Source organism: Acinonyx jubatus, unplaced genomic scaffold, assembly GCF_027475565.1.
Source record: "Acinonyx jubatus isolate Ajub_Pintada_27869175 unplaced genomic scaffold, VMU_Ajub_asm_v1.0 scaffold_23, whole genome shotgun sequence".
In the NCBI taxonomy this organism is placed as follows: Eukaryota; Metazoa; Chordata; class Mammalia; order Carnivora; family Felidae; genus Acinonyx; species Acinonyx jubatus.
The window spans coordinates 112,397-181,271 of NW_026463942.1; the positions used below are offsets into that span (position 1 = coordinate 112,397).

The 68,875-nt window shown below is 53.7% G+C and overlaps 3 long non-coding RNA genes across 4 annotated transcripts; 2 read left to right on the top strand and 1 right to left on the bottom strand.

Moving 5' to 3' along the window:
• Positions 1-37,172: 37,172 nt before the first annotated feature.
• On the bottom strand, positions 37,173-43,367 carry LOC113597099 (uncharacterized). Of its 2 annotated transcripts, none has more exons than XR_003417945.2 (4): positions 42,432-43,367; positions 39,589-39,742; positions 39,121-39,297; positions 37,173-37,269 (listed from the first exon to the last, which is right to left on the bottom strand). It is a non-coding gene; the product is annotated as an uncharacterized LOC113597099 (long non-coding RNA). The 2 variants fall into 2 exon arrangements; XR_008294799.1 differs by lacking the exon at positions 37,173-37,269 and adding an exon at positions 37,527-38,454.
• LOC128313753 (uncharacterized) lies at positions 42,632-45,987 on the top strand. Its single transcript, XR_008294800.1, has 3 exons — positions 42,632-42,806; positions 42,914-43,341; positions 45,146-45,987. It is a non-coding gene; the product is annotated as an uncharacterized LOC128313753 (long non-coding RNA).
• Positions 45,988-46,757: 770 nt separating this feature from the next.
• Positions 46,758-55,932, top strand: LOC113597098 (uncharacterized). The gene is made up of 3 exons (XR_003417944.2): positions 46,758-46,946; positions 55,043-55,154; positions 55,566-55,932. It is a non-coding gene; the product is annotated as an uncharacterized LOC113597098 (long non-coding RNA).
• Positions 55,933-68,875: the final 12,943 nt, after the last annotated feature.

Genomic DNA, 68,875 nt, shown 5'->3' on the forward strand with positions numbered 1-68,875 from the left:
AGAGTGTCTCACCCACGTACACATGCGTGCATCCACACATCACACACACAGGCTCACACACCTTTGTATGCACTTACACACATACACAAATACGTCCGTATACACACATACACATTACATACACACATATATACGTCCATATACACACGCACATACTCGCATCCACATACACACTCGTACACACATATACACACATACGCAAATGTACACACGTACACACACAGCACGCACAACCCACGAGCGAGACTATCACGTAAGAAGTGCTGTCATCACAGGCCCTCGACTCTTTGGGACCTGAGATGTAGACAGAGGCCTGGTTCCCGCAGAGGCAAACAGATCCCCCTTGGGTGTCCCCAGGAGTTGGTCACACGGAAGGGACCGCCCCCGGAAGGAGATCCCACGGAGAGTCAGCTACAGGCCCGACAGTCTCCCGGGGTTTGCCGGCTCCCGGGGGGCGGGGAGAAGAGTGACCCGGCCTCCCGCCACGTGCTCCTTCCGAAGCGCAGGCTCCACCGTCCACGCGGACTGGGTTCCCGGGGACCCTCTGGAAGTCGAGGGAGGACCCACCGTGCGGGCACCCGTGGAAGCAAGTCCCGGTCCCTGGGGGCTAGGGGCCACGTGACCTGTTCCTGCCAATGGGCTGTGCGCACAGTGACTGACCGTCCCCCGGGGCCGGACCCCGACCGCCCCTGCCAGGCCCCCTGGCCGAGCTCCCTTCTTCGGGCCCAGGCCCTGGTGATGCAGCGGTGGGGCTGCTCTGTCGTCACCTGGGTCGCAAGGGAGGAGCCCCCCCGGAGCCCAGCTCCCGGCCGCCCCTCCGGGCACCTGCCCTTCGAGCAAGAAGCCCGCCTTCCCGGGAGGCTGCTTGCGGGCCAGCACGACCCAGCCTGTCCCCACTGCGTGTCGGGGTGTTCAGACCGATGCGCCCCCGGAGAAGACCGCCCCGTTCCCTGAGGCCGCCCAGGTGCCAGGCGCTGCGCTCCTCTGTGTCAAGAACGTGCCCTCTGTGATGAACGTGCGCGTGGTCACGGGTGTCCTCCATCAACGGGAGCGAACGGTAGTTACAGCTGGCCTTCCCTGCGCTCTTCAAATGCGGCGGGCATTTGCTAAGCACCTGAAGGTAACATCTTTGAGCCTCACTTTACCCTGAGCAGGAAGTGTTGCTGTTTATTCCCACTTGACAGATGAGGACGCCGAGGCTCAGAGCGGCCACGCACATCCCTGGGCCCACACAGTCGGTAAATGGCAGAGCTGGCCTTTGAACCAAGGCCCAGCTGACTCCTGATTTGGGGTTCATGCTGCCGTCCCCCTGGGGCGCTGGTGGTGACCCCGAGGGTTGGAGCAGGATGAGCGGGCAGGTGGCCGGGCTGAGGTTCCCCAGGCAGAGGCTCTGGGTAGTTGGCGAAACCCTTGGCCCGCTTTGCATGCAGCCCTGCGGTGCTCAGGCCTTCCTCTCCACGCCTCTCTGTCTGATATGGACCCTCTTTGGAGTAAACCGCATTGATTCTGCCTAATTAGCTCCTCAAATGAAATCGCCAGTTATTTTGGGAGCAGCATCCTCACAAATGAACGTTTCCCTGGAGCATTCAGGTGGAAAATGCAGATAAACACGCCGCTTTGTAAAATGAATGGACGCGATTGGTCCCCAGAGCCCGGGCTATCGCAGGCCCTGGGCCTCACTTTCACAAAAGGCCTGAATCTTAGCCTTCTGGAGCTCTCTCCAAACGGGGCCCCTCCAGAGCGGAAGAGAAACCCCGGTCTGTGCGCCCCAACGGCCACGGCAGCGTCCCGAGCAGCCCTGCGGCCCAGCGCCCGGCAGAGGGTTCACCTGCGCCCGGGCGTCCGGCCCCAGCCCCGCCCTGTGAGGAACGCTGCCGGGAGCCCCTGCTACCGACGGGGACACTGAGGCACGGGCCCGTCGATTGGAGGCCGGGAAGTCCGGCCACGGGTCTCGTGCACTTGGTCGCGAGGCCCCGTGCGTTGTCTCCACCACCCCTCCGTCCCCGTCCTCAGGTGTGAGTGCACCTGGAATTGGCACGTTGCTTTTAAATCCACGCGACTCTTGGGTTCTGAGCAGCGCGCTGGTCAAGTATCAGTCCACGTCAGCAGTTCAGCCAGCGCGTGGTCTTGGTGACCCTGTTTTCGCCAGTTTTGGGTATCCCCCCCCCACCGCCTGAGGGGGAAGCCTCGGGGGCTCCCGTCTCTGGCTGACCCGGCCCTCGGCACAGGCATTGGTATTTCTCTTTGGCTGAAGCCACTCGGGGATGGCTTCACAGACCCACCGTAGCCTGTCACTCTGTCCAGTCCTGTCACATTCTCCGCCTCCCGTCTCTGGTGACATCCTCCCTGAAGGGATAATCTGGAGCACCGGTTCAGAGCACGGACCAGGAAGCCAGACTGTCGGGCTATGTGACCTCGGCCAAGATACTCATCTGCTCTGTGCCTCCGCTTCCTCCTCTAAAGCGAAGGAGATAATAGGACCTACTCTGTAGGATTTTTGTGAAGAAAGGAGTTAACACATCTAAAGCACTTAGTGCGAAGGGCAGGGCCGCGTCCTTAGCGTATTAAAGAATGCTTAGCCTTAAGAAGCAGAAGCTTCCGCAGAGCATCTGTCTTCATGCAAGTGGGAAGGCAGACTGGGGAGCCAGGGGGAAAAGGAGTGGCGAGTGCTGGTCCCGGGGTTCCCGCAGGAGAAACTTTCTCTGTGGCATCTCAAGCTGCAGGCAGGGCTGGGGCGGGGGTGGTGGGGAGCTAAGCGATGGGAACCGATAGGGTGAGTATGAAAACACTGGCTGGCTGCTTCGGCAGGAATGCAATACCCAAACGCAGGAGTCCGGCATGAAAGGGACATAATAAATAATACGTTAGAATATCACCTCACTGGCAGATTCAATGAGTGATATAGGCAAGGCCCGGCACCGGTGACCGTTCTGTGGTTATTGGTTGGGATGATTGTTATCATTCCATTGTTAAAGTATTATCGTCTTCAGTAAGCCTATTCTTGACAAAGAAATTCTAAGTGAATGGATCAATTCTCTCCCCCTTCAACTGGCCACCAAGGACGGGCAGTGGGGGTTGGAGGTACGGGAGACCCAACAGTGAGTTGGGCTGACCAGACCTGCCCTCGCAGATCTGACATCCGGACCCAGCGAGTCAAACAAATAAGAAAATGTCAAGCAGTGAGAAGTGCTCCAAAGACGAAGGGGTGGGGCAAGGCGGTCCCGTGGCCGGGCTCAGGAGGACGCTTGAGGAAGGGCTCCCCGAGAGGCCGTGCTATGAACTGAATATTTCATCTCTTTTTTTTTTAATTTTTAATGTTTATTTTTGAGAGAGAGAGAGACAGAGACAGAGCATGAGCGGGGGAGGGGCAGAGAGAGAGGGAGACACAGAATCGGAAGCAGGCTCCAGGCTCTGAGCTGTCGGCACAGAGCCTGACGCGGGGCTCGAACTCACAAACCACGAGATCATGACCTGAGCCGAAGTCGGACGCTTAACCGACTGAGCCCTCCAGGTGCTCCGAGAACCGAATACTTCTGTTCCGCAAAGTCATGTTGAAACCTGTCCCCCAACGTGATGGTGTTAGGAGGCGGGGCCTTTGCCTAGTCGTGAGGGTGGAGCCCTCGTGAATGGAAGGAGTGCCCTCCTAAAGCGACCCCAGAGAGGTCCCTTGCCCCTTCTACCAGGTGCGGACACAAAGGAAAGACAGTTGCCCGTGAACCAGAAAGGGGGCTGAAGCCTTGATCTCGGACTTACTAGCCTGCAGAACTGTGAGAAATAATTCATGTCGTTTATAAGCCACTCAGCGCAAGATACTTGGTCATAGCAGCCCCAGAGGACTAAGATAGGCGGCCTTTGAGCTGAGCCCTCAAAGGCAGAGGAACCAGCAGGAGCAAAGGCCCTGAAGTGGGAGCAAACTGGATGGTGACAGCCGTATGTGGGCAGAGGCTACTGCAGTAGGCCGGGAGGAGGGTGGCTGAGAGCCCAGGGCTTGGGAGGTGGGGCAGCCGATGTGGGCTCTGCCTCCCAAGTACTTTCCCCTGACCTGCACCCCTTTCCCCAGAACAGTTTTGGGGGCCGAACTCCAGAGAGTTTTATGAGAAATCAGAGAATGGGCCATGGAAGCCGAGAGGTCATTAATATGGACATTGGCTAAGTGGCCTTCTAGGAGCCATGAGGCAGAAGGAGGGAGGGAGGGAGGGGGCCCAGGGACCACAGCAAAACCACTCGTCCCTGAGGCCGGACAGCGGAGGCCTGGGAGCCATAAATCTCTCCAGACCAGAGGGCAGAGCACAGCTGGGGACGGTGCTGCTCTCCCCGGTGAGGACCAGATGGTGAGGAGCTGGAGGGGTCGGGGGGGGGGGGGGGGCAGGCAGGCATCTCTTCTGAGAATCCTTCCAGCCTGGAAAGCCATCTGCATAAAGTCTATCTTCCACCTCCAGAGAGGCCTGGGGGGGAGGGGGAGTTCTGAAAGGAAGGGTATTTTTAGGGGAATTTAAAAGATGTGCGATGCCCCCATGCCCTGACCTTGGAAATCCTGGTCTGTGACCCAGTTTGAATTGGATGTGGAACGAAAGATTGTCACTCGGAGCAGAGCTGGGCGGGCCGTGGGATGCTGAGCCCCGGTTCCCCATGTGGAAAATGGAAATAATGAAAGTGCTAAATTCACAGACCCGCGAGCGTCCATTCGATGAATTCATCCCAGAGACCTTTACTGAGTGCTCACTGCATGCTCCAAGCGCTGAGATCGAGGGTGAACTTTTACTGGGAGCTGATCACATGCCATGCAAGACCTGGGCTGTTTTCCATCGTTCGGTCCTGGAATCCTCCCCTCCCCAGAGCCCCGGGGAGCAGGAACTATGCTCCAGCCCTGGGAGGCCGGGGACGGTGACGTTGACGTGCCTGCACCAGGCTACGAGACGAAGGGGCAGAGCGGGGATTTGAAGCCCAGCAGCCGGGCCCCAGAGACCACACGACCCATCGTCACACGTGGCTGTCCCCCTCGTCTAGGTGCAGGACTGGCAACCATTAGGAGCTCCATGTGGAGAAACAGAGGCCCCCAAAAGTCAGCAGCTTGCCGGACGCCTCCCAGTGACCGATCCCTGGGCTTTGTCGTTCCACGAGAATCTGGGGACGGCCATGTCACTTTTCCCGAAGAAACACTCCATGTGCCTGGGGCGGGATTTTCCCTGGGGTCACCTGCCACTTCTCCTGAGGGAACCCCAGCTGGTGACAGTGCTGTGGTCGCCCGATGTCCTTCCTGGCTCTGACGCTGAAGGTCTGCACAGTGCCTTCCAGCTCCGCTCACAAAGCCTCTGCTCTGAGGGAAACGTCTGACAAACTCGTTCCCACGACCGGTAACAGCATGCTTGGGACCAGCCGTCTGTCCGTCTGCCCAGCTCTCCATACCTCCGTACATCCATACCTACGTCCTTCTGTCCATCTAACTACCCACCCTCCCGGCCACCTGTCTATTCATCCATCCATCTGTCTGTCTGTTTGCCCATCTGTCTATCCCCTCACGCATCCACCTGTCCGGTGCTGGGAGTGCTCTGCAAACAGCAAGGTGGCCAGCGTGACCCATTGAGCCTCTGGTGGTGACAGGTGAAATTGGAGAGGTGCCCACAATGGCCCCGGGAACAGCTCTTTAGAGCTTAAAGTTTGATGAGGCTCCAAAGCTTTACGCCTCCTGGCTCTGACCCAGGCTCCCCCAGCAGCCCAACAGACCCAGTCCTGGTGCTCCTGGGCTGTGCCAGGGGCAGGAGTGGCAGGCTTGAGGGCAGCTAATGGGGGTTGGGGAGTGGGCTGAGGGGTGTGGGGGAGGGGGCAGGGTGGGGAAGGAGGCAGTGGCCCCGCCAGCAGAGTGACTCGGGGAGGAGTGTCCTGCTCTCCCCTTCCCAGCTGCACACATCCCCCTGGGGAAGAGCTGGCCTTGGGAAGCTGTCATTTAAAAAAAAATTTTACTAACCTCCAGTCCACGCCCCCCCATTTTGCACCTGGACCGTCTCAGGGACCTTCTCTGCTGCCCTGCTGCCCTCTTCAAGCCACCCTCCCCAGCAAACGAAATGGGTTTTGGCCATCAGGAGCGTGATCCTGTCTCTCTCCTGTTCAGTCCCCTTCCGTCTGCCGTTTCTTCACACTGACCTTTCTCTCCTGGTGATTCTGGGCCTTAGCACAGGCTGTTCCATGGCTAATGAGCTTCCCCCACTCTGTTCCCGGCTTCTCCTGCCCACTCTTCAGGACTCAGCCAAATGTCACCTTCTCGGGGAGGTCATCCAGAAAGCCCCTGCCTGGGCCAGCCCCTCAGCCAGCTTGGCCACCGCTCACACACGTTTCCTCGTGAAACATTTATCTCGCTCGTCCAGCACCTGTTTTCCACTAACCCAGCGACCCATGGTCAGAGGGGGGTCTGGATCGTCCACAACTGTGCCCTCAGTGTCGCTGCGAATGGGGGGGAAATGGAGGGGAGATCGAATCTCTCCTGCAGAGAAAGCTTTATGTATGTAGTACCACTTTGCAGATGGGGAAGGTGAGGCTTAGGAAGGTGCAACGTCTTGCTTGAAGGCACACACCAGTTTGAAAGGAGTAGAATCTTCACTTTATTTACTCACTCATCCCTTCACTCATTCACTCAGTAAATACATGTTTATGACGCACGTACAGGTGTTCTGGACACTGGAGGACACCATGGAGACAGAACAAAAGGAGGGGCGCCTGGCTGGCTCAGTCGGTTAAGCGTCCGACTCTTGGTTTCGGCTCAGGTCATGATCTCGTGGTTGGCTCATGAGTTCGAGCCCCGGGTCAGACTCTGCACTGCTAGTGGGGAGCCTGCTTGGGATTCTCTCTGTCTCTCTCCTTCTCTGCCCCTCCCCTGCTCTCTCTCTGTCTCTCTTTCTCTCTCAAATAAATAAAATTTTTAAAAGAAAGAAAGAAAGAACCAAAGGGGACCTGAAGCTACGCAATGCCTTCATATTATGAGAAAGAAATAGAATAGGATAGTGACCGAGTCGGGCGGGAGGGGGGATGCCTGCTTCATTGGTGCTGGCCACTGAAGGCCTCACTGCGGGGTTGACATTCCCCTGAGACCACTGCGGACAGAGGGAACGGCCAGTGCAGAGGCACACATAGGGTGGATGCTCAGAGAGCATCAGGGAGGCCAGTTTGGCTGGGGTGGGATAAACAAGCAGGCCGGTGCAGTGAGGAGAGAGGCCAGTAGGGCCAACCATGCAGAACTTGTAGGTGGCGGTGAGGATTTGGGTCTGGCCGACGATGGGGATAAGCATGCTGGGCCATGGAACAGAATGTGCCAAGTGTGTGTTCTGTGTTAACGTGAAACTCTCCAAGGGAGGCACCAGCCCGCATTGACTGAGGGTGGACTTGAAGTCTGTCCTGCACTTGGCTGGGGACGGTGTTGCCTTAACTCAGAATCTGGGGGAGGGACCCAGCCAGGGCCATTCGAGACAGCGCCCTCCAGAGCAGTGCAGTTCTGGAAACACTTAGAGGAATCATCTCCACCCGGAACCTGTGTTGCAACAGGATTCAATGCTCATTGGACATTCCAGAAAGGCATCTCCCCGAATATTTGGGAAAGAGAATGGGAGTAGAAATCAAAAGTTGGGCTCTGAAATGGGGTGAGAGGTGTGGCGCAGAAGAGTGAGGTGGGCCCAGGCAGGGCCACTCTGAGAGTAAAGGCCAAAAAGTGGGAGCAGGAGCATGGCAAACAGAGGAGGTGATGAGAAGGCGAGGATGGGAAGAGAGCCCGGTGGGTCCCGGAACAGGTGGTGCCACGACCTTTGCTGCTAAAGTCGGCTCTTGATCACGAAGGGCTCGAGAGGTGTTGGCTTGATCCTCAAAAGTTCTGCTCCCCCGATCAACCTCAACAGCCACTTGTCCCTTGTATCAGTGAGAGCAGATTTAGTCACATAAAACAGAGAATCCAATGTAACAGTGACTTAAAAACAAGTATGTCTTTGTATTTTCTTACTGAAAGGAAGCTTGTGAGATAAACAGTCCACGCCTAAGGTGGAAGATCCAAGAAGTCATCAGCGACCACAAGCCTTTGCTATCGCTGCTACACCACGGATGGCTTCAGCCCCATGGTTACCTCATGGCCCCAAATCGCTGCTGAGCACCAGCTGTAGTATCCACATTCCAGGTAGCCAGAAGGAGGAATGGGATCAGAACGGACAAGGCACATCTTCCACTTGGGCGTGTTCTCTGCCCTGAAATCTCACACAAGCCTTTACTTCATCACATGACATCACCTAGTGCAAGGGAGCTGAACAAAGTCATCTTCTTTCTAGGGAGCATGTGCCCAGCTAAATTTGGACTTCTGTTCCCAAGGAAGAAGAGGAGACTAGATATGGGGTGGGCGGCAAGCAGGTCCAGCGAGACCCCAGATTTTGTCTCTCGCCAGATCTTTAAGGGAAACTGGCCTCAAAGTCCGGTAACAGCCTTTCTCGAGCCCACGACTTCACCATGAGCTTCTAGCCGGCAAGTCATCAAGGTCCATTTTTGGCCATAATAAAATGTCCACCACTTGCAGCCTCATTGCGGGCACTGGGTTCAATGAGTTCAGTCTCCTCTTCATGAAGAGACAGGCGTTCTAACTGTCCTCACTGGCCACCTTTCAGGGCACCCCGACACAGTGTCCCAGTCCCCCCACACCCACCCTCCCTCTGCTGAGTTCGCATTTCTCCCTTCTCCCCCTTCCACACCGTTTGTGCCTTTTAAGGGACATCTGAGGGCCCCTTTCCCTGGCTACCTCTGCCCGCAGGGGAAGTCAGGAAAGAACCTCTCTCCCCTTTGCTGAGAGGCGGGGAGGCGTAGGGCTGGGGAGGGACAGGCTGAAGACAGGGAGGGTGAGTGAGGAGGCAGCTGTTTGGTTTAGGACCCCAGATGTGGGACAGAGAGACGCCGGGAGAGACAGATGCACACAAACTCTCACCTGCCAGGCTCATACCTTGAAGGGTAGCATGGCTTTGGTGGATTGCTCATTCGATCGAGGAAGGGACCTGACTGGGGCGCCTGGGTGGCTTGGTCGGTGAAGCGGCCGACTTCGGCTCAGGTCATGATCTCGCGGTCGGTGAGTTCGAGCCCCGCGTCGGGCTCTGGGCTGACAGTTCCGAGCCTGGAGCCTGCTTCTGATTCTGTCTCCTCCTCTCTCTGCCCCTCCCCTGCTCATGCTCTGTCTTTCCCTGTCTCAGAAATAAACGTTAAAAAAATTTTTTTAAATAAATAAAACATAAAAGAAAAAAGGTTAAAATGGCAAATTTAAGATACGTATAATTTAAACTGCAATAAAAAATATTTTTTAACTCAAATGAGACGGGAAAAAAAAGAAAGAAACATACACACACGTCACCATCATAAAGTGGAACACCAGTACCGTGTCCCTCAATAGAGGCAAATACTAGAAATCAAAGCAATGAAATCAAAAATATTTATGTTATATTCTAGCCTAATGCTGTGACCTGCAGAGGCCTCCAAGCCCGAGGCACTGATCTCATATCTTTCAAATGAGTATTAGCAAGAGCTATAAAATTGATTAAAATATATCAACACTAAACTTTGACTTTCCCCTTGACAAAATCAACAGAAGCGAAAGGGAACTGAGCCGGAAAGAGCCTTTTCTTGGAGCGCAGGCGACGTTATCCCAGGACAGAGTCCACACACCCCCTGAAGTCATCTTGGGACCCCCAGCAGGTTTTCTTCCCTCAGTTTCCAAGGAGGAGCCCGGGGAGAAACACCAGCGCTGGGAAAACTAAAAAGGCAGGACGGAGTCTTCCCCGCCCCCCTTCCCTTCCCTCTCCGCCTTCTACCAAATAGCTCAGTGTTGATGTTTTCGAGGTGGATGTTTCCATGGACTTCAGACTCCATTGGACGAAGAAGATTTGTTGCTTTACAAAACACGTTTGGAAAGTATTGGTCTAGACCTGGGATGGTGCTGTCCCCTCTGAGAGTCCAGGATTCGTCTTAATTATGATCGTTCTCAGAGCAAACACACCCATTTCCTTCTTTTAAAAAAAATAAGTGTTTTTGTTTTTGTTTCTTTTTTGTTTGCCATGCTGTGTTTTTTCGGACCAGATTTTCCCCTGCCCCCAAATGCCTTTGCCCATCTCCTTGTAATTACTCCTCACTTTCTTTGGAGAGCCACCCCTCCCCTACTCTGTTCCTGTAGTTTGTCTGAGTCCACGGCTGCGCCTGCGACCTGGGTCGTGCCCATCAGAAATCTATATCCAGCGGCTGCAGTGATTGGCTAAGATGTGGTCAGGTGACCCGGTTAGAGCTGACCAAAGCCAATTCTCCGCGGTCCGCCCGAGGAACTGCCAAAGTGCCCTCCTTCCCTTGCTGTCGCTGAGAAGTTACGGTGTTGCCCTAGCAGAGGACAGTGGCCTCCTTGCTCTAGGTGAACCGCGTCTGCCTAGAATGCAGATGGAGGGCGAACGAAGATAGAGAAAGAGAGCCACACGGGGACGTCCTCTGAGTTCCTGGATCCAGCCGTGCCTGATGCAGAACTCAGCACCCCGCTTCGGATCTGTGACCGGCTGCCATCCCTGGTTTAGGGAATCCGGCCTAGGTTGGACTTTCTGTCACTTACGACCAAAGAACCCTGACTTTCTTTCTCACAAGCTTCTCTTGAGGCTGCTGTGTGATCACTCCATGCTCTTGTAAACGGTAAACACAAAACATTGGGCCGGGAACGGATTTACCTTTTAGGTCTTTAGTGGCTATTTTTTTCCCCCTCTAGAATGTAAAGAAACGGACCAGAGGCTGCCATCTATTAACGTCTTGACATCAGGCACTTTCTCTGCTTGAAAACTGCCTAATGTAAAAGCTTCTGTGTGCTGCTCTGTAAGACGTAGGGAGCGTGTATCCTTGGGGCTGCCCAAGGTCTGAGGCCCGTTCTCTGCGCGGCTCTGCCCTTTTGCAAAACACTGGTCATCTTGTGTCTGAAGATGTGATTCCATTGCTCACACAGCTGGCTGTGGCACCCAACACCAATATTTTCGTTTTGGCTTAAGAGCCCATCTCAACATAAACGTCGGAGCTTCTGAATGTTGCTCTAACAGCTTGACCACTCTGTAGGTGTGGAGCTGGCTGCCGGCCCACCCGCATCTTTCTGCTTCTTTCTTTTAATATAAACAGGGCCTTTGAAGAACTGTGGATTCATTGAATGAACAAATGAACTTGTTTACGTAAAACATGCCGGCGAAACTTTCCGCCCTGCTTCAGCATATAATTCTAGCCTGTTTTCTGATGGGCCAGCGCATCGTGGAGGTTGTTTTCCTAGACGAGGATGCTGTCCTCCATATGCTGGCCCAAGTATTCACCCCAGCCAGCGAGTTCGAGACTTGGCAAAGGGAGGCAGAGAGTGGCATCATCAAGCTCTGCTGTGTTGGTTCACCAAGAATGGACTCTTGAGTTTGGAAGACCCCTGCCCAGTTATACGAGGCAGGAAGCAGAAATGGGTTGACGTCACGGTGCACGGTGCTCTGCTGCAAGGAAGGCGGACTCTTCCGGGCCGCTCTTCTGACCCCCCGGCCCAAACGTGCAGCCCAAATCTAGTGACTCACATTCATCTGCAGCGGGGAAACTGAGCAAGAAGGTCACTCAGGACAGGCGTTGGGTGGGGTGACCAACGGCACTTTTATGTTGTTTAGGGGAAAATAAAGGTGGCTTCTTACCGGCTCGTGGATCATCGTGGTGCATGGACACGCCCTTCCCATCACTCTACTGGCTGATGACAAATCCCTGGAGCCGAGGCCAGGAGTTTTCAGAAAATGGTTTGGGGGGAAGATGTGAAGTCCGGAGGGAAACGTGCTGGTGGGGAAGGAACAGAGAGGGCTCGAGGGTAACGCGGAGAGGTGGGGAGGGGGCCGGGGAGGGGAGCTGGTGGCCCCAGAAATATGCCCTTGGAGAGGCAGTGGGGCATTGGTGGGAGTGAAACAGCCTCACACATCGGTGATCGCGGAGCTCCCCTCCCTTACTGCTGTGAACGATTACTTTGTAGCACAGGCTGATGGTGAGCCAGTTTGGTCGGAGATGGGAATCAGTAAAGGCTTCTTAGAAAATAAATAAATATGCCCTCCTACGTGGGGTTAAGTATTATCATCATTTCTTTTGAACGGCTCGTGAACACATGCCTCTGGGATGGTACCTTCTGGGACACCAAAATGAAATGAAATCACAGCTTTTTTTTTTTTTTTTTTAATGTGCCAGCATTTCAGCTCAGAGCCCACTTAAGCTCCTTCAGGAAGCCAGATAAGAAAAGCAGTGGTAATAATTTTAGTACAAGCCAACATCCACGGCCCAAGCGCTGCCCTTAGCACTTTATCTGCTTTTTCTCCTGTTGTCATTACAACTATACGAGATGGGGCCATCGTTAATGCTATTTTGCAGATGAGAAAACTGAGGCACGAACGGATTAAATTAAGCCCCTTGTCCAAGCCGATGGCATCTAATGGAAACCGGAGTGGGGGGTTGAATGTTGGTGGATGTTAAGGCTCTCGGGAGTGAAAAATACCAAAAAACAAAACAAGAAAACAAAACAAAAGAGAGTGACTTAAGGGTTCAAGGCTTCATGGAACGAAGGAGGGTAAGGGGGTGTTTCCAGAAGAAGGCCCAGAGAGTGTTGGAGGGGTGGTGTAGACATATGGCAGGAGATTCACTCAAGCCCTCCTTTTGAAGTCACATGAAGAAAGTAGTACCTTAAAGACGGGGGAGACAAGGAAGCCACGGACCCTACCTCTTGGTCTGGGGCACCTGACTGGTGACAAAAACAAGGAAGAAAGACCAAAAGCCTCTATTTGATAGAGAAAGTCAGGTTTCGGCTAAGGCTGGTCAGTGACAGGAGGGTTGGGAGAGACTTTTGAAGATGGGGGGGAGGGGATAGTTGATTAAGCATTTACTTCAAAGACTTTAGGAGGCAGAGGGGAGGGGGCGGAATCAGAGGAGGCAAACTTTAGGAGGGAGGGGATGAAAACAATTGCTGAGGAGGAAAAAAGAACCAAAGACAGATAAAAGGAATCCCTCGGGGAAAGCTGCAGCAAGCAAAGAAAACAAATACTAAAGACTATAACTCAAGAAAATGTTCCTAAAGCTGAAGTAAAAGGAGTTGAAACTATTTACTGAAAGATGATACCGCATCCTGAGAGGCGGGAATGGTAATCACCAATACCAAGTTCGAGTAGAATGACTGGCCGTCTTTGTTTCTATCGTGTGACTTCAGTGCAGGTGAATTTTCTGCATGTGAGGTCTTCCGGAATTTCTCGGCATATGTTATTACGAGATCAAATTCAGCCTAAAAAGAATGGCTATTTAACAACCTCAGGAACCGTTCAAGGACTGCATCTGGGAGGACCAGCTGGGAGCGGATCCAAGGCGGCCAGCGTATCTGCTGCTGGGACTGGCGTGGGTCACGGGCTGACACCTGGAACCAGCCCAGCAGACCCCTGGGCTGAGAGTGACAGAGGGGTGTCTTCCCAAGAGAATTGCCAACTCTGTCCTCAAAAGAAGGGGAAATAGAGAAAGCCCAGGGAAAACAACGCCTGCTCACCAGTATTCTTAACCTGATCTTTCCTGTTCTAGAGTTTCAGTCCACAACCTTAGAAGAGGCACCAAGGTGGGCAACCTCGGTGGGGCACTGGACGACAGGATGGGCTAGTCTGTGACTGGAAATATGATTCCACCCAACACCCTATTCTCCATAATAAAGAATTTTGTTCTGGGTCCCGGGGAAGGAACTTCCTGGCTGGTGAACACATTGATGTGGCAGGACGGTGATGTGTCCTGATTCCATGAAGAGAGGACACGGGGAGGCTGTGTTTGAGACCCTCACAGACCTTGTCCCCATGTGTCTGTTCACTTGTCTGTCCAAATCAGATCCTGATATGTAGGCTTTATTTTAATTTTTTTAAGTTTATTTATTTATTTTTAATTTTTTTAAATGTTTATTTTTGAGACAGAGAGAGACAGAGCACGAACAGGGGAGGGGCAGAGAGAGAGGGAGACACAGAATCGGAAGCAGGCTCCGGGCCCCGAGCTGTCAGCACAGAGCCCGACGCGGGCTCGAACTCCCGGACCGTGAGATCATGACCTGAGCCTAAGTCAGATGCTTAACCGACTGGGCCACCCAGGTGCCCCTATTTATTTATTTTTGAAAGAGAGAGAGAGAGAGAGAGAGAGAGAGACAATCCCAAGCAGGCTCCATGTTGCCAGCACAGAACCCAACATGGGGCTCAATCTCACGAACTGGGAGATCATGACCTGAGCCAAGATCAAGAGTCAGATGTTTAATGGACTGAGCCACCCAGGCACCCCGATCTGTAGCCTTTATTTTACGACAGTGAATTCCGTAAATTATTCTAGTAAGTTATTGAACCCGAGTGGGGCCTGGGAATCCCTGAATTTGTAGCCAGTTGGTCAGAAGTGTGTCCCCCTACCCCCACTCACAGCTGGCGTGTGACATGAGGGCAGCACGCTGGGGACAGTGCCCTGAGCCTGTGGAACGTGCCTTCCCTCCGGCAGCCAGCGTCAGAATGGCATTGTGGTTTCGCACCGTCCCTTCCTTGCGAGAGAATTTCAGATTGGTTACCTGGAAACGAATCCCCAGCCTTGAAGAGGACACAACTTGAGCCTGACTCTATCTTCGCAGAAAGGCTCAGGTGGGAAAAGAACACACAGGAGCAGGCCCGGCCAGGGTCGAGCCCAGGTCTGTCCACTCCCTGCACAGAAGCAAACATTTTGGCACTCGGGTCACGCAAGAGCTCACGGCGGCCGTCGGATTCCAGCTGGCCCTTTTCCCACCTGCCTACTGAGCAGCGAGATGGATGGACGGGGTCTGTACCCAACACCTGGCTTCCTAGCTGGAAATGCAAGGTAGATGGTGGTGGGAGGGGGCCGACGGAGCCTGCGTGAGCCGCGCAGCCCCCCCCCCCCCCGGGTGGGTAGAAACAAGCGCCTAAGTGCACGGGTGCCCGGAGCTGGAGGGCAGCTTCCTCCCGAAACCCAGAGCCGCTCACACGCTGGTACCTGGTACCGGACCTCAGCGTTAGCGCTGACTCTGACTTTCTCTGCTCACCTCTTTCCCTCTCCGCGCTCCCTCCTTGTTTCTTGGGCCCGTGCTGGAGCCAGAACGGGGTGGGGCGGCCGCAAATGCCCATCCAGGTTACCAGGGCAGTGAAGGTATTGGGGTTCACAACCAAAGGACGATTCTGGAATAAAAACGGCGCACCTGACCTCACCTCTCTATCTTTCTAAGAGCTAAGCATGCACACAGGGCGCACGAGGACACAGATTCCCAGAACATCCCTTGGATAATTCTGGTTTAGGCCGTTAACCTTACCCGGGCATAAGAAATAACCACATTGACATATTTACTTGTGCCCCAACCAGTGCACGGATCATTGTAACTAATATATAACACGCATATGAACCAAAACACTGACAACTTTGTCCTGGAAATTCCTCTAGACGGGACTTCTCCCAATAACCCACAAGGCCAACATCACTGGCAGACCCTTTTCCATTTAACAGCTAAATGGCAGATCTGTGGGGATGCTACTGACCCATGTTTGCTTTTACGGGATGGAAACCCGCTCGGCTCTATCTCCAGTAAAGTTCAGCTCCGAAATATTTGCTCTTAAATGGGCTAACTGTTTTCCCCTGACCACACTGAGACTGGCACCAAGGGGTGAACAGTTAACCTAACTCCCATTTTCCCAGGGAAGAAAGTAATCCATCACCATGTGGCAGCCAGCTGGTGAGCCAAGGCGGGGGGCCTGGTGAGGGGTGAGCCAGTCTGGGGTTACCCAAGAGACCAAGAGGGAGCAGAGCCACAGAGAAGGCACGGCGCTGGCCCCTGGCAGAAGAGAGCGTGAGGAATGTCCCGGTTTCTCCCTTCCTCCAGCCTCCAGTCCCCTGACCCGGCCTTCGATGGGCCAACGCTGGCTGGCCCAAAGCCCGAAGGCAAGGGGGTCTAGGGAAGCAGGGGTCAGGCTCCTGGGGACAGTGCAGGAGGAGGACAGGCAGCGGATCTGAGAACAAACGCAGGAATGACCAGCGTGGAGAGAGCAGGAGACCATTGCTTCCTGGAAGCTGGGCCTCGACAGGTGGTCTTTCAATACCCATTTCTGAATCCTACCAGTCTGGTACAATTCTCTTCCAAGCCTTTCAGTATGGCTCCTTAGAAGAAGCTCTATTTTTGTTCAGTTATGCTGGACTCTTGGTGGTGTTGGTATATAGCAGATATATAATCAGATTTGTTATGTGGGAAATGACAGAATTCCAACTCAAACTGACGTAAGCTACACATGGCGACCTGTGGGCTCAAATACTAGTAAAGTCTTAAGAGATCTGGCTTCAGACACAGAAGGATCCAGGGGCTTTAACAACGTGTCACCTCTTGGCTTCCCTCTGTACGAACTTTATTGCCTGGCTGACTCTGCCCTTGAACTGCCAAAGATGACCCCAACACCCCAACACCTCTGGGTTGAAACGCTATGACGTCAGCAACCCCAGGAAAAGTATCTACAGAAGTCTCAGGCTTAACACCCACCCTTCCCCTTCCCCTCCCCCACTCTCCCTCTCCCTTCCCCCTTCTCTTCCCCACTCCTCCCCTTCCCCCCACCCGTCCCCTCCCCTTGCCTGGGTCTCAGGTTCAGCCTCCATTCCCTGCCCCCCACCCCCAGCCCTTGGGGCTCTTGGCAGCTTCACTCAGCACAGACTGCACCAGCCTGCCCCACCCGTTCTAGCCTTTTCCTCAGGCCCTTTCTTCCCGCCCACACTGCACACCCCTTCTTTGAAGAGCAAGGTTTGTTTTGTTACAAGTGTAATTAACACACATTCGGTAAACACCTTATGTCCCAAACTGTAGCAAGCTCCTCTGTATTAGACGCTACAGATGGCTTCTGGGTACAAAATATTTATGAATCTGGGTTCAGCGGCATATGGGCCAAGAGGCAAGAGTACCCTGGATGGGCATGACATATCTCCCAGCATGCACCCTTCTCTGCTGCCTCTGGGGTTGTCAGTCTTGCCCCCCTCCTGATTAGAGGGCCCGTGGGGTTTAAGATGAGGCCCGTGAATAGCCCTCCCCAGGGACCCAGTCACAAGGCTCTGTTGGGACTCATCGCCAGGATATGAGAGAAGATTCTGGAAGGCCGGCTGTAATGGGAAGAGAGGAGGAGATTGTATCCGGAGGGACAGGGCTGTGCGGACTGTGTGTCTGGGGATACATCCAAGGAACCATCCTGGTATCGTTCACAGACTCTGAGAAGTGGAGGGGCCCAGGTGTCCCACAGCCCCCCTTTTTTGACAGCTGGTGGGGATGGATGGTCCCAGGCCACACAGCTGGTAGGAGGCAGAGTGGGGACTGGGGCGGCAGCCAGGAGAGCCATGGGGCCCACACTGGGGACCCCCGCCCCCCATGGTGCGGTTAACCTACAAGACTCCCATCTGTACATGCTCCGCACGAAAGAAGATACATGGAGAGAGAGACAGACCGGCAGAGAAAAAGCAAAGTAACCATTTAAAATGTGAGCAGCCCACGTGACTTTTTGTACGGTTAACACAGCGGCTAAGATCGGGGACTCTGAAGCCAGACCCTCTGGGTTCAAATCCCCAGAAGTCTTTTTTTTTTTTTTTTTTTTTTGCCTCATTTTCTCCCTCTGGGAAATGGAAATAATAACAGAACCCAATAATGAAAGAGGTTTAAATGTGTAAAATGGGTGGGACACCTCTGGGCACGCGGGTCGTGCTCAGCATTATGCTATCGTTGCCGTTGCGGATAGAATCAAGCACCAGAGGCCCACAGCAGAATAACGGGGCACCTGGGTCCGACTCCTGGTTTCAGCTCTCGGGTCATGATCTCGTGGTCCGTGGGATAGAGCTGCACGTCGGGTCGGTTCTGACAGCGTGGAGGCTGCGTGGAATTCTCTCTCTCTGCCCCTCCCCTGCTCACCCTCTCTCTCTCAAAATAGAGAGATAAATAAATAAATAAACTTTATATATATATATGTGAATATTTCTTCCATAGGGTCCCTGAAAGCAACTACACATCTATTAAAAAAAAAATCATACTGGGGCGCCTCGGTGGCTCAGTCGGTTGAGCGTCCAACTTCGGCTCAGGTCACGATCTCATGGGTTCAAGCCCCGCGTCGGGCTCTGTGCCAACAGCCTCAGAGCCTGGAACCCGCTTCGGATTCTGTGTCTCCCTCTCTCTCTCTGCCCCTCCCCCTGCTTGCACCCTGTGTCTCTGTCTCTCAAAAACAAAGTCATTAAATTAAAAAATATGTAAATAAATAAATAATAAACAAAATAAAGTGAAAAAGTCATACTGTAACTTGTGGATGTTCTGAGTGTGTTCAGGGTGGGTTTTTTTTAAAGTAATTGAGAGAGAGAGAATGAGTGGGGAGGGGCAGAGAGAGAGAGAGAGAGAGAGAATCCCAAGCAAGCTCCATACTGTCAGCACACAGCCCGACATGGGGCTTGAACCCTTGAACCACTGAGATCAGGACCTGAGCCAAAACCAAGAGTTGGACGCTTAACCAACCGAGCCACCCGGGCACCCCGCTTAGGGTGTTTTTCACTGCACCTGCCGTCTGCAGTCAGGTATGTGGACCCCCTCCCTTAGAGTCTGCTCCTACTGCAAGCACCTACGAGTAACTCCAGCCCCCATGGTGGGGCCTTAGGAATACAGAAGGGCAGAGCTGGGAGGCAGTGTTTAGGAAACAGGTGAGGATGTGCAGAACCTTGGCCCTTTTCGGGAGCCAGCCAAAACTGGTTAGGTTCCAAGTTGCACCCGGAGCACCCACGGGCTGAAGGACTCTGGCGGTGCCCTCTCTCCTTTCTGTGACTTACCCGTGGACTCCCCTTTCTCCCCTGGCCACGCGTCCTGTCCCACTCGGAGAAGCCCCAGACGCTGAGTGAGCGTGCGGCCCAGCCTCTGCGTTCACTGGGAGCTTGTCAGGAAGCCCCCGGGGAGCGGTAAGGCCCCGCCTGGCATCAGCCTCCTCCCACCCCGACCCCCCTTCCCTCTCGGCTCACCCTCCGCCCCCGTCTGTGCTTCTGAAAGAAGGTGGCTGCACTTCAATCCTCCGTGTTCTGGAGACCCCAGGCTAGGGCCGGCCTCCTGGCTCACCCACTCCCCGGCTCCCGCGGCTGGGACCCGGCTGGTTCCCTAAATCTGCCCACATCTATCCCTGATGATTCTTAGAAACGGAACACAGCATCAGGTCTCACAGATCGGCAGCCTGGCCTGTGCATGCTGCAAAGATCCCGATGGGATCAGCCCTCGGAGGCTCTGACATGCAGTCGTGACAGCTGATTGTGGGCTGGCTTATGAAATTGCGCTGGAGTTACTCGGTATCCACACGAAGGGGCGCGTCTTCTCTCTGTTTTCTGCCAGGTCGTGGTCCTTGAGTCTGTGGGGATCACGCCAGCCCTCCCGAGGAGCCGACATCGTCACACCCTGACCTACTCAGCAAAGCTGGGGTCACTGATGCTCTGTGTGCTCAAGAAGATGAACAGTGGGTGTTTCTGGGACCGAACCCTCAGTTTTATTTCAGAAACGGTCTCGGCCTCTGCTGGCACACAGGGCCCCCACCCCCCCACCCCCCAGCCCCGATCACTCAGGGCACCATGAGGAGTATCTTCTAAAAATGGCGTAAAAGGTGAAAATGGTGCCTGGTGAAAATCACCCTTGAGAACCCTTCACCGTGAGCAGAGAGTAGTCAGAGCACATGCTCAGAAGAGCCCCGCATTTGGAGTCTAACGTCTAACGTCCCGCGGTCCTGGTCTTGACATTCTTAATGATTTTGTCTTTGGTCTTGGGTTTGGGAGTGAGGACCCCTGGAAGAAGAGAGCACACTTGGAGCCTTACGGTATGAGCGGTCCTGGCTCCTCACCTCCCCGGGCGGCCTTTCAGTGGCAGCTGCCTGTCCCCTGGTGGGCTCCTCACAGCCTTCCTCTTCCGGACCCCCTCCATGACCACTGCCATCAGGCGGCGACCCAGTCTGCGAGAGCCAGGCTGGTGCGTGCACTTTATGGCGTCACTGGGAGGGCTTGGGTCGTCACTACCCCAGGCTGGCAGCTAGAATTTCCCTCCTTTCCAGTTACTGAGTCATGTAAGTATATGTACATATATGTGTGTGTGTATATACATATTTTTTTTATTTTTTATTTCTTTTTTTTTTTTATCTTAAGGCATTTTGAATTGGTCTCAATAACTTCTAACCCAAAGAGTCTTGTGGACTCCTTAGGCAGCCAGGACTCTGCCCACAGCACCCCACCCACCCAACACCAAATCCAGTTTCAAGAAATGATTTGATGATTCTTCCAACCAGGTGGTCATAGCTGGTAAGTTGCCATGTGTTACCCCCTCAAGAGCATCGCTAGGAATGTAGAAAGTCAAAGAGAGGGATCTTAAAGATGTTTTGGGGATCCGTATCATTTTTATGTATCAGTAAATCAATTCTCAGACGGGGCAAGGGACTTGCCCAGGGTCACACAGCAGATTTGGTGCTCTGGCTCAGGCTCCCCTCTGGCTACAAAGTTGCCTTGGACTTGCGCTTGGCCCTGCCCCCAGTTCCAATATGATCCCCCAGTGTTCTCTGTGCTTCTCTCTCCGTTTCTGCCTCTCTCTCTCTCTCTCTTGTCTGTCTCCATCTCTCTGTCTCTTTCTCCGTCTATCTCTTGTCTCTCTCTCTGTCTGTCTCCCTCCATCAAATATCCCATCACGTGATGCATGGATAAGCAAAGCATAAGCAAAGCGTGGAATGGCCACACATTACACTATCACACCTGCTAAGAACACGACGCTAAGTAAAAGAAGCCAGTCACAACAGGCCATGTTGTGGATGACTCCATGTACATGAAGCGTCCAGAATGGAAGCATCCGCAGCCCCCGAGGTACATTAGTGGTTGCCTGGGGCTGGGGGGAGGGAGGAGTGGGGAGCGATCGCTAAGGGATCTGGGGCTTTTTTAGGGAATGAAGAAAACGTTCTGGAATTGGCTAGTGGTGATGATTGCCGAATCTACAAAACCGCGAAGGCCACGCGCAGGGTGTGCGTGCTGAGGCAGAAGAGAGCACTGTTTTTTGAAGGGTGAACGTTAGGGTGTGTGGATTATATCTCGGTAACGCAGGGATAAAATACGGTCACGTGACCTGGCACACACCATTTTGCCAATAACTGCAGGTCTCGGCCCGTCCCGCCCGTGGCATCCTAGAGCCGCGTGACTTCCAAAGAGAAGCGCGTTCGGGTCCACACCCTGGCGGCACGGCTGGCGAGGCAGAGGGACCGAGGGAGTGCGGGCTTCCTGTCTCTCCAGGGGTCCCCACACCCCCAGAGCCTGCTCCCCCGCCTTCCCCCCCCCCACCCCCCGCAGTGCTTAAACACGACGTTTTCTGTTCTGGAAACAAAAACCCAAGGCAAGGAAAACTTGCTGGGAAGGCTGCATTCCCGCGGCTCCCAGCAAAACCGGCTCTCGGCCCCGGGCCCCTCTCCACCATCCCTAGAGAACGAAGACAACACCATTTTCTTTTTTTTTTTTAATTTTTTTTTTTAATGTTTATTTATTTTTGAGACAGAGACAGACAGAGCATGAATGGGGGAGGGTCAGAGAGAGACAGGGAGACACAGAATCTGAAACAGGCTCCAGGCTCCTAGCGGTCAGCACAGAGCCCGTTGCGGGGCTCAAACTCACGGACTGTGAGGTCATGACCTGAGCCGAAGTCGGACGCCCAACCGACTGAGCCACCCAGGCGCCCCGACAACACCATTTTCTTTTCAGGGTCTCAACACAGGTCGGGGGCTCCCGCCCCAGAGGAGGGTGCTGTCTGTTTGGACGTGCCGTACTTTGGGGTTTCGTCCCGTTCACTTAGTTACTGGCACTGCTTTCGGGGCCGAGGCTGAGGCCAGGATTTGCTCCTGGTGGCTCGCGGGAGGTCGGGGTGGCTGTCCTGAAGGGAACTTGGCCCCCTGACCCTGCGGACACAACCGCGGTGCAGTTGCTGCTGCTTTGGGGGAGGGGGGGCATTGCCCCCATTTCTGGTTGGCACCACGTTGTTCTTTTGGGTTTGCTTTCACGTGCTTCTCCCCAGGCTCTTGCTGGGTCGGGCTCAGAAACCCGAAGCAAACAAATGAAAGCAACAGTGGACCCCGCCAGCTGCCCACCGTGTGGTGCCAAGCTCCCGGCCGTTTAATCCCTACACTGCCCTCTATGGGAGATGCCATTACCGTCACGCCCCCTTGAGAGATGAGGACGCTGCGGCACAGAGGGGCTAAGCAACTTGCCCAAGGTCACACAGCTACTTACTGGCAGAGCTGGGATTTGAACCCTGCCGGTGTGGCTCTAGGGCTTTGCTCCAACCACGGCTCCCGTCCACGCCTCCGGGGAGATCCCATCCCAGACGGGCTGGTCTTCCCATCTCAGGGTTGAGGCGAAGAGAGTGGGGGAAGGGGGTCCGGCTCTGAGTAGCTCCAGGAGTAACATCCACAGAGTCTGTGGCTGCTCAGGAGAGACCGTCACATTCACCCAGAGCCTGTGCCTTTGGAGAACCAGCCTCCCCTAAAGGCCCCGCCCCCCCGCCCTCCCCAGGACACTCAGGACACGTGCTTCATGGCAGGGAAGTCACGCTGTGTCCCATCATCTGCTGCTGTTTCTGCACCACGCATGGCACTGGGCTCCCGACACAGCCATGCGTAGGACAAGGTATAATGTCTGTCCCGGGGGAGCCACCCTTCAGTAAGGAGGGGGACAGAAACCCCCACACTGGCCTTGTTCCCACAAGACATGGCAATTCTTCATGTTGCAAAAAACCAAATCAACAGGTGGCCCTGCCCGTACCTGCTCTGGCAGGAAGTTGTATCTCCATCAACTTGGAGGCTTCCTGCCCACCCATGGTTTAGGGCAGATTCCGGGGACTCACGGAGCCCAAGAAAACTGCACAAAGGACCCCCAAGGCAGGACTGGCCGGGCTGCGTCTCTGGGGCCAGGTCATCCAGGTCAAGCCCTGGCCGTGTCGCTTGGTAGCAGTGTGGCTTTGGGAAAGTCACTCCCTGGCTCTGTGCCTCACTTTCCTCGTCTGTAAAACGGGAATAAGAACAGTCCCTACTCACAGGATCACCGTGATGATTAAATCTCTCAATACGTGGGAAACGCGGAGAACGTCGTTTGGCGTAAACGCTCGATAAATGTCAGCTAGAATGATAACGGTAGTGATAACGATAGCTGTTGCTGTTGCTGTAAGAAATGTTCTTCCTGGGGCGCCTGGGTGGCTCAGTCAGTTAAGCGCCTGACTTCGGCTCAGGTCATGATCTCACAGTCTGTGAGTTCGAGCCCTGCGTCGGGCTCTGTGCTGACAGCTCGGAGCCTGGAGCCTGCTTCGGATTCTGTGTCTCCCTCTCTCTGACCCTCCCCTGTTCATGCTTCATCTCTCTCTGTCTCAAAAATAAATAAACGTTAAAAAAAAAATTAAAAAAAAAAAAAAAGAAATGTTCTTCTTTCTGCTGTCCCGGCCTCTGTCCAGGTCATGCTCTGCGGCTGTGCTGGGAAGCAGAAACACCCCTCCAAGTTCTCGTTCTAGCTTCCCACTAACCCCAGACAGAGCCGCCCCCAAGGCCCTGGTTCACACGGACCCTGGATCCCTTTCTTTGCATCTGTGGAAATCCCCAAGCCCCAGCCTCTCTGTCCGCCTCCGGGAATCTACCTGCAAACATTTACGGAGCGCTTGCTATGTGTCAGGCACAGCCATGAGCATTATCTCTGCCCTCACAGAATTAAAAAAAAATTTTTTTTAACGTTTATTTATTTTTGAGACAGAGAGAGACAGAGCATGAACGGGGGAGGGTCAGAGAGAGAGGGAGACACAGAATCTGAAGCAGGCTCCAGGCTCTGAGCCGTCAGCACAGAGCCCGACGCGGGGCTCGAACCCACGGAGTGTGAGGTCATGACCTGAGCCGAAGTCGGCCGCTCAACCGACGGAGCCACCCAGGCACCCCTGAATTTAAATTACACTCAGAGAGACCGATAGTTAGCAAAACAGGTATGTAAAGCTGCAGAGAAAGCCAGGCGGTGATGAGGACCAGGGAGAAGCATAAAGGCTGGTGGGGAGACCACAGAACGCCTGGGTGGGCTTGGATGATTTGCAATTTCAAATTGGTACAGGAAGGGCAACCTAACGGAGAGGCCCCAAAACCTGAGGGAGGTGGAGGAATAAGCTCTGGAGACATCTGGAGGAAAAGCTTCGGAGGCGGAGGGAACCACAAGCGCAAAGGTCCTGAGGCAGGAGTGTGCGAGGCTACTGGAGAAACGGCAAAGGGGCCAGTGTGGTGCGGTGGGGCTCAGAGAGGCGAGGTGGGGTGTGGAGGGGGTGGTTCTCGGAGGTTCATGTGGGGCATTGGAGGGCTTTGACTTTTACACGGAGTATGATGGGAAATCCTTAGAAAATTGGCGTTTGGTTATGACACGGTCTGATGCGTGCTTTTTAAAAAGTCCCCCTCTCTGGCTGCTGGTTAGGGAACAGCATGGACCGCATCAAGGGAGGAGTCGGGGCCACCAGCGACGAGGCCACTGATGTGGCGATGGCAGCTCGGTCCAGGGTCACGGCAGTGCCAATGGCGAGAAGTGGTCACGGCCGCTTCTAAGGTAGAGGTAGGCGATAGAGGTTCCCAGAAGGTGCCGCCTGGGCCTGCTTGCCTTTGGGGCTTAGGGAAGTCTCCATGAAGAGGCTGTCGGACTCCAACGTTGGGAAAGGAGAGAGACGGTCACCAGGAGACATGGGCAAAGGAGGTCAAGGCATGGAGGCCTGGGCACGTGTGGGGTCCAGGCTTTCGGGTCGCGGGGGGGCTCTGCTGGCCCAGATCAAGCCTCGTGGGGGCCAGGCTCCAAGCCTGCACCCCGTGCCTCTCTGCTCCTCCCTCCGTGGCAGGGCAGGCCGAGGCCATCCCATGATTAGGAAGGGTCTGCCAGGACTAGTGCTCCCCCCTTCTCTGGCCTCCCCTCCCGCTCTGTTCTCCCCACCCCGCTCTGTTCAAGCCCCGTGAGCACACAGCCGCCTCAGGGCTGTCTCCTCTGCAGGTGACCCCCTCCCGGCCCCCCATCTCCACTCAGGCCTCTGTCCCCAGGCACCTCTTTGCCCTACCCCCTGCCCTGCGCTCCTTTCTTCACAGCACCCGCTGCCCGCCTTCCCTGGGATTGCAGTGTGTGTGGATCAGCTTCTGGGTTTAACTGTCCCCGGGACTAGAGTGCAAGCCTTGTATGAGGAGGGCGGTCTGCCCTGTTCAGTGATGCCCAGCCCCTGGCACGTAGCCGCTGCTCAGCAAACACCCCTGCAAGGAACAGATAAGTGTGTACCAGTCAGTAAACGGGAATACCATAGTTAACCCAAGCGGCGAGTTCCTTGCCCTTGCGGCACTCTTATTGGTGTGCGGGAGGCTGGGGCGGGAGCAGGTGCAAAGGCAGAACGTGGATACGTAAGCAAATAAACCTCGTGGGCGGCTGGCATCTAGCTGACCTCTCAGTTTGCAGCCTCTGCCATCAGCGAAAGAGCTGAGCAGTGATGGGGTCCTCTGGGCATTGGGGGGCAGACGCGGGCATCCCTGCGGGCGGGCGTCCTTCCCTGCACCCCAGACAGCACCCCCGTCGGTGTCAGAAAGCCTTGCTCTAGCTCTCTCTTTATACCACGCCTTGCTCTGAGCACAGATGGCACTCGATAAACGGACGCACGGCCGGTGGGGAGATGATACGAGTTTGTTTCCGCACGCGGCCAGGCATCCTAAAACTTTCTGCAAAAGCACAGGCACTATCGTGTTGGAGTTCTCAGAAGATCGGAACGGCAGGGACTCTCAGGCGATGCTCTCAAATACCTCCTCTCATTTCACTGATGAGGAAGTGGACGTCCGTGCTTACGATCCAAATTCCTTGCAGATGTTACAATACGATATTATCAACCGCAGGCACCCGGTGCCCGTTCTAGCGCTTGTTCACCCTCCAAACTAAAGTTGGGGTCGTCTGAACAACAGCCGCCCGTTTTCCCCACCCCCCAGCCCCTGGCAACCACCACTGTCCCCTCTGTCTCTATGGGCTTTAGGTTTTTTTTGTTGAGATTCCACATAAATGTGAGATCACGCATGAAGGATTTGCCTTTCTCGGTCTGGTTTACTCCACTCGCCACAGCGTTTTCCGTGTTTATCTATATGGTCTCATTGGCAGGATTTCCTTCTTTTTGATGGCTGAATAATATTCCACGGTATACATACGCCACATTTTCTTTATCCATTCATCCGTCAGCAGACTTTTACGCCGTTTCCGTGTCTTGGCGATCGTGGATGACGCTGCCACGAACAGAGAGTGCGGGTGGCTCCCTGAGACCCTGAGTGCGAGCCCCCCGTCCACCCGCCGTTCACTCCTGTCCCCCACCTGCCAGCCCGTTCCTCCGCCGGAGAGCGGGGAGCACAGGCCTCCGGCTCGGGGCCCTGAAGGATACCACAGCGGCGTTTACGTTGTGTTAGTTTCTATTTATTCCAAATGGCACCGGGCTTTCAGTTCTGAATGCGAATACATAGGGTAATTTCTACCCTACTATAAATAACTCCAAGTGGGATCTGTGCCACTTTTACAAAATCACGAGATAAAACCAGAGACAGGCACAGCTGTCACGAAAGCGAGACGCAGAGATGTAAATGAGGCTCGCGAAACCATCAAGGGGCGGCTGATGCGTTGGGAAGATAACAATAACCGGCCTTTGTCCAGAATTTACTACGGGCCCGGCTCTGCTCTGAGCACCTTTACGTGTAATAAATAATTCATTCCCCTCGGTGACTCGGTAATGATCCCTATTTGACCCATGGAGGCACTCGGGCACCAAGAGGCCACGTGACTTGCCCACAGACACACGACTAGGAGGCGATGAGGCTGGAAGAAGCCCTTGACCGAGGGTCACTGGGGGGAAGGCCCCATGGTGGGCCCGGACTGTCCTGGGGCTGTGTGGGAGATAGCGGCCCCCAGGTCGGCCTCGCCTGCGCAGTGGGACGGGGGTGTCGTCACCCACAGACATCACAGCTGACAGCTCCTCCAGGAAGCTCCGGGCAGCCGAGCGGGGCTTTGCTTCCTAACCTGTCGTGGGTGTTCTGAAACCACTGCAGGCGATTTAGCGCGGGCATACCCCGGAGGAATCGGTCATTGCCACAGCAAACGGCAGCATTTGCCAACCATTAGCTGACCTTGGCTTTTCTTCTGCTGAATCAAGGCCCTGCTGACCACACAGGCTGACGGGACCTTCGTGGGCTCCTGTCCTCGTGCTCAGCACCGGGGTGGCAGCAGGTTCTCTGGGGTGGCTCTGGGTGGTGGACTCGGGGTTCAGGGCAGGGGCAGAGTGGGACGGCCCAGAGGGGCTTGCTTGGATCTGAGGGTGCGAAGTCCTGGGTCCTGGAGACCCTTTTATTCCCCGTTTCCCAAAGGAACCAAAGGCCCATGCTCCAGACGACCTCTGAAACTGCTGATCTAGTCCACGCTGGGTCTTGAAGAAGTCAGCATTTGGGTTTGCTGGATTGGGAGGGCTTCCTGGAGGAGGTGGCCGCGGGCAGCTTGTCCTTGAAGGGGTCACTGCTGGCCTTTAGGAGAGATAAAAGATTCCAGCACAGGCCGGGGAAAAAGAGGATGTGTGGAGGGCTGAACCCGCGAGAGCAGGTGTGTCCCAGCACGGGGTGGGGGTGGGGGGGTAGTCCGTGTGGAGCACAGCTCCAGGGCCTTCGATACCAGGCGAAGAGGGCGGGAGAAATCAGGGAGCTGTGTTTGTGTGCGTGTGTGTTTGCTTAGTTTAAATACATCGAATATCTAGAAAACCAGGCTGGGGGCGCCTGGGTGGCTCAGTCGGTGAAGCGTCCGACTTCGGCTCAGGTGGTGATCTCGCGGTTCGTGAGTTCGAGCCCCGCGTCGGGCTCTGTGCTGACAGCTGGGAGCCCGGAGCCCGCTTCGGATTCTGTGTCTCCCTCCCTCTCTGCCCCTCCTCTGCTCACGCTCTGTCTCTGTCTCTCTCAAAAATAAATAAACATTTAAAAAAAAAAAAAGAGTCACCAACTGACTCAACTGACAGAGCCACCCAGGCACCCCTTGTCTTTACGTAAAAACACAACCCGTGAATAGACTGGCACTTGTAAAGCAGCCTCCGCCACCGCAGCTCTAGGGACTGAAGATTTGGTCAGCAAAGGGCAGAGGGGGTTGGGGTCCCCGGCACAATCACACGGGACTGGCTGGAACCTCTGAGCAGGCGTCTGCATGGGCCCCAGCGTTGTGTTGGGGGTGGCGGGGCCCATGGCTTCCTGGAGGCATCTGGCAGGAATGAGGAGACACATCGGGGGTGGTCGGGCCTCCCGGGACGGTGAGGGGGGATGGGGACCACCAGAAGGGAGCCCGTGGGCTCTGCTCCTGGAGGGCGGAGTGGGGGTGTCGGGAAGGAGGGTGATAGGACTAGGACCGAGCGCAGGCAGGGTTACCCTGTGTGGGCAGCGCAGGGACCCGGTCCCCGGGGGACCAAGATGGTAACCAGGGTCAGCCCTCAGCCGTGGCACCAGTGAAGACAGAGACCCGATCCGAGGAAAGTGTCAGGAGAACAAGAAGAGAAGGGGGCGGGACCGGGAAAGCCCCGGGGCAGCCTGCACACAGGCCCATGGGAACCAGGAGGGTGGGTGTTCAAGGACGAGGGTGGGCGTTCAAGGACGAGGCCGGGGTCAGAGTGTGGAAGGTTTGCCCCATGATAGGGTGTCGTGGATGCCCCGTGTCACCGAGGACTGAGTGTGTTCAGGGCACTGCTTAAGTGCTTTGCGGGAATCAATACCTATCATTTTCCTCGAAATCCTCTGAGCTGGGTGCTTTTAGCACGCCCGTGATGGCCTGTGATGGGGGTGAGACGGCTGAGAAGCCAAGTGGTTTATCCAGCAACACAGGGCTCACAGCCGCGGAGCCGGGGAGGCCCAGGCGGCTCGTACCAGGCTCCAGGCTCCGCCTCCTTCAGGCCCCTTCCTTCGGGGGAAACTCCCCTCAGGCTGGCACGGCCTTTTCCAAGCAAGGTCTGAACAGAGAAGGGGGCAGCCCTATGTCCTCAGCATAGACGGTGATCGCACGTGGGGACCCTTCGTGATGGAACCAGGGACCCAGAAGGAGGAACACAAGCTCCCCGCGCAGGTGGGCAGAGTTTTGTTTTTATTTTTGTTTCTGGAAGCTTCACCTCCTTCAGGCCCCTCCCTTCTCCTCCCGAGCCCTGGACAGAAACCTATCTCTGTTCTGCATGTCTAGACCACCAGGAAGCCAGTGTGCCCTTGCTGAAAACAACAGCCTTTTTTGAGCGAGAGATTGACAGAGTGTGAGCAGGGGAGGGGCAGAGAGAGAGAGGGAGACACAGAATCTAAAGCAGGGGAGAGGCAGAGAGAGAGGGAGACACAGAATCCGAAGCAGGCTCCAGGCTCTGAGCGGTCAGCCTAGAAGCCCGACGCGGGGCTCGAACTCACGGACCGTGAGATCATGACCCGGGCCGAAGTCGGTCGCTCAACTGACTGAGCCACCCGGGCGCCCCAAGACAACATCGTTCTAATCCACAACGTATAACTCACTGCACAAACACACACCCACATATGCAGCCTCATCCATTAGCAAGCTCACAAATGTACCCACTCGTCACCCGGTGCATGTAAATGCGAGCATAGCCCCAATTATACTTTCTGAACACAAACGCATGCTTGCTCATCTGTTTTCATTCACCAAATGTCTCCTGCGCTCCTGATACTTCTTTGTGATGCCTCCTGTCAGGTGCCTGGGGGGACCGGGACAAGCATCAGCCATGGGGGCTGGGAGGGCTACCAGGGGAGAGCGGAGTGAAGCCAGGTGTTGAACGATGAAAAGGAATTTGCCTGGAAAATCGGAAGGATCGTTCATTCATTCATTCATTCATTTTTGCTTTAAACTCTATCTTTGTTTGCTTGTGGAGTATGTTTCCCCTGGTAGAAGAGAAGTCCCACCGGGGCAGGATTTTTGTTTTGTTCATTGCTTTGTCTCTAGTGACTTGAGCAGAATCTGACTCAAAGAGCTCATTTGAGCTCTCCTTTTTTTTTTTTTCTTTAAGTTTTCTTTATGTATTTTGAAAGAGAGAGAGAGAGAGAGAGTGTGAGTTGGGGGAGGGACAGAGAGAGAGAAGGCAAGAGAGAGAGAATCCCAAACAGGCTCCAAGCTGTCAGCGCAGAGCCCAATACAGGGCTTGAATTCACAGGCAGTGAGATCGTGACCTGAGCTGAAATCAAGAATCGGATGCTTAACCCATTGAGCCACCCCGGGGGGGCGGGGGGGGGCCCATCTGAGTTCTCAATGAATACTGTCGAATGAATGAATGCATACATTAATCCTCTCTGAAGAATTCTGATGGAGGTGATTCGGGCGGAGCTGATGGGAGGGGCCACAAGGAACAAGGATCTTTCCATTCCCTTACAGGGAAAAGGATGAAATGAATGGGGTTTTCACCAGGAAAGAGTGAGTTAGAATAAGTGGATTAGGCAGAGCTGAGGTCTGAAAACCCGTTTGGTATCTCAGCGTTCTGGAAAAGGGAGACAGTGGGAGGAGGAGGAAGGAAGAAGGAAAGGAAGGAGGGGAGGAAAAGCAGGGGGAGGGAGAGGGGCAGGGAGGGGAAGGGAGGAAGGAGGAGGGAGACAGAGAAATCAGGGAGCACCGAGTCCTGTCTCTGAGAACTAAGTGGCCTGGGCCATGAAGCCACTTTCTGAATGGTAGCTGGGAACGAGCCAGCCCGGAGGACAGGAGAGAACGTGGGAATGTGCGGGGTCGCTAACTGCCTGGTTTTGTACAAATCTCTGAGCTTCAGTCGTGCGTGACCTTAGGGGCAGGATTCTCAAGGGGTCATCGTGGGTGGATTTCAGGTGGTGCCCAGATGCACACTTTTAATTGTTATTTTAATTTTTATGTCTGTTTCTCAGAAATAAAAGATCTAGCTGCAATGTCATGATTATTATTCCCAAGGACCAGGTTGACTTTGCAAGGCAGCTGATGTAAAGTGGTTTGAGGAGAGGGATCTGATCGCCCCACAGGCATGCAGTTGGGTCCGGGGGGGGGCGGTGAATGCTCCCTTTTGGGAAACACAAACCTACGGTGACGTCACAGGAAACCTCCGCCCTGTGGCTTCAAGGTACGACAGGTGGTTCTCAGGCCAGTGGATGAGAGGGGGAGCCCCATGGATCTCCCTGCACCCTTCACTGCCCTGCCCTCTAGAAGAGAAAGGACATCTTATCAGGTCTTACTGGAGGGAAGGGCCTCACCTCCATCCTCACGAAGCCAAGAAGCATCCCGAGTGGATGAGAACAATTCTGGTTGGTGAATGCTGTCAATTCCAAAGAGGGTAGACTCTGAGCCTTTGCGCTGGCTGTTCCCACCTCCTGGATACCCTTCCCTGCACTCCTCGTTTAGCTGCTCCTTCTCATTCAGAACCCCGCTCGTGTGTCACCTGCTTGGAACGGCTTTACTGGCATGCCCTCTGCGACATACGCCCACCCACCCTCCCCACTCTCCCGTCCAAGATTTCGTCTTGTTTCCTTGGCTCGAGTCATTTGCCAGGGTGTCAAGCGTCCATCTCTCCCACGCGTGTCAGCAACGTGAGGAAGAGCTGGATCTGGGGGCCTTCACGGCTGGTAGCCAGCAAGGGGCTCGGATGTTTGCTGACCGGTTGAATGAACGGCCCCGCGCTCCCCCGGTTACCTGCCTCGGCCTCTCCGACGTGCTTTTTGTGACACATTCGCGACGTGCCAGCCTTGTTCTTTCATCGCTTTGTTCCAGGCCAGACCTGGGGGGGCCTTCATACGGTAACCGGAGCTGGCAGCCGCGCGTTTCCTCCCGGCGAGTGGAAAGACGAAAGGTAGAGCCGAACCTTCTTTAACCAGACAGAGCTCACCAAGGGCCCCCCCCCACATCTGCCCCTGCTTTGGGGTCACCTGGCAGCCGGGAGGGAAGCCCCGGCCCCTGTGGACGCCTGGCCGAGATCTGCTCTCAGTGTTCGCGCTCAGAGAGAGCCTCTGGGAAGACAAAAGCTTCGAAGCCCAGGCCCAGCGCCCATCGAGGTTGCCAGGTTGACGGATCTCCATGGAGACCATAAAAGCACATCTGTTCCCTCTCACTTCCCGGGGAGGGTGTCTGTTCTGAGAGTGCAGTGCTCGGGCCTGGAGCCTTCCGTGGGTGAGCACCTCCCATACCTCCCCCACACCCCTCCGGGCAGGAGCCCAGGCTGGGTCCCCTGCCCACGAGGAGGGCAAGAAGGAGGGCAGCCGCCGCTCTTCGCGGGAGACGGACAGCTCGGGAGACAGAGCAGACAGACGGGCTGGGCACAGAGGGGGCCCCGCGGGACTCCCGTGCTGGCCACCGGGCTGCGGCTCCTGGCTTCCTGGGAGTCTGGGGGCTGGGCCGGTGCCCACAGCTGTGCCACTGGCGCCTGGCTCCAGAGGAAGAAGCAGCAGCCTCTGTGGGGATCGGTCTCGCCACCCTGCAGCCCTGTAGCTCCCGCGATCGGCAGCCCGCCCCTCTGTCTCTCCCTGGTTCTCTCTGGAACGCTCTCTCCTCTCTGCCCTGGGTCTCTTCCTCTGTGTCTTCTGACCTCTGTGGAGTTCTCTCTCTCTCCGCGTCTCTCCATCTCTCTCGGCATGTGTCTCCGTCCTTTCTCTGTCCTTTCTCAGCACCACACGTAACCACCAAGGGTCATTGTCTCCGGAGCTCTAGAAGCTATTAGAAATTGTGGCATTGTGGGAATGCCAAGTGGTGCGGCTGCTCTGGAAAACAGTATGGAGGTTCCTCAAAAAATTAAAAATAGAACCACCCCATGACCCAGCAATTGCACTGCTAGGCATTTATCCACGGGTGTGCTGTTTCGAAGGGGCACGTGCACCCCATGTTTATAGCAGCATGATCAACAGTAGCCAAAGTATGGAAAGAGCCCAAATGTCCATCGACGGATGAATGGGTAAAGAAGATGTGGTGTATACACACACACACACACACACACACACACACACACACACACACGATGGAGTATTACTCAGCAATCAAAAAGAATGAAATCTTGCCATTTGCAACGACGTGGATGGAACTGGAGGGTATTGTGCTAAGCAAAGTTAGAGAAAGGCAAATATCATATGACTTCACTCATATGAGGACTTTAAGAGACCAAACAGATGAACATAAGGGAAGGGAAACAAAAATAATGTAAAAACAGGGAGGGGGACAAAACAGAAGAGACTCAGAAATATGGAGAACAAACAGAGGGTTCCTGGAGGGGCTGTGGGAGGGGGGATGGGCTAAATGGGTCAGGGGCACTGAGGAATCTACTCCTGAAATCATTGTTGCACTAGATGCTAACTAACTGGGATGTAAATTTAGAAAATAAATAGAATAAAATAGAATAAAATAAAATTAAAATTAAATAAAATATAAATAATAAAATAAAATAGAAATTGTTGCACTGTGCCCAGCCCCCTCTCCTGCCCTGGGGCTGGCTTTGACCCTGGTCTTGACCCCTTGAGGCCCTTGCCCCAGATTATCTCCCGTCTGAGGTCTGTCCCCTCACAGTCTCCACACAGCTGGGAGGGCCCTTTTGCCAGCAAGGTGCATCTTAGGGGAGGAATCTCCAGTTCATGTAGGGAGTGACCTGCTTGGCCGCGAGGGCATCTCTGAGTCTCTGAGTCTCTCTGCCCCCATCAGATAATTGTATCATCGTGTGTGGAGATCCCAGGAGCGCGGAGAGAGCTAAGCCAGAAAAGGTATGTGAACATTGTTTGCGCACTAAAGGAGGGGCATAAACTGGAGTGCCATCGAGGGCCAGGCCAGCGGCACAACTGGGCAAAGAGGGAAGTGGGCCCGTACACAGGGCAACAAGGCGGGGTGAGGACTGTGACGAGCCACAGAGTCCAGGCTGTAGGGGGCCCACGACACAGCTCTAGTGAGTGGTCACTAATCAGGCCCTCGGACCCAAGCTTTCACTAGAGATGCTAAAAAGCAGATTTCTAGTTACATTTTTAATGCTGACAGTTCCTTCCTGTTGCCTGGGCTTGGCCTCCCTGCCGTCAGCCTGAGTCTCTGGAATCAAGCTCGGGTCTCCCCCGGGAAAGTCTCTGAACCTCCATTTCCCCAGAGGGCCAGACTCTCTGTAGGGCACACGGTGTGCTGGAGCGGAGGCTCGAACCTCTACCCACAAGCAGGGCCACATGGGGTCTTACGTTTTGAGTCCCAGAGCGACTAGCCCATCGTGCTGGCCCCTGGACCCCAGGCCTCTCCACACTCCAGCGAATGAAGTGGTCATGTGAGGCCCAGGGACCAGAAGGCCCTCCGGGACGTACTCCAGAGCCACGGCCAACGTCCGTTAAGTATTTGGACTAATCCACCCAGCTCCACACCAGCAGGCAGCAAGGGAAGGGAGAGTCTGTGGTCTGGGGGTCTGAGCTCCGAACTGAAAATGTCCTTCCTTCATTTTCTCCTGCAGTATGTGTGACAATATTCCTACAGCCGCTGCCTGCCAGCTGCTATGATCAGAGACAATCCTTGTGTGAATTTTGGAGCTCAGGCTGGGGACCAGCCGTATGGGGTGGGGAGGGCTGTTCGCGGAGCTGGTATTTTCGACATTCTCGTCTGAGGAAGGGGGTGGGTTTCAAGCCAGGGTCCTTGCTGCCCGTCTGTGGCTGCCCCGACCCTACTTTCCAGGCCCAGCCCCTCCTCCAAGAAGCCTTCCTTGATGTCCACGGACGCACATGATAACGTACAAGTCGTCAGAAGTCTTCTAGCTCTTCCGGCCTGTGCTCCTAAGAGACACAGGAGATGGGAAAATGACAGACACAGAGATAAGGAGGGACAGTCTCTGTCTTTGAGAGACAAAGAACGGAGATGGAGGTGTGTCCACAGGTGTTCAAAACATCCGCACGCGACGTGTGTCGTGGTTCTGACCGGAGCCGCAAGAGCTCAGCACCAAAGTCGCCACGTCTCCACCAGGGACAGCCGGTGAGATCCACCGCGGTGTGGCCACACGGTGGCCTCTGTCCATCGGAGAACCAGGCGGCCCTGGGTGTGCCGAGAAGACGTGTCTCCGAGCTGAAGAAAGAGAGAAAGGCAAGCCAAGCACAGGGCAGGGTCCACAGATGCTGCCACGTGGATGGAAAAGGGCTGCGTCCCCTCCTCCCAGATTTGTTGGCCATGAACCCGGGGCCAGTGCCGAGACTGACGCCGAAGTCTCGCGGGGAAAGAAGTGGTCCCCGTCCTCGTGGAGCTCTTTCCGATTTTCTTTTCCTTTTCCTTTCTTCCCTTCCCTTGACTTTCTCTCTTCTCTCTCTGCCTTTCTGTCTTGTTTACATATGGATGGGTGTATCTTGCACGCGTGCCGTATATGAAGGGACAACCTCCAGAAGCCCCTGGAGAAACGGCTCCTCCCCCTGCTTCAGGCCCCTGGGGATGGGAGCTGGGAAGCCTGGGAAACATGAATGGAAGAGAGATTCCCTCCTCCCAGATGCCCTTTTGGGCCGTTGCTTTCCCTTTGTGTGTCCTACCTAGTTCACGTTAGTTTCCATAGAAGACTCTAGAACTTCAGCTACAGATCCCTCGCAACACACGAGGAGGGCATCTGCCTTCCGAACACCGTGCTTCTGCTCACTCCCAGACCAGCCAGAAGGGTCCTCTGCCTTGGCTTGCAGGATTACACTGATCCTGGCTCTCTGGGTTACACTGATCCTGGCTCACTGGGTTATACTGACTCTGAATCACTGGGTTATACTGATCCTGGCTTGCTGGGTTACACTGATCCTGGCTCCCTAGGTTATACTGACTCTGGCTCACTGGGTTATACTGATCCTGGCTTGCTGGGTTATACTGACTCTGGCTCACTGGGTTATACTGATCCTGGCTCACTGGGTTATACTGACTCTGGCCCCCTGGGTTATACTGATCCTGGCTCACTGGGTTATACTCACTCTGGATCACTGGGTTATACTGATCCTGGCTCACTGGGTTACACTGATCCTTGGCTCACTGGGTTATACTGACTCTGGCTCACTGGGTTATACTGATCCTGGCTCGCTGGGTTACACTGATCCTGGATCACTGGGTTATACTGATCCTGGCTTGCGCAATCACACCGATGGCCATTAGACTCTCTCCATGTGTCCAGGGTGCTTTGTTAACAAACCAACCCCCTCAATACTCTGTGAAGGAAGCACAGGCACTGTTCCCATAAGGAAGAAAGCGATGTCTCATAGTTTATCACTTTTCCAATTTTGTGTCCTGTTTGGGTTCTATATGCCCCAGAACTTAGTGTCATAAGACAATAACAGTTATTCCGCTGACACAACTGAGATTTGGGCTGGCCTTGGGTGGGGCCAGCCTGTCCTTGCTCCGCTGTGCAGCGTCATCTGAAGATGACAGGGTGTCTCAGGTCTCCCAAGGTACGAGCCCAAAGGAGGGCTTAGGGGGTAAGAGCAGAATCCGTACCACCTTTCTTGACCAGGCTTCAGAAATCTCCGGTGTCACTTCCAGCACATTCTGTCCCTGAAGACAATGCACTCATAGTCCGTGGAAGGGGAGTTAAAGTCTACTTCGAGGGGAAGGAGTGTTAAAGAATTCACACACAGGTCTTAAAACCCCCGCACAGAGCAAGACAACGGTCTTAAGATTTGAACCCAGACAGCAAGGCTCCAAGGACATATGCTCTTGGCACCCCCACTCCACCTCTTCTCTTCTGGGGAAAAGGCTGTCCTCAGGCCCAAGTGCACCACAGGTGTCCAATAAATGGTTTCTTGTATCCCGCAGACTGTAAAACGCCACAGGCCCGAGGACCCGAAATGACCCTCACTCTCGCCTCCAGAGCTCAGTGAAAAAGTGGGCAGAGAGTTGCGAGCGGGAAACTTCCGGGGGCCGCTGGTTGGAATCGCTGATGAGATCCCCGAGACGCCTCCGTGTCATCTGCCCCACCACGGGCTCCGATGGGGGAAGAGCCGGCCTTCCCTGTTCAGTGTTTCCATAGCAACCCGCAGCGGGCCCGGTTTCAGCAGGGCCGCATCCCAGCCGACAGCCACTGGACACAAGACACCCTTTCCGGCGGCTACTTCTAGGAGCAAAACCAACCAGCGCACGGGGGCTAAGGACGGCTATCGTCTTGGCACCAGTGACGGGATCTGTTATTCTGGAAGCAGCAAGACAATGGGGGAGGCTTAGAGACAGAAAGGAGCGGCCTCCGATTCTTGTTTGGATGGCCTGGGAATAAAACAAAAACAAAAACAGAGATCACCTAAGTCAGCAAATAAGTTTCAGCCATTCATTGATTCAGTCAACAAACTTTCATGGCGCATCTGCTCCGGGCCAGAAGGTCTTCTAGGAGCTGAATCGCAAACAAAAGGTCTGTTCTCTTGGGGCTGGCGATAAACGGAATACATCTGAAGTGAATCGTTGCACCAGCTGGTGGCAAACGCTGTGGGGAAGCTAAAGTGGGGTGGGGAGGCGGGGTGGGGGACAAGGGCAGGGGGCGGCCTGAGCCAGCCTCGCCGAGAAGGAGGCAGGGAAGCAAAGAAAATTAACCTGGAGAAAAGTACATTTTAAACCCGACATTGAAGCCTCTTAGGTGAGGACGTGAGAGTATATTTTGCAGGAGCAGCAGCTGATACGGAGAAACTGGGGCTGGTAGCTTGGTCTGTTCTCCGTACCGCATTTAAGCTGTTTTCGGAGCATGACGATTCTGGGGATGTGACCCAGTCGGGGCCCAAGAAAACTGGAGGCCTGATTTCTAGTCTTTCTGGTGATTCATCTGCCTAGCGAATATTTCGAGAACACTCACCATGTGCCACTGAGGCCCGTGTTGAGCACTGGTTTTTCAGTTGTGTGATTGTGGACAAAGCACCTCTCGGAGTTGGATGGGTTAGGTCAGAAGCAGTAACTGCGAGGGCTTTTGGGTCAGTCGAGGGAAGACAGAGTTCATTTGCACACAGGAGGGGTTGATCAGGACGGACTCATGCTCTCTGAGGTTGGAACAGGGACTTAAGAGAAGAAAAGGGGCATCTGGGTGGCTTAGTCCGTGAAGCGTCTGATTCTTGGTTTCGGCTCAGGTCACCATCTCACGGTTCACGAGTTCGAGGCCCTCACTGGGTTCTGTGCTGGTAGGGTGAAACCCTCTTAGGATTCTTTCTCCCCCCTTCTCTCTCTGCCCCTTCCCTACTCACGCTCTCTGTCTGTCTCTCAAAATAAATACACTTTTAAAAAAAGAGAGAGAGAGAGAGAGAAAGAAGAAAAGTAAACGGTCTGAGGGGCCCAGCCTGATGTGTGTCTGACCAAGCAAAGGGAGGGGCATTTTCTCTGGGTGTCACCTTTGACAGAAGCTCTGGGCTAGACCAGTGCCCCACAGGAGATGGCATCTTTCGAGGAGACATTTCGTCAGGATTCTTCCGACTGAAAGTGACAGAAACCCAAATCAAAAAAACTGAAATGGGGGCGCCTGGGTGGCTCAGTCGGTTGAGCGTCCGACTTCGGCTCAGGTCATGATCTCGCAGTTCCTGAGTTCGAGCCCCACGTCGGGCTCTGTGCTGACAGCTCAGAGCCTGGAGCCTGCTTCTGATTCTGTGTCTCCCTCTCTCTCTGCACCTCCCCTGTTCACGCTCTGTCTCTCTCTCAAAAATAAATAAAGATTAAAAAAAAAAAACAACTTAAAAAGACTGAAATGAAAGGAGTATATTAGCTTATGTAAATGAAAGCCTGAGGCATTTGCAGCTTCAGGTACAGCTGGATCCAGGGTTTCAGTGACCTGGAATCTGGAAATGTGGCTCTGTTTCCCTTCATCTCTCAGATCTGCTTGCCTCCTGGTTGGCTTCACTCCTGACTGACAGCAATGATAATGAGAAGCAACCTTGGGACTGAGTGCGGGGGAGGGGTGCTCCCACCAAACAGGACGTGGTGTTGTCACCAGTTGGAGGAATAGACCCTGATGGTCAGGAAGACCCAGCGCCCATGACACAGACCAAGGACCCTGCTGCACAAATTCCTCCCCTCGTATGAGGAATGGCCCCTGGGGGCAACCCTTTCCTCGCCCGCGAAATGCGGTTTGAATTCATTTCTCACCCCAAATCCGTCCAGACGGCGCGTGGCTGGTGAAGAAGGATGGGCCGGGAGCACACCGCTGGATTTTAATGCTTTGAAGACGACTTCTCCTCCGTCTGTTTAAGGATTACTATTCCTTGAAGAATTCAGCTCCACACGAGAAGTGTTAATACCTTATTTCTTGGGGGACTCTGCAGCCTGGAGTTGGAATTGGTTGTGAACGGAATAAAATAATTTGCTTTTTATCAGCATCCTCCACAGAAACTTGTTTGCGGCCAGGATGGGCCTCAGAGGAAAATGCTTCACCTCCCTAATCCCTCCATGAGATTCCTAAATCACACCCGTCACTCAGAGCCACTCAGACAGAAATGACCGGCGCTCTGTAACAATAAAAACAGAATTACGGTCGCTGTCACCTCCCGCTGACGGCTCCTTTAGGGGCCGGACGCCAGCAGGACTTAGCTGTCGTGGAGGGCAGCAAGGACTTACGGGCTCTGCTGCGCAGGACAGAAGGTCGTGGGCCGACAGCAGAGTCACAGGCCACTGATGGAGGGAGCACATCCCTGTAGTCACCTTGCACTTTGGTAGGAGCACAGGCAGAACCGAGTAAGCCATCCTCCGAGGTAGATGCACGGTCTGCATCCTTGTGGCCAAACACGGCTCATTAGATTCACTCGCCACCCGCCAGAAGGGGAAACAGAGAGAGTGGAAGAACAGAGAGGTTAAGTAAGCTCCCACATTTGCACAGCCGGCTCGGGAGGGAGCGAGAGCCAATCTCTATAGACTGTGGGCTCCTTACCTGCTTCTCCTCAGGCAGGCAAGTACCCAGAGAGGCAGGACGTTGCATTTCACATATAGGAACGCCTCTGACCCTCCCCAGTGGCCAAACCTAGGATCATCTCACGTTGAGGATGAGGAAACTGAGGCATAAAGGGCTTGGGTACCGTGGCCAAGGTCACATGGCCCGTGAGTGGCGGAGCTGGGGGATGAACCAGGGAGGCCACTCCGGGACCCGTACATATGGCCCCCGTTTTCTACGACTTTCAACCAGTGGGGCAGTGGATTTTCCCTGTTCAATTTTCACTGGTTCGATCGTCTTCTGTGCTAACTCTCCAAGTAATCGGGCCCATCTTAATGCAACTTCACGGGTTTCGGTCTTGTTTTAGCATCGATGTGATCAGGACACCACATTCTCTTGACCCAAAGGAAAAAATATTGCAAGAAGTTGCCTCACAAGGAGGTTTTCCGGAAGGAACCACCGGGGTAATGAGGCGAGCGTCTGGGTCTCTCACCTCTGTCAGATCACCGCGTGCTGCGGTCTGGATCTTTCCCTGCTCCTGTCAGTGTGGCCCCACTTTGGTCTGTCTTGCTCACCGCTGTCTCTGTCTCTGGGCTCCGAGCACAGAGCCCGCGCTCGCTGGTTGTCCAATGAATCTCTCCCTCTCTCTGCCTCAGTCTCGGTCTCTGTCTGGCTCCATCTCTCCGCCCTCTAACTTTCCGAGGCTTGTTCTACACAACGTGCCCAAGACCCCTGATGTGGAGCTGTCCAGATGGAACACGAACCAGACCCCGACCCCAGTGCTATCTCTCCAGGAAGGAGACAGATGGACCCAGGCCTGTGGTGATCGGCGTCCGGGTTGGGAGCCTGATTACCTGTCTATGGAGCATTGATTTATGGGTATTCTCCGTCTTTTCCAAGACTCTGGATTGCAGCTAATTTACCGGCGGTCTTAAATCACCCCCGCCCCTCACGCCGCGAAGCCACACGCAAGGCACCATCTATCATGTGCCTCCAGGAACCACTGACTCGAATAAAACATGGGCAGGGAAGAGAAATACCCACCTCCCTGCCAAGGGCGGGGACTCGGGGGGGAGCTGGCTGTGTGCAATTTATCCAGAAACGGTGGCGGCCCACACACGGCCCGCTTAATTTCATGTTTGGCTGCTGATGGGTTTTCATTTATAGATAATATAAACAGGTTGACAGGGCCCTAATTAACTGATTTGTGGTCCTTTGGGAACAAACGGTTATTAATATTCATAAACATTTGTAACGCTCAGGCAGATGCCCGGCCCCGACATGATCATAATATGTCCTCAACTGCGTGCACCTGTGATTTCTGATTTGTCTCTTGCCCGGGGACACCGGAGGGCATTGACAAGTGCTGATGGCCCCTTGCCAGGAGATGGGCCCATGTCCTGATCCCATCGTTAATGCGAGATCTGCCAACTACAACTTGCTGGGTTTTCCGCCATCCTTCTTTCCTCTCTGGGCGCCCTTGGCCTAGCTCTCCTCTGATTCCACTCTGAATCTCTTTGAGACGGGCCGAGAACTCCCTCCTTCGGGAAGCCTTCCTGGATTGATCTCGCTCCGTGGTGATGCCGTCTCTCCATAGCGTAGTCTGTTGGTACGGTGCAATTATTCACAGGAGGACATGGTTTTTAATGTTTTGGGGCTATCTTATCCAAGAATGTTCTGTTTCATGAACTTTTCCTGAAATCAGGGACAGATCAATTTCTCCCTTTGGCAGTGGAGTGCCTCTTATGCAAAGTCAGTTGCCATGGTGATAAGTAAATAACACCCCAAACAGCCACGAGTCTCTACCTGCTTCTGTCTGTTAATCGTCTCGTCACAGCCCCGCGAAGCAGGTACGAGGATCCTCCCCGTCTTCTGGATGAGGAAACTGAGGCACAGAGAGGCCTAGGAACTCAGCCGAGACCTTAAGTCAGTGAACGGCCCAGTCAAAATTTCTCTTAAAAAAAAAAAATCTCTGAAAGTACTCATAATATCCAGTCCATATTTAATGCAACGACTTTAAAACTTTCTTTCTCGAGGCGCCTGGGCGGCTCAGTCGATTAAGCGTCCGACTTCAGCTCAGGTCATGATCTCACGGTTCGTGAGTTTGAGCCCCACGTTGGGTTCTGTGCTGACAGCTCAGAGCCTGGAACCTGCTTCAGATTCTGTGTCTCCCTCTTTGCCCCTCCCCTGTTCGTGCTCTGTCTCTGTCTCTCTCAAAAATAAATAAACAAAAATTAAAAAAAAAAAAAATTAGCCAGAGGCCCACTGAGAGGCTGAGCCACGTTCTGGACTAGAAGTATTTTCATAGCTCATGAACATATGGAAAGGATTGGGCTGGAGGAGACATCAGCGTTCTCATCGTCCCACTGCCTGCCCTGCCTGGCACAACACCACGCATCGGAACGTCCCCAACACTTAATGACCCACCCTGTCACAGAACCTTCCAGCTACCCAGTGCCCTGTGTCCAGGGCACCATCCGTCAGCTTCTGGAAACGTGAACCACGTCTCGCAAGGGGCGAGGGGCTTGCTTACAGTTTATTTGACTCTTCAGGCCTTGCATTTCCTCTTAAGCATCCGAGCCGTCAGGGTCTGTGGGTTCCGACCAGCCAGCCATGTCCCAGCTCTACTGCGGAGCCCTGGGGATGGCGGCGCCCTCCTCTCTGGAAAACAGTGGGGTAGCACCCAAAACTGGGCGTGGCTCAGGCTCTAAAATTACTGAACAAAGGGAAGATCAAGTGCAGGAATGACTGACTCTAATTCAAACCCCACAGACACCCCCAACTTGGGTAGACGAGCCCAAGTGGACTGGCCCCCGGGGAACTGAGACCCAGTGAGGGAAGAGCTCAGACCCTCTGAGTCTCCATCTCCTACTGGGCGGGGCTCCATGCAGGGGCGTGGCCGGCTGGGGTATTTACATGCATTTCCATAGGCCATGTTTAACTACTAGCATTATCTTTGCTTTCATATCTGTCGTCAACCTGAAGATAATCGTCCCATGTTTTATTTTCTGCCAGGGGTATCCAGTTGTATTCATGTCGGATGCAAGTCTACTGCGGTCGTGGCAGTAAAAATACCCGCTCAAGGGACACGGATTTTGGAGAGCACGTGATGGGACGGGATGGATGAGAGCTGGATGCCGGACCTCTCATTTACCGACAGTGTGACTTTGGGGAAGCCATCTGATATTTCTGAGACATACGTCCTCTCTTTTCTAGACTGGTGACTCAACTGAGGACAATTTTGCACACAGGGGACATTTGGCGGTGTCTGGAGACATACTTTTGGCTGTCAGAACCTGGAGGGGAGGGTGCGACTGGTATCTAGCCGGTAGAGGCCAGGGACGCTGCCACACGTCCCACAAGGCACAGGACAGCTCCTTACACAGTGGCCTCGTTCAGCCCGAAGTGTCAACACTGAGGATGTAGAAACTGATGTACGAAAGGTATGAAGAATACTATAATGACTAGCCACGCCTCTCCCTCCCAGACATCAGGAGCGGAAGCCCTCCGCGTGTGCCCGCCCCCCGCCCCGTGCATGCCCCTCCCTCCCTGTAGAGCCCCCCCCCCCCCCCGCAGGCCCCTCCCTCCCTGTAGAGGTAGCCGTCAGTCCGAATCCTGTGGTTGTCATTCTCCTGTACGTCCGCCCCCTATAACAAGGGCATGTAAGTGCAGGTAGACCTCACTGACCTTGGTTTTATTTGCTTTTCCTATTGTCTTTTTGAGACAATAGAAATCATCCCACCTCATTTGACATCTGCAGAAATGAAGCCCAGAGAGGTTGAGTGACTTTTCCTCGGCCACACAGCAAGGCAGGACCCAAGCTGGGCTCAAAGGCCAGTCTTCTGGGTTGACTTCTGGTTTCAAGAGTTGAGCTTGAAGAGCTTTCAAAGAATTTGAAGCACAGGGGTTAATAGAAGTTGATTCTGGGCCTCTCACTCGGGTCAGCCGCTGCTCTCTGGCGTGTGTCAAAAGCATTTCCTTCCGATTTATTTTGCCTCTCCCTAAGTTGCCATTTCATTTCATAAAGGAGCACGGAGACCGCTGTCTCTCCAGATGGATTGAAAATTGAAGGCTGCCCGGAAGGCCTTTGCCCCTTTCAGGCCAGCCCCTCTGCAGAGCGATGGCCAGCAGGGACAGCAATTTGGCCGCCTCTTATGTTCTTTTTGTTCCTCATGAAAAAGCAGTTAAAAAGAAACCGATTTTTGAGAAAATGACCCAGGTGATTAGATGAAATCGCTTCTCTGGCTTTATGCTGCAGCTGAGAAGCAGCAACCGGACTGGAGGAGGGGGAGATGGGAGTCAGGTGGCGGAGGGATCTGGGTCAGTTACTGCCTTTTCCCCCTCCCCCCCGGTTAGGTCAAGGTTGGGGTGTAGACCCACTTCACAGATGACCCCCCAATCTTTTTTTTTTTCAATTTATTTAATCAAAGGTATGTGCACACAGATGAATCACACAGTTTTATAAGGTTTGTTACAGAAGTGGCGTTTTCTCCTTCCCTTTGCTCCAATTTTCTTGCACTCTAGGGTGTCTACTACTTTCAACACTTTTAGCTGAATATTCTGGTATCTAAATCTAAATAGCATGCTTTTAAAAAGCTCCCAGCCTTCAACAGCTAGGCAGGTGACCAAGGAGACATAATCAGATGTCACTATGTGAAGGACACAGATTAAGCTGCATGCACACCAGCAGCCACTTTATGTTCGTGAGGCACATGCAGCTAATGATGTCAAATGGGAAAGGAGAAGATCCCCGTGTCCTATTGCCAAGAAGGAGCCTACTTACCAGGAGGGCCAGGACTATTCCCCAGGTCTTCTGTAACTCCTAGTGTGGTGGCCATTCACTTCATTATAGTAGAGCTGATGATAAGGGTCAAGTTTCCATCAGGTTAGCAAAATCTTCTAGTAACAGTTGCAACAGCAACAGTAATACAGACACTCTCGGTTGTTTACCCAACAGCCCTCACCTTTCTTTTCTTTCCTACAAACAGATTTTGTGTGGAGGAAGGAGCTAGTGATCTCAAGATCTCAGGGAACCTAACCCATCTTAATCGTAGAGGACCAATCTGTACTATAACCATAATGGTACATCTTTTTCCACTTTGTCAGTAATTGGTTTGGGAGTGGGCACGTGAATCTCTTCTGGCTCGTGAGATATAAGATATAAGCTGGGGGCTGCCCACCCTGTAAAAAAAAAACCAGACAAAACTCATGACAAAATCTTTTGCCCCGACTCTTTCTCCCTTCTAGGGATGGGAGATCCGGATCTTGGCAACCATCTTGTGACCATGAGGACAAAGAGCCGATATGCTGAGGAAGGTAGGACAGAAGTGTGGGAAGACCCCGAGTCCATGGTGATGTCACATTGCTGCCACACCAACCCAAGGATCTCAGGGCTCCGGAGAGCTTGTTCATATGAGACAAGAAACTGTCTTTAAAGCCTGAGATGGAGTTTGTCAGGTGCTCTGTAATTGCAGCCAAGGGCATTCCCATGGATACCCATATCTCCCCGTTCAGAATGGGCTCTGATTCCCTCTCATTTCCCCCTGAGGCAAGCAGCAAACACATTGTGTGGCCACCACGAAGAGCCATTTTCCAGACTCTCAGAGTACAAACATGAATTGAATCCAGTCTCTAACATCACAACAACCGGGAACCTAAGGGAAGAAACACGCAAAATGGATGTATTCCTCATGACTGCTGCCTGCGTGTCAAGTTCTGTGCTGAGCACTTGACATGGGACCACCCACTTGAGGTCAAAGCTGGTTGAAGAGAGCACCAGCCTTGCCGGAAAATAGTGGTTCTGCTTCTCGTGCACAATCAACCCCGGGTCCACTCTGAGTCTAGGGGCCGGACCTCACGGGTGCGGCCACCCCGGGAGCCAACAGTAGGCTGTAGCCCCAAACCCTGACCCTTCCTCATCTTCAACGAAGTGAGTGTGAGAGCCTCCGCTCCAACGAGGGGGAACCCCAGAAACCCCAGCTTATGAAGACTTGAACCAAACAGGTTCCTCTCCTGAAGGGCAGAGGAACACGTGTCTGTTGGCCTCACAGCGTGCGTGTGGCAGGAAAGGTTATAAATAAACTGTCCTCCTTCCCTCCCTCTCTGCTGCCCTCACCCTCTGAATGTTCAGTCTGTGCTTTCTTCTCCCTTTGAAAGCCTCGCCTGGCCTGATGTGAATCCTAATTAAAGTCATGCACAGCGTGACTTTTAATTAGCCTAAGCAACCCCACGAAAGGCGTCAATATTGAGCGGGATGACTGTGCCAAGTGACTCTCCCCCCAAGGATCGGCAGGGCGCCCCAGCTGGTGGGAAGCCTGGCACCCATGCTGGGCAGGGCCATGAAGGGGTCTCGCTGGGCTCAGCCAATCACAGTTTTCATGCGGGGCTGCCTCTTTGTGGCCAGGAGGCAATGACATTTATCAGGCGGTTGCAGATTTATTTCACGTAAACTACACGGGATTGAAAATAGGTCCCAATTAGCGAAGACAACTACCCCCTGAAAGGCATGGCTGGATTTTCTCTCTTGGGGAAAATCAGCAGGGATGAAGGTAGAGGCAGGGGTGTAGACCCCACCTCTGGTCTGGGGGGTGAGGGGGAGTGGCAAGGGTTCTGAATCTAGATAATGAGGTGAGTAAATGGAAGATGAAATCGTTCTTTCCTTAACAGATACAACGATCGGAGCACAGTGATTTCTCAACGCAGAAATGATGTCACTTTTCTTTATTCCCCCAAAGCCGTGGATTTTTCTTGCCTTTGCTCATGAATCAACCAGAAACGTGGCGTGGGGGAGGTGGGGCAGCAGCATTCTTTGCTCAGGAGAATTCATTAGGGATTCTGGAATACTGACATCATAATTCACTCCTAGCACAGCGGGCTGCACCTTGCCCGTGCCCAAGGTTGGGGGACCCATTTAAAGCTGCAGGCAGCCTTCCTGCAAAGACACTGGCTCACAATGGATGGTTGCTTCTGAGCGGGACACCAGGACACCCGCTTAGGGGCCTAGACTCTAACAGCTCCCCCGGTCCATGGAGCTGTCGGCTTAAAGACGGTAAAACATATCAGGGAGCAGGCCTGGGAAACCCTATAGCTCGCAGGGGCAGAAGGTAACTTACGCATGTCAGAAATCCTAAGAAAAGTGGGCAAATAGGATTCCGACGGCCAAAAAGCAGACTTTGGTAAGACACCTACCTCACTTGCCTACTGAAACAAAGGTCAAAGACTTGGTTAGTGACCGTCTTTCCCCTTAAATTACTCAAGTGCCTTGATCCCTTATTTTATGAGCTTGACATTTTTAAGGAGACAAGACAGATTATTCGATTTCACAAACGGATAATGAGCTCCCACAAAAAGGACACCCGCTTCACGTGAATTTCAGGAGAGAGAAGGATAGATGTGTAGGTCGGGGACGGGGAGGGGGTGATGCCCCAGTTCCTAGGGCAATATAAACCTGACAGGCTAGTTTGGCAGCTCTGTCGGAGTCAAACGTCCCACGGTCAGTTAACGTGTCTGGGCTACGTGGCTTCCAGCGACTGTCCATATGTCTGTCCATCTCAGTGTGACCAGGCGCCTCAGTGACAGGCTTGAGATCCTTCCAGAAGAAAGGCACCCTTTCCTTCACAGGGATCACCAACACCCCCCTGCAGGCAATGATGGCTTCTCAAACACTTGTGTGAAACCTTCATCCTGTCCATACAAAGGTGGCGCCTTTGGTCGGTCACCACGTTCACCAGGATGTGTGGTTGTGGCCAAGAGAGAGGCAGTGGCATAACTTTGCTTCTCTTCTCTCATTCCTGCTCAGTCCAATGTGGCAGTGAATCTTGTCGGTCCTTCCAAAATGTCCAGCGTCTGACCTCAGCCCCCAACTCCTTGCTGCCTCCTTGATTCAGGTCCCATTCGTCACCCCTCCTGGTTTGCCGTAATGGCTCCTATCTGGGCTCCTTGCTTTTTGTCCTTGTCTGCAGAAACCGACCTGTTCAAGGCTACACGTTTTAACCTTTTCACTTGAAAATTAAACGGGGTCACCGAAAGGGGCGCCTGGGTGGCTCAGTTGGTTAAGCGACCGACTTCAGCTCAGGTCATGATCTCATGGTTGGTGAGTTAGAGCCCCGCGTCCAGCTCTGTGCTGACAGCTCAGGGCCTGGAGCCTGCTTCGGATTTTGTGTCTCCCTATCTCTCTGCTCCTCCCCTGTTCACGCTCTCTCTCTCTCTCTCTTTCTCTCTCTCAAAAATAAATAAACATTAAATTTAAAAAAAAAAAAAAAACATGGTCACTGAAAAACACAAAAATGCATCCTTATAACATCCTTATGACCCGGACCAAGTCTAGAAACAGCACTTTGCCCCAAGCCCCTCCATGGCCACATCCCAGTGCCAGCCCTACCCTCCTTCCAGAAGTAGCCACCTTCTGACTCACAGGGAACACCACCCTCCCTGTCAATCTCCACGGCGTCACCACCCCAGGGGCCTCCTCAGACCCTAGAGCCAAGGTTACTGGTTCGGTAGATCTTGGCGTATGTCTTTTAAGATTCCCCTTCCAGGCCTCTTTTCCTGAGAAGCCCTCTCTCTGTTGCCATCCCGGGCTGTGTGACCAGTAGAGTTTCTCATAATCTGGATCGTGGCGATTCCATATCTATGGTCAGTGAACGCAATCAACACGTTCTCTCCGTCCTCCGCACCTCTTGAAAAATGACAGCTGCATGCAGAGGCTTGGTCAGAATTTTGTGCAAAACTGGAAACAAAGTTCTGACTTGTAAAGGAGGTCTTGGGGAACCGAGGAAGATGAAGTTGGAAGGTTGGACCACGGTGTGAATCCCGCCAACCAAAGACCACTGGGGATTCAGCTACACGGTTCCACTCGTTCTGCCCGCTGCACCAGAGGAGACCCCGCCCCCCTCACGGCAAGCCCGGAGCATCTCGGTAAGAGGGACAGGGAAGTGCTTCTGCACGGCTTGAGCTTCTGCTGAATGCTTCCGCGAGGGGATTAAGGAGGCAGGGTCAACAGGTGGGACACTTTGGTGGCTGGGTAGCTGAAATATTTTTATCTCGGAGGCAGAAAGGTGAAAGCAGGGCTCGCGTTCTCAGTGGTGAAGAGGCAGGCATCACTCACGTTAGCAGGAGAGGGGCATGTTCAATCACTTCTGTGCTCTCTCTCTGCCTCGTCTCACACATGGTCGTTTTCTGAACGTATTTGTATTCTGTGAGCATCGTGCCGGCTGATATGGCTCTGTCATGACCTAACTGCTGGCTGCCAGCTGCCGGAAGGGTGGTTTTCCTCTTTCCCGGATCCCCTCCCGGGTCTCACTGCAAACGGGGCTGATTTTACTTTGTCAGCAGTCACATTGTGGAAGGCCTTGACTATCCATGTGAGGAGGCTTCTATCTAACTTGGGAGATAGGAAGCCACTAAAGATAGTCAGGAGCCAGAGTGACAGAGGTAGAATTATACTTGGATAGGATGTCGGTCTTTTGGGAGAGAAAAGATTGACCAGAGGCAGCGTGATAGTTAGAGGCAGATATTCTATCAGGGCGAGAGCCAGGGCCGCATGAGTCAAAGCACTAGTAACGGGAATGGAACAGACATGGCAGAGGCATTGGTGGGGTGGGGGCGGGGAGAGGGGGTAAGAAAATGGCAAGGCTGCACCCAGGACAGGATGTTGGGGATGTGAGAAGATAGTGTGGTGTCTCCCACCCAACAGCCATCCCCACCCTTCTTGCCAACAAATCCCTGAGCATTTTCTAGGCAAAATGGGTGGGCCTTGGTGGGTCAAAATCAATCTTGACTATCCCAAGCACCGTGCTCGATACTTCCTGACCCCCCTGCAGTGAGCACTGCCCGTGACCTCGCTGTGGCCAAGGGGACCTAAGAGGATGTGTGACGGAGCCCCTGGAAAAGGTCTGTATCCTTAAAAAGGACTGGCACAAAAAAGATGCTCCCTGAACTGCCCTTTTAGGCCCGACTGCAGCACAAGAAGGCCATGTGATGCCTGCAGCTACCCGGCCCGACCTTTTGCTAAATACCCTTATTTTTTATGAATCATTGTTGGAGTTGCTGTTAGCTGTGGCCCAAAGCATTCTAACCGACACCCGGGGGGAGCCAAAGATGACCCCAAATGACTGCAATGTCTTTGAGCCTCGGTGAGTGACCGGATGGCTGGGCAGAACCAGACAAGTCTGAAGGAGAAGTGGACTGGGGGTGGGTAGGAAGATGGCAATGTTTTTGAATCTTCTGGGTTTGAGTTGACGGAGAATGTCAATATCTGGGGCTTTGGACAGAGGCTGGAGCTTGAGAAGGAGGCTCCCAGTGCTTCCACCGTCTCTGGGAACCTGTTCATCAGCGGAGCAGCCTACGAGGACCTATGGGTCCATGGAGGAAGGAGGGAAGGGGGTGAGAGTCAGGGGGAGCAGACCCTGAGGCTGGGGCCCCAGGAGGGTGGATCAGGGAGGACAGGTCTCAGTGGGGAGTCAGGGAGGGAATGCAGGAGAGGTGGGGGCAACCCATGGGCCGCTGACGCCTTGACCTCTTAAAATAGCCACTCTAACCATTGGATACTGGAGAAAGTTGCCCATTTTTCTCCAGAGAAGGATGAAGCAGACTCCAGAGCCAGTTCCTGGTGCACTGCTTTCTTTTTCCATCTTCGTTCATTTCTCTTCCATTTCATGAGAGGAGAAACCAACAGAGGGTTTTAAGCAGAGATATTGCACATCACCTAGACTGCTTCGATGGGGTGACGAGGGCGGGAGGGGAGAGGCAATGAGAAGGCTGTCACTGAAACCAGGTATGAGACCCGGTGGCTCGGACCCGGGGGCAGCAGTGGAGGTGGTGGGGAGCGGTGGGGATGTCTTCCAAAGATCGAGCCCATACAACCATCCTGATGGATTGGCTGTGGCTTAGGAGAGAAAGGAAGGTGGTAAAGATGACCCCCAGGTGTGGGTCCTGAGCAACTGGAAGGATGGCCTGGCCATTGATCGAGATGGAGAAGACACAGATTGAGAGGGAGGTATGAGTCTCAATTTGGAGAGGTTACATTAGCGTGTCTGGGCCACCAAACGCACAGGATGGGAGCTCAGGGGAGCGTTGGCTTCGATGTATACATGGAGGCGAAGTTAATGCCTTCAGCCAGTGAGGACTCCCAGGGAGAGGTCGGGGGAGCCTCAAGAAAAGAAGAGCGCCCCCCTAATTTCCCAGGCCCGGATTTACTGTTGGTTTGTCTACAGTTTCCCAGGCCCGGATCTTGAGCCGTTGGTTTGTCTACAGGAACAGCGGTGGAAGGATCTGATCTCAGAGATCCTGACCTCTCTGTGACTCTGTAATGGTCCAGGCCAACCGCTCGCTGCCTAGGAGCCACAGACTGATAAAAGGGCTGCTGGCCTCCGTCAGCGCCGGCCCCTATGGGGACGAGGACCTGGCTATCATGGGCTGTCACCACATTGGACATGACGCCCGTGCACCCGGAGGGAGATGTTGGATGCCCCCAGTTCTGCAAGCCACGATGCTGGAGGCGTCAACCAGCAAGGTCCTGACTATCTCCTGTGCTCTACGATAGGAAATGGGAACCATTCAGGAGAGCTGCACTGGCCAGCGGGGTCATCCTGCTCTGCGGTCACATCCTTGGCAGGCCATTTGCCACCTGTTTATCCACCAGCAGGAAATGAGAGTCTACAGACCCAGCCAGGATCCCTCTGCTGGACATCTTCTCCCGGTGAACAAGGAGGCGGCCATTCTTCCTCACCCCGGAGCCCTGCGGATGTGATCGTCCACATTATAGGGGGACCGGGTTCCGTGGGGGCACGTCGCCCTATTTACACAACGTCTTCTTCGGCCAGTGCTCAGAGGCGGGGCCCTGGAGAATGGAGAGACCTTGGTTTCCAGGCCATGCAGGCTATTTTTGGAGAGAGCAGAATGAAACGGAAGCTAGAAGAGATTGACGGGTTCTGTCGGTGTACCGGAAACTGCCTGGCACCCAAAAGGTCAAAGTTGGCACGCTGCCCAAGCACTTTGTGCTAATGGAACAATAAGAAACTCTCCGTAAGCTGCACTCCCCTAGGTGGTGGGTGTGGTGGTTAGAGCATGAACTCTGGAGACACACTCCGCTGGTTCAGATCCTGGCTCGGTTGTTTTTCTAACTGCATTACCTTGGACAAGTGACCCAATGGTCTCTGTGCTTAGAAGCTTCGTACGAGAAAGGAGTGTAATAATGGTACCCACTTTATATGAGGATTACCTGAATTACCTTGTGTAAGGTCCTTAGAACATCACCTGAGGCACTGAGAGTCTTGTATGAATGAGGCTCGATGTTCCTAAGGACGGGTCCCTCAGCCAAATCCCAGCCTACTATTTGGAGAATCCTTGGACGACATCTGGACTCTGAGCTCTTTCAGTACATGATGGGAAGACCCCAGCTCACACATGACTTCCTTCTGCTCTTTGGCCTGATCGAGCCGGTAGTTACTGACCGGGAGTCTGCAGCTCTGGGCCGGAAGCAGAGACCCTTACAATCAAGATGTGGAGCCAAGACGTAAACGTGTGACCTGCTGAACAGAAAGAGGGGTGCAAGTCACGTCCAGGATAGTGACGGGAAAGCGTCAAAGGACAGCACATGATTAACACCCAGACCCTTGGGTGAACAGTGAGAGACAGGACGGTATTTGAACAAAGAGCATCAGCAGACCACGTACTTAATGAAGACCTCCAAGAATCAACTAGAACTTTCAGAGATTATAATCGTGTCCGGAAGTCCAACGCGCTACAAGATCAGTACATATTTAGGGAGCCGACTGAGTCAATGATAACATTCCCATAAAGAGAAGAGCATGTAAGGAAAACCTAGACATTTGTTGAAAAGGGAAGGGAGTTTAGGAGGAAATTGCTCTACCAGATTTGATGTTGATGTGAGAATAACAAAAAGGTTGATGGAACAAAATCCAGATTCCCAAATTAACGTGCCCTCTGTATTAAAAATAAGCAGTTAATCTTTCTCGTTGCCAAGTAGTGAAATCCTGCCATTTGCAGCAACATGGATGGAACTGGAAGGTTTTATGCTGAGTGAAATAAGTCAGTCAGAGAAGGACAGATGTCATATGTTTTCACTCATATGTGGAACTTGAGAAACTTACCAGAAGACCACGGGGGAAGTGAATGGGAAAAACCAGTTACAAACAGAGAGGGAGGGCGGCAAACCATCAGAGGCTCTTAAATACAGAGAACAGACTGAGGGTTGATGGGGGAGGGGAAAATGGGTGATGGGCATCGAGGAGGGCACTTGTGGGGATGAGCACTGGGTGTTGTATGTAAGCGATGAACCGCGGGAATCTGGCCCCAAAACCAAGAGCATGCTGCATACACTGTAGGTTAGCCAACTTGACAATAAATTATATTAAAATAAATAAGTAAATACAATAAAAAGTATAAATACATAAATAAAATAAAATAAAAAATAAAAACAAGCAGTTAAACCCAAACCAGAAACAAATCTAATTTTCCACAGCAGTGATATTCAGCACTTAGAGGCAACAACATGTGTCTGCGATCCATATGAGTAAAACTATGGAAAGAAAGAAAGAATGCGACACATAGTATATTCCTGGATGGAGTTAATCCTGGCTGGGTATTTACTGCCTCTTTCTTCAATCCATAAAAAAATGAAGTTCCACAAGGTTGCCATGAGGAACATGGCCTAACGTGAATTTGGAAAGGTAAGTCATAACAAATTTTTTTTGAAAAAAAGAAATCATGGCGTGAGCTCTACCAGGGACTCTCACACGTCAAATTGTAATAACTGAAGCGTGGAGCTGGTTGGGAACAGAGCCACAGAGCTCAGTAGAAAGTTCGCGAAAAGACCAGCACTTCTGTAAGACTTTGCGACGTGATAAAGTACATTTCCATTTTTGGGGGGAGGAAGATTATTCAATGAATGATGTTCAGAACATTTTGCGAGTGCCTAATGGTCTAGATAAAAAACATTAAATCTGCTCCATATCTTATTATGTACATCAAAATGCATTCCAGATGCACAGCTAAATGAAATGTAGAAACCTTCAGTCTTGGAAAAAATAAATGAAAGTTTACATAATATTAGGATAATCTCTTAACAGGACAATACATGCGGCAAGTTCAAAGGAAAAGTTTGCTGAATGTGAAATGAGTATGAGAAGCTTTTCTTCCAATATCTCTCAAATTAATTTGTTTCTCAAGTCTACGAATTCAAAGCCAAGATATCATTTCTTGCCTGAATTCATCCGCTCATCCATTCATTCATTCATCGAGTGCCAACTCTACAGCAGATGCTGCTGCTAGTACCAGGGATGCAGTCATTTTTTAAAAAGGACAAACCCCTGGCCTTCCCTGGACAGACCGCTGGCCTTGCATTGCAGTGGGGCCGACAGGGTATAAACAGGATGAAGAAGTAACATATATAATATGTCAGATGGGTGTTCGGACTTATGCAGAACAGTAAAGGAAACAAAGGAGTTAGGTTTGGGGAGGAGTCATTTGCGATTTTCAACAGAGTGGTCAGGAAGGCTTCTCTGAGAAGCTGAGGTCTGCGCACAGAGCTCTGGGAGGAGAGGAGGTGATGTGTGTGGGTAAGTGCAAAGTCCCTGAGGCAGGTGTGCACCCGATCGTGCTTAGGGAGCCTCAAAGAAGCCCGTAAGTGAAGAAAAAGACAGGAAAGGCTAGCCCGGGGCTGGGGGCTGATTGTGTGGGCTCTTGTCTCCCCAACGTCAGACAACAAAATGGCCCTAGAACTGGGACTCGAAGGCAAGTCATACTTCCTTATGTGCTCCGTGAGCCTGGCTGGCACTCCTTCACTCATCCGCCTCCACCCTCTTCCTTGAGGCTTGAGTCAGCCCTGGGAGACAGGGCTCAACACACTGCTGTGACTGTGTGATTTACCCCCCCAAGCCTTATCCTCACTGAGCAGGAAGGGGCGCCATTAATGATAATTCCAGGCACACTGGGACTGGTGGCCACCTTAACTGGACGCCATATTTGCAGAGCACTTCTGTAAGATTGAGGAAGTTTCCACTGTCTGCACGGAGAATGGGGGATAGGACGACGGCCCGAAGGGTTGGACCCCCGGCTCTTCCTCTGGGCCTCAGTTTCTTTGTTTGTCAAACGGTGGCCGTAACAGCAATCCCTGCCTTTCAGGTTCCTCTCGAGATGCAGTGAGCCACGCATAAGTTCCTCAAACGGCCTGGTATGTGACAAGGGCTCTGCAAAGACTGGCTTCCGAGTCATGGGTCCGAAATGGGTCTGCAAGGTCAGAAACTGAAGTGTGGGCGGGAGATTCTGGTTCCTCAAATTTCCCACCTTCTGGAGGCCACCAGCCTTCCTTGGCTTCTGGCCTCTTTCTTCCAAAGTCGGCGACATCCGGGCGGAACGCTTCTCAAGCTGCCATCTCTCTGGCTGTCCCTCCTCTGCCTTCCTCGTCCACTTGCAGGCACCCTCGTGCTGACACTGGCCCACCCAGATAACCCAGGATCACTTCCCTCTTTGAAGCTGAGCTGATGGGCCACTTAACTCCATCGGCAACTTCTGTTTTCCTTTGCCATGGAACCTGGCATCTTTGGTTTCCAAGGATGAGGGCACAGATGTCTTGGGGGGGGGGGAGGGAACCTTATTCTCCCTACTATGGGGGAAATTGAAATTAAATCTCCTCCTCCCATTCCAGAGGCCCTGGAAGGCCCTGGAAGAGGAAGAGAACTGCCCAAGGCACTACCTCTGGTTAGTGCGAGAGCTGACTCCTCCCCAATATCCCCACCCTCGGAGCCAGGGTTTCCCGAGGTAGAGAAAACTCCACGTGACACAGTGTGCAGCCGAGGTATTCAGAGAGAGATTTATGCACTGCTCTGGTGGGAAGCACCGCTCAGCCTGGGGTCTTTCCTCTTGACAATGAGAGGTAAAAGTAAACCCAGCGACAGTGACTTTCTCTGTTGCTGGAAGTCACATCAAGTTCAACGCTAATAATTGCAGAGGCACCCTTCCCAAATCGCAGATTCATTACGGAACAGATTTCAAAATAAACGTCCGGGTTCCGCCCCTCGAGTAGAAAATCGATACGCGGTCGAGCTCCGGGCAGATGGCTGATGCAGGAGCCGGTTTAGTCACACTCCCCCATCTCAAAGGTCACTCGGGAGCCTTCATCCCGAGCACACCCCCTCTCTCACCCGGGCTGGGGAGGGACGAGGAGGCGGGTAATTTATCCACGTAATTATCCTCACGGAGCGAACAGATGGGAGACTTTCTCCAGGGGACACAGTGTACAACGTCCCATTTCTCACCGGGGCGGCGGGGACAGTTCCAATGAACCAACTTCCCATGAACCGGCCCCCAGCAGAACTCAGGGGAGGGGCGAGGCGGAGAAGAACGTTCAGTGTTGGCTTTCGCGTCCACGGCAGCTCGGTGCCGCCTTGAAGGCTGAAGGCTCTCACCGCAGTTAGAAGCCACGATCTCGGGCTCCTGGGCTCAGAGGCTGCCCGCGGGGGTCCCTCCTCTCCTCAACCAGGAGGCCAGCGTGGAGGGGGTGCTCGGCCCCCCTGTGGGAGCACAGAGGCCTCGGAGGCACTGCCCCTGACCCAAGGGCCGTGCAGGGTGGCAGGGCAGTGGGGGCAGAGAGGCTGACCCCTAGGAACGGCGGAGGAGGCGAGGGCATGCACCTGTGCGGAGGGCACGCCGGCTTCCCACGCCCAGCTATGACCTTGAAGCCCTCATTACTACCCTCCGAGCCTCGGTTTCCCTGCCCAACAAACACCTGCGGTCAACACGACCTGAGCGAGCTTGGGGGGAATGGTCGAGAGGACGCACGTGGGAGAGTTCACTACATCCTCGTTTCCCCGCGTCTTTTTCACTTTACAGTCCCGGAAGGGGCGGGGCAGCCCACTGACTTGGGGCCAGGGGGTACGGATTTACGGTGGGGGTGCGGGCTGAGCTGAAGGGCGAAGAAGGGCGTGGCACGTGCTGCCGGCCGCCTCCCACGCGTCCCCTCGGCCCTCCTACCCGCCAGGACCCCGTCTGTTCCAGGCGGCACCACGCGCGGCTTACATACCCCTTTTCCCAGACGCCCTTGCAGCTCCGGGGCGGCGTGACCCCCCTTCCGGCCAATGAAACACAGTGGACTGCGCATGCCCAGGAGCGGCCTCTCGCTTCTGTGTCGCAGGAGCCGCTCCCGCCCCCTCCCGTCTCCTTCCTGCCTGGAGGAGTATCCGCCGCTCCAGAGTCCCAGGGTGATGAGCCCGGGGACGACAGCCAGGGCGCTGAAGACGCCAAGTAGGGCGACAGAAGGAGCCCGGTCCCTGGAACACGAGTGCCTGCTGCACACTGGCCCTCTGCACTGGGCGCCTCCGGGCTCCTGGGGATGCGGGAAAAACAACCCTATCTTCATTTCAGTCACCCTGGGTTGGGTTGCAACTGAAATGAGCCCTGATAGAAATCGTTTGTCAGGGTGGTGCCGAGGGACAGACAGGCCTTCGTGCGGGAGGAAATGGCAGAAGCAAGTGGAGGGAAGCAGAGAGAAGCACGGAGCGAAGTCTTCCGGAAGATTCTGGCAAATGATTTCAGAGATCCAAGAACCCCCCCCCCCCCCCCCCCCCCAGAACGGACCACCTCTCCGGTCTCTTCTCTTTCAGACACTCTTCACATCTGGAACTGTGGGCAGCCCTCCCGTCGCCAAGAAGGGTGTTGGCCTGTGGACAACCCTGAGGTCCCAGAGATCCCAGAACAGAAAGTGGGAGAGACCCAGATTCCTTAACCATGTCCCCGAGCCACAGTGTTACCCAAACCGCAGCTACCTGAACTCTCACGTAAATAATAATTGTTGAAGTCATCGTGCCTTGAAAACAAGTGTTGGGTCACCTGTCGCTTGCAGCCCAAATCATCCACACGGATGCTCTGTGTTTCAGGGGGAAGAGATGCATTGATCATCGTCCGTTAACGAAGCTGATAGCATCTGGTTGTTTTAAGTCACCGCATACTCGGCTTTCTTTAGTATTCCAGAGTAGAGCACAGCACTTGCCCCAGGGCAAGACTCTACCAGTCTTTGATTAAGTCTGTGTCACTCATCAGGAAGCACAGCTTGATGGGAGGAACATGGACTGTGGGACAGGCTGCCGAAGTCTCAATCCTGATTCTGCCAACTTCTTCCTTTATGACCTTGAATGAGTTGTTTAAACTCTCCTTTCCAAGGTCATTTTATTTTAAAATGTTTATTTATTGTGTGTGTGTGTGTGAGAGAGAGAGAGAGAGAGAGAGAGAGCGCACGCGCGCGCACGTGTGTGCATAAAAGGGCAGAGAGAGAAAGAGAGAGAGAATCCCCAGCAGGCTCCATGCTGTCATCGCAGAGCCCGACACGGGGCTCGAACTCATGAACCGTGAGATCATGACCTGAGCTGAAATCAAGAGTCGGATGCCCAACTGACTGACCCACGCAGGCTCCCCTCCTTGCTTGTTTTAAGAAACAGAGAGAATAGCGCCTCCCGCACGGGGTGGTTGTAAAAACCAAATAGCATGATACATGAAAAGAATAGTTCCTGGCATTGGCAAGTGCAGTGTAAGAGTTAGCTGTTGTCATTCTGATACACAGACAAACAGCGTTGTTGATCCCAAGTGTTTTTCTGCTGTTACAGCAACAATATTCCCATATTACAGATGAGGACATCGAGGCCCAGAGAACTAAAGTTATTGGCCGGAGGTTGCCACCACTAGCAAGTGGAGAAGCTGGGATCTGAGCCCAGGCAGTGGGGCTCCCGGAAGGACCAGGGCCTGATCTCTTAGCCACCCTTCTATTCTGGACCCTTTACGGTGGTCAGATTGAACAAAGCAGGCAGCTGAGCAGGATGGCCGTTAACACAGGCTGGAATCACGGATACAGTCAAGCACCAGCAACAACAGCGTGCTCCTTCTTTGCCAAGCTCCTCGCGGCTTTCCAGCTCCTGTCATGTCAAAGCACAGTTATCATTTCTCTTTTGCATTTTGGAGCCGCTGAAAGGGTCAGCGGGCTCACAGATCTAGAGGGAATCTAGCCAAATCCCCACCATCTGGCGCCCCCAGGAGACAGCATATGCTGTGGCCCTCCGCATGAAGAATCCCTCGAGATGCCCCGAATCCCTCGAAAGGCCCCTCAGGCCAAGCGCAGGCGGTCCCTGAGGCCCTGCTGAGGAGTGCCAGTCCCCCATAGCTGACAGGTCCCCCAGGCTCTGGGTCCTCTTGGGCTTTCCTGAGCTGACAGCCCAAAGGGGACCAAGCTTGGAAGAAAGCACCCTCTTTCTTTTTCAGGCTGGAACAGCGCCCTTCAGGCAGGAGGTATGGAAAAAATAACTGACATGAGACCAGACTGCAAGCATGGGGCACGAATGTGGCACCGACCAGGTCCAGGCACTGGACAAGGTGCCAAGAACACAAAGATAAATAAAGCCTGGTTAGTGCCCTTAAGCTGCTCACAGTTTAGACAGCAAGACAGACGGCAAACAGCTAATGAGAGTTCTTTATGGAGCACTCGCCGTAAGCCAGACACTGTTTTAAACCTTAATACATTTGGTCTCCACACCTACTCTATGAAGTGGCTCCTTTTATCATTGCCATTTCCCCTAGGAATCTGAGACACACACAGAGAAGTTAAGTCACTTGCTCGAGGTCACACAGCTAATAGGCGGCTAGAGCCAAGCATGAATCTGGGACATCTGGCTCCAGGCTCCGCTGCCTGTAGCACCCAGAAGAGGTGTGAGATGTGCTCTAAGGAAGGACTGGATGAGGGCATCCTGGGGCCCTGATTGGAAAGCAATGAATTGTCCCCACTGGGGAGGGGCTGCTTCTGAGACGTGGACAGACACAGATGGTGGTGATGATGATGGACAGTGATGATGGTGGTGGTGACGACGATGATGATGATGGTGATGATGATGGTGACGATGATGATGATGGTGATGGTGACGCTGATGATGGTGACGATGGTGATGATGATGACGATGATGATGGTGACAGTGGCGATGATGGTGATGATTATGGTGAAGACGATGATGGTGATGGTGATGATGGTGACAATGGTGACGATGATGGTGACGATGGTGATGATGATGATGATGGTGATGGTGATTATGATGATAGTGATGATGATGATGGTGATGATGATGGTGACAATGATGGTGATGGTGATGATGGTGACAGTGGTGATGGTGATAATGATGATGACAGTGATGATGATGATGGTGATGATGGTGATGGTGACAGTGATGGTGATGATGGTGATGGTGATGATGATGGTGATGACGATGATGATGATGGTGACAATGGTGATGATGGTGATGATTATGGTGAAGACAATGATGATGGTGATGGTGATGATGATGGTGACAATGATGTCACGTGATGATGATGATGGTGACGATGGTGATGGTGGTGATGGTGATGATGGTGATGACAATGATGATGATGATGGTGATGATGATGATGGTGACAATGGTGATGATGATGATGAAGAATAGTAGCTAACATTTAATGTGCGCTGGGAGACTCGGCTGAGTTTACTCAGTGATACCACACAACACACATAAGAGGGTCACCATCATCAGGTGATGTGACAGATGTGACATTTGAGGCACAGAGAGGTTGGGTGACTTGCCTAATTTCAGGGAGAAGCAGAGCCAGGACTTGGACCCAGGGCATCTGGCCTCAGAGCCTGTGACCTCACCACCAGACCTAAAGGACAGGAAGACAGTCCAGAGACAGGGAACTCAGTCTGGTTGGCCAGAGCCTGGTCACAGGGCCGCATGGACACCAAGGAGGCTGGGAAAGGGAGTCCTGACTCTGCACAGCCAGGAGGACAGCAGGAAGTGAAGAGTGCGGAGACTGTGGGAAAGAAGTGGATAACAGAGGATTGGCCAGTGGTCTCCAACCCACCCCTCCCCGACCCATCCCTGGGGCGAGTGTCAAATCCATGCCCTTGTGAGAGATGAGAGGAGAGAATGGGCCGAGGGTGGACGACCAGGGGTCTCACCCGGGAGGCGTGGAGTGGTTCAAGTTGCACCTTTGTGCCTCTCGCTGCCTGCTCTTGCCCCTCCTGCCTCCTACAGCCCCATTTGGGGATATGTCAGTTTCTTCTGCTGATGGCGTCAGAGTATACCTGATCTCCCTCTGCCCAAGGCTGACAAAGGCCCTTGTGTGCCCCAGCCCTGGCCCTCTGGCCCTGCTTCTCCATCCCCGGTGCTGGGTGTTCTGCACTCAGTCCCCCTGGGTCACACCACCTGGCACGGACCCTCAGAGGCTCCCAGCAGCCAGTGCCGGGTGTCCTGCCAAATGCCAGCCTCTTGGCCGGAGAGAAGACAGTGCCGCCCCTCAGGTTGGTTGGGGCAGAGTGGGCTGTCAGAGCAGGACCGGGCACACAGCCATTTCTCAGTGTGCCCAAGGACGGCATTCTCCAGACGGTGCCAGGTTGCAGAGGGATCTGCCCGCAGGTGCCCTGAGCCCTCGTTCCTTGGACACGATAGAGAATGTGCTTCTACTGTGCACCGGCATCTGCCTTGTTCTTCTGTCTGAGCTCAGGCATCTGTTGTTACGTGGTCCAACAGGTGTGAAGAGGAAGGAGCCCGTGGAACAAACAGCCTTGTGTGTCTCTCCCTGCCCGGCGTGCAGCCCCCAGGTTACGGGAGCAGCAATTGGCTTCTAGTCTGGAGAACCACCCACTCTTCCCCCGGCCTCAGTCCCTATAGTTGGGGTTGGGCTGACCCCACCCCTGCGTCCACAAGTGGACATGTGACCAAGGCCTGGCCAATCAGAGAATCCCAGTCTCCTGGACGTGCCCTGAATCAAAGACAGTCACATGACCGCTCAGGCCAATGGTGGTTTGGGCTGAGAGGTTTGCTAGAAGCGTTGGTGCTCCGTCTTGTCCTCCTGGAGTGGCTGGCTTGTGAGATGTAACCTGAGCTTCTGGTGGCCATCTCTGCCACCCAGACAGAAAAGCCTTCCTACAAACGGAGCCAGAAGAGATGAAAGGAAGGCAGAGAGACGGAATGAGAGTGCCAGCCACCCCAGTGCAGCTGTTCCTGAACCCCACTTATCCCCTGATGCTTTCATCAAGAGATCCACGGGCTCTTTGTTGTCTTACCCACCTTAGAAATAGATTCTTGTCACTTGAAACCGAAAGCTTTCTGCTTATGGCTTTGGAGAAGCTGCCGTTCCCAAACAGTGTGGCCCTGCGCTCCACCTGGCTGGTCACCCGCCCTTCGAACAACCCTTCCCCCCAACGCTGCCCAGCTTCCTCCCCTCAGCCCCTGGCCTGCCCCTTCCAGCTTTGTTCCTCACTCCCTTTCCTCCCCTTTGTCCTGCAGAGACCCCTTCACGGCCCCCAGAACAATGCAGCGCTAAACTCCCTAAGCTGTCTCTCCTTTTAGCAGTTGACTATTTAACCATCTTTCCGCGGACAGTTAGAGGCGTCAGGTACATTCAAATGGTTGGGCAACCACCCCCACCGTCCACCCACAGAACGCGTTTCTTCTGGCAGAGTGAACACTCTGTTCCCGCGAAACAAGAACTCCCTGTCCTCCCTTCCCAGACCCCGTGGCAAGCCACCCCTGTACTTTCCGCCGGTGTGAATTTGACCGCTCTGAGTACCCCGTACAGCATTTGTCCCTTAGTGACCGGCTTGTGTCACTTAGCACCGTGCCCTCAAGGTTCACCCGTGGTGCAACCCGTGTCAGAATTCCCTCTTTCTTACGGCGGAATTCTGTTCCACTGTGTGTAGGAGGCACTACCCTCTGCTTACCCGCTCGTCTGTTGATGGTTACCCGTTCCCTCGACCTGCTGGCCCTTGGGAATAGAGCTGCTATGGACACGGGCACACAAATACCTGTTCTTGCCCCCTGCTTCCAGTTCTTTCTCGGGGGGGGGGGGCGGGTAAGAGACGCGGAAGTGGGATTATTGGATCACATCGCAATTCTCTGTTTTAAATTCTTGAGGAACTTCCATTCTGTCTTCCGCAGGCGCCACACTGTGTTACTTCCCTGCCGGTAAGACACACGGGTTCTAGTTTCTCCACGCCCTCATCAACACGGGTCCTTGTCGTTTTGTTCTGTTTTGGTTTGCGTTATAGTAGCCGTCCTGACAGGTGTGAGGTGGTATCTCATTGTGGTCCTGATTTGCATTTCCCTAAGGATGAGCGAGGTTGAGCATCTTGTCAAACGCATATGGGCCATTTGTGTGCATCCTTCGGAGACGTGTGCATTCGAGCCTTGGAGCCTTCTTCGTTCATTTCCTCCAGTCTTTAGTCATCCGCCCGGCAACTATTTCTTGGGCATCGGCTGCTTGCTGGGTATTGGTCCGCGTGCTACAGGTGCAACGATGACGACGACGGAATGAAACCAAGTAAACAAATGCAACAGAATAAAAGTGAAAGCTCTTGCCTGGGTGGGGATGCCGATTGTCATCTATTCGTAGCATAATTCTTACTCGGAGGGCTTGTGTCGAGAACGAAGTAAAATAATGTCTGAGACCCCCGTCGGAGGGGAGGCCGCGAATCAGTGCCTCCCTCGCCCCCCTCCTCCCTGTGCTGTCACACTCCCTCCATTTCCTCCACCGTCCCCTCCCCACCTGGCACCAGCCTCCCCTGCCTCTTCCCTTCTCCACATGCCTTTCAGCAGCTGGCAAGTGTCAGAGCTGGGGCCACAGTGTCCGTGGGGTCCTGGTGGGGATTTCCATCCCTCCCTCAGCTTTGCTCCTGAAATATAAGCAAACGTCCTAAACACACTCGCCAAACACACTTGTTAACCCCGCCACAGAGCAGTGGTACCCTAAGCCCACGTAGAGCCTCCATGAAGAAAGCCGCCTTGTCACAATAAAGTCCTTTGTCTGATACATTTATTGGGAATTTTCTGTGAACCAGGAGATGGGGGGAGGCAAGGACAGACAACTCAAACATTTACAAGGGAAACGGGTGGGGAAGCGGAAGCTAGCGTTTCAGACTCACGCTGGGGAAGAGGCAGCCTGTGGGTAGGAGCTGTCTGGCGAGTGAGTTGGGGTGGACCCAAGCCTGGAATTGAACTGGAGTTGAGTGGACAGGGAGTAAAAAAGTGGGGAATAATGCTTATCACGTGCTTTCCTCTTCTGATAACTAATGATGACTTAACCCCTGCTATATGTCAAGTACTCTCCGAAGGGCTTTATCTAGATTTAACTTGCTCGATCCTCACAGCTGTCCCAGAGGGTGTTATTAAATCCATTTCCTAAAGCATGAAACTGACATGAAAGAAATCGAAGTCATCACACTGTTGAGGGACAGACACCGGGTTCAAACCCAGGCTGTGTCTGGCCTGCCCCTCTGAGCTGAAGCACTTCACCCCCTCCCCCCAGTACTCAAAGGCAGGCACACATACTGTCCCTTGGACTCCTAGTCTAGGCCTGTCTGCCACGCAGTCACTGTTCAATCAGCATGTGTTGAGTGTTAAAAAAAAATACCCTCAAAAGACTTCTCAGTTTATAAAACATTTCACCTCTGTTAGCTCATGTGTCCTCCCTAGAACCCTGGGAGGGAAAAGTCAATACTCTATAGCTTAAGAAAATGAGGCATGATCACAAACCTACTAAGTAGCAGAACTGGAGCCTCTGTTTTCTGACATGTTCCTAGTTTGGGGTTGTCTCTACCAGGCCAAACCGTTAGCAGCCATCAAGGCCAGAGTAGGTCTTCAGGCAGAAACGTGACAAGTTGACAGCTGGAAAGGAACTTCGATGTTGGGAGAGAAGTTTATGAAAGACGCAACCCTTTAGAGATCTGGGGTGGGGGTGGGGGGAATCTATCCAGGCAGTGAGGATTGCATGTGCAAAGGTCCTGAGGCAGGATTAAACTTGGTGTGTTCAAGGATCAGAGAGCATCCCACTTCATCTGGAGAGTTGCACACATGTTAGGGGGTTTAAGAATACAGAGTTAAAGCTCAGGAAGCAGGCAGAATTTTATTCTAGATGCAATAAACTTCTGGAGGTTATTAGCAGATGAGTAACTAGGTCTGAGAAATCTTAAAATCATCTCTCTTGCATTATATGGAGGATTCGCTGGAGAGCGCAAAATGGAAGAGACAAGGTTGAGGGACTCTGAGTGGTCCAGGTTAAAAATGGTGGTGGTTCGGACCAGCATGGACTTGGTAGAGATACAGAGACGTGGACAGTGCAAGGTCTACTGTGGAGGTACAGCCATGGGATCTGCTGATGCCTTGGAAGGTGCCAGGAGGAAGGAATGTGAGTAATCAAGCCCTGGCCTTGTGTCCTGGACAGCTGGCTTAAACACAGCTTCTGGAAGCTTCTCTCAATGGAATGGGAAGGTGTCTCCACGGTAGCTAAACAAGATGTCTCATGTCCTTAGGAAGAGGCGAACGGGAGCCTGATAAATGCCCACCTTCTTCTTCGGGCTTCTCCCTGGGGCTCATTCCATGTATCAAGGGAGGGGACAGGCCTCAGAGGCCGCCACGTTTCCCAGCTCTCTGGAGGCGTGCATTCCACACCGTCTCCTGCTGCTGGACAGAGAAATGTAAGACGGGGAAAACATCTGTGGCTGCCAGCCCCAGCCCTTTCTCCATCGGCGGTCTGCCCAGGCCCGTGTGATCTGGTGCCATGTAGCCCATACAGATGGACTCTGTTAGCTCCGGGCACACAGGCCCTGGTACTGGGTCCCTCGCCAGCCTGTGACGGATGGTGGTCGGAGCCCAGGCTCTGTGAACCCGAAGACTTGGAGATGTCCAGACGCAGACAGGGCAGGCACGAGTCCCCACAGTGCACCTTTCTACTGGAACAGAAGCATCTGGACGGGTCTGGGCATCTTCCCACAAAAATGGTGGAAAGAGGACGACTGTAGCTATTGCATGTCCCCGTCGCTCTTCTCTTGGTGGCCACCTCCCGGGACTCCTAGAGTCTAACGGCCTATATCCTTTGTCCCCCGATTTCCTGGGGGACCAGCCTTTGGCCCTCCACCCAGTTCTTAGGACTCAGCTAATCTGATAAAATAATGTGCACAGAAGTGTTGAAAGATGCAGTGGCTGTGCCGTCAGCGGCTTGGATTCCTGTCCCAACAACATCCCTAATTAGCTTCAGGAGATCAGGAAGCCCTGAAGGGAGGGTAAGGCATCTCAGCACCCAACCGAGGCTCTCTTCATGGCTCACCCAGAGGGCGGAGAGGAGAGAGGAACCGTTTCAACTCTGTCCCTGGTGTGTTCTGTAAGAGTGGCCGAGAGAGAGCCTCTGGGACCTGCCGGGGGGGTGACGCCGGGCCGCCCACGGGGCGTTTCCATAAAACTACGATCATCATCGTCGCCGTGGCTGCTGGAGAGAGCTGACGGGGCACTGGAAGCGGCTGTTATTTCTGACCCTCGATTCCAGGGCTGGCGCTCTCAGCCACTCCCCCAATTCAAGCGCTGGTTTGAAGCTGGACGGTCCACACCTGTCACCACGAGCCACCATTTACTGAACGCCTCCGTGGGTCACCCTCTATGCCGGGCGCTTTATCGTTTTGTCCCAATTTAATCCTCCTCAGAAACTGCCGAGACTGGTATTTGTCATTTTTCAGACAGCGAACTCGAGGCTCAGGTGCAGCAGGAAGAGGCCCCGAGCACGGGCAGGAGCGCCTCTCAGCGCACTTGATCCCCGAGGCCGTGTTCTCTCTGTGACCCTTGCTCCTCGGACTTTGTAGCGAGAAGATAGAAGTCCCAGGAGGCCCGGCTTGATTACCCTGAGTTTTACAACACCTCCCTTTAGGGTTCCTTTGATTCCTGCTCTGCTGCGTTTGTAGAGAGCTTTTCTCTGAGGCACAAAGGACTTGAACTGCATCAGAGGCCAGAATCGCCGTCTCCGCCCGTATCACTTCACCACTCAGCATGCCTCCCCCTCCTCTCCTTTGCTCCCTGTCCTCTCCTCTCTGACCAGCCAAACGATACTCTAAAGGCTCCTTTATTCAAGCAACAAAACCCCCAATGCAAAATGGTTGATGCCTAGAGACGGCGCATCGGCGTCTGTAATTGAATGCAGCGGTAGGGGTTTGGGCTTCGGGTACAGGTTGACTAAGTTGTTCAAAGGACCCCACCAGGACCCAGTACTTCCCCGTTCTCAGATAAATTTCCCCTCGTGGCTGGGGCACATTTCATCTGTTCTCAGATGCGAGGCTTCTGGAGAGAGGGAGCCTCTTTGTGCATCCAGGAATATTCAGGAAGGTGGGAAGCATCACGCTGTTCCAGATTGTTTTCCAGGTGCTGAAGATGCCGGAGACGAAACAGAGATGAACCCCTGCCCTCCTGGAGCGGCCAGTACCGGCGATAAATGGATTCGCGCGTAAATACATGAAAGACGACCCGTAGTGACAAATGCGACGAAGAGAAGTAAGGCAGCGCAAGGCAGGAAGAGAGGGGACAGCAGGGTGGCTGTGTTAGAGCCATCGGGAAGGGCCCCTTGAGGTCGCTCCTTGGAAGAGGCCTACGTGAAGCGAGCTCTGTGAATCTCGGAGAGAAGAATGTCCTAGGCAGAGTCACAGCGAGGGACTGCTGGGTGTGTCAATGGAAGAACGGGAGGTGGGGGTTCTGGGGACGGAGGTAAAGCAGGGGAGGAGTGAGGCGGAATCCCATCAGGCTGTGGGAGAAGCTTGATGCTTATTCTTCTTGTTGAACGAGCTGCCATTGGAGGGTGGAGAGCAGGGGTGAGGCTGTGATCTGCATCCAAAGGACCCTCGGGCATCAGGCAGGCTCACAGACTTTGGGGGCCGCATGCCCATTCCTGGACCTTTCCTGTGACTGGGGAGGAGACCCTGGAGGGCCGTGGGCTGAGCTGAGCAGGAGAACAGAAGGTTCTCCAGAGGATCATCCCACCCTGCCAGTAGGAAGCAGACGGATGGGTTGTAGGGGGCTGGAATCACCGGGAGCCGCTCCAGCGGCCCTCCAGTCTACGCACGGCCAAGTGTCACTTCCAGGGACCTTCCCAATGCCCATCCTTCCACGGGGTCTCCTCAGACACACATGTGGGGCCAGCGCAGGCGACATAAGGCTCCCAGGGTCCTCTAGTCACACATCTATGTCTTGCCTTCTCTGATGGATCGCTGTTGGCAAACAAGGACCCTGGGCCAAATCCAGCCCACACGGCCTACGTTTGTCCAGCCCCTGGACCCATAAACAGTGGTTTTCCACATTCTACGCACACATACCCACACGCATGTGCGCACCGAAGATCACGTTCGGCCTGCAAAGGCTAAAATATCCATTACCTGGCCTTGAGGGAGGGCTTTTTGTTCCCTTCATGTCTCTCTGTCTTACTGGACGGGTTCCAATGGCGACATCTGATTGCATCATGACCATGATATAATCAGTCCCCTGTCATTATCAGTCAATGCACAGTGTTTCAGAGCACACGGAGAATCTAATTTCGCCATCCACGTTTTCATACACAAGAGTCAGACTAGACAGTTGGTACCGACAGTTACATGGGACATCTGCTCTTTGTGCCTGCATGGTATCTGTTGTGCTTCTTTGTGGCTATTTTTTAATGTTTATTTATTTATTTTCAGAGAGAGTATGATTGGGAGGGGGCCAAGAGAGAGGGAGAGAGAATCCCAAGCAGGCTCCACACTGTCAGCACAGAGCCCGACGTGGGGCTCAAACTCACAAACCGTGAGCTCATGACCTGAGCTGAAATCAAGAGTCGGACACTCAACCGACTGAGCCACCCCAGCCCTCATCGTGCTTCTCTGGATCACAGCACCGCTGTTTTCATTTGGCGACACCCCCTACCCTGCTTAGCACTGGGGTCTCCTGGGGCATCAGCCTAGGTTCCAGAAGGGAGCTCTAAACCCACACTGGGCCAATGAGTTGAAAACCTGTGATTGCTTTTTAGAACCTTGGCAGAGTGGGGGGGATGAGGGGTAGGGGTGGTGTCTCTTCCCATCGGCCTTGGGTGAGGGAAGGCCTCACTGCACCACCTGGGGGTGAGCCCAAACGAAGGAAGGCAGAGCTGAGAGATGGGGAGAGAGAGAGA